The following is a 72,089-nucleotide window of genomic DNA, read 5'->3' on the forward strand; positions in this document are numbered from 1 at the left end:
CCACCACACTCCAGCCTTCTCTGTATTCCTCAGACATGCCAAGTGTATTCTATGTTGTAGGGCAAGGCAGTAGTTGCCCAGAATATTCTCTCCTGGGTTTTCCTATTGCGGACTCTTTGTCATCCAGGTTTTGGTTTGACCGTGGTGGTGTGCTGGTAAATGTTTAACAGGCAGCTGTCTGGAAAAAGGAAGCTATAATTTGGGACATTTACCTATTTATGTAAATACTTCACTATGGCCTATTCAAAGTTATGGGAGTGATGTCAACCAGCTCACCAACTTGTGGAAACTGTAGCAATTCACTCTTCTGAGTTGTTAGCTGCCTACACTTTAGCAGTGCTTTAGATGATGCTTTTCCTCTGAAGCAACCTCCAATGATGGTTAAACCTGTTTTTTTTTTTTTAATTTCTATCTTAACCATATCATTAGCTTAGAATATTTTCTTGTTCATTGACTTACTTACTTGACTGTTGAATGATTCCTGCACCCCCACTTGACCAACACACACACACACACACACATTACACACTCCTAAGTTTCATGAAAGAAAGGATCTTGTCTGTTTTTTTCAGTGATTTATTTCCTGTCTTCAGATTTGTACCTTGGCACATAACATATACTTAGAAAATGCTGGTAGAACAAATATGTGAATAAATGAATTTCAATCAGTAATTAACTCCCCAGCCTAATTCTGACCCCTAACGTTTTGCCATGGCCCTGACTAAAGTTCACCTAAATGTGTCCCACAAATCTGATGCCACTCTCCTGAGTGCAGTCACCTTTAGCATTTCTTGGTGCGTGGCCACTGTTTCTTTGATGGCTTGGACTGGCACTCTCTCTGTACTCAGATTGCATGAGGCCTGTCCAGCCGCACAGCCTACCAGTTCTGCTCAGCCATCACCTCTGACAAAAGGCAATTCTGATTCCCATGTCTGCATGTTGCATAGGTATTTACCTGCTTCCATTTGAGCATTTCCTCCACCCTCCTTTCTAATATCAATGCTTCACAGTCCAATTCATATACTCTTTCCTCCATGAAGTCTTTTTCTTTCTATTCAACCTATACAGATTTTTCCCTTGCCCAAATTTCTGTTGTATCTAAAGTTGAGAAAATCTCAACCTTTGGCCTAAAACAGAGGGCACATCTTAACTACGGACTATATGCTTGGTGATATTAACAAATTGATATTAATTTCCAAGGGGTGATTATGGCACTGAGGTTATGTAGGAGAATGTCTTTATTCTTGAATAATACATGGCTAAGAATTGAAGAATAAAGCGTCATAATGTCTATAATTTACTTGCAAATTATTTTTGATACATGAGGCAAAGAGAGACAAAAATGGGGCAAAATATTAACATTTGGTATATATAGATGCCAAGTATGTAGGTATTTATCACTATATTATACTTTTAGTATTTGTGTAAGTTTGGCATTTTCAAAATGAAAAGTTGAGAGATAAACTGGTGAATTAGAAATATATATTAGGCTTTCAAGCATACAGTTGTCTGGTTCCCACTCTTGAAGATCTATGGCTTCTGGCTCAGTAAGTCCTTAAGTGGTTAAGTTCAGGTGTAGGTGTTTTCATAAAACTCCACAGAAGATGCTGATGTGGAGTCGGGTTTCTTTGAAGCCCAGTCTGAGACCACGGGCTTCTCTGGGGAATAGCTCTGGGGGAAGAGAAGTCGGGGGAGTGAAATAGGACGGTGGAGAGAAACCAGGCAGGGATGGGCCTCTGCTGGAGTCTACCTACAGGCTGAGCCTGCGGGAGAGCTGTGGAGCACTAGTCACACTGCAGACTTGGTCCCACGTGGAGGCAAGAGGCTGGCCTTCTGTGTCCCTGGGCCAGTCAGGCTTGCTGAGGTCTGATCTGGAAGAGGGGCTGGTGTGGTGGCGGTAGCTGCCCACATGAAGGTCTGGCTAAGGATTATTCTCTGGAGAGACAGCTGTGAGTTACGCACCAATGCTTCAGAAGGGGCACAGGGTCCTCTCCACTTGAGGGAACCTGAACAGACACCAGCAGGCTTCAGCACATGTGGCCGAGTGTGGAAAAGTACTGCTCTGTCAAACAGCATGGGCTGGAAACGTATTGCTCCTTATTTCATGAGCCCTAACTCTTCCACTTGAGGCAGGGACCATGCCGGAGGCTATTAATGGCCTCTCCAGAGGCTGGTACCCTGTTGGGCACATTGTAAACATCCAGTGCTTACTCACTGGCTAAGGGAACTGGCCTGGTATATACTCCTACAACAGCGTCCACCCAAGCTGCAAAAGACATTTCCTTAGGAGACAGAAATTCTTGACTCTGGTGTTGTGAGGAGGAGGGTGTAGAAGGCTAGGAGGTGGAGCTTACCACTTGCTCAGGAATGCCATGTTGTCATTGTGGTTGACAATGCCATGTTGACAATGCCATGTCAGCTCCTGTTTTTCATTATGCTCTGTGTCAAGCTACTTAGAGCAATACATATTATTTTAGTTGGAGTCTCCTCAGAAGACTACTGATTTAAGTAGTCAGTTTGGGTGGTGATTCCAGCACACGCCAGTAGAAGCGTGAACTGAGATGGGAAGGGAACATAACCAGTACAAGGCACATCACCACGTGAGAGGCCACCCTGGGACTCAGTCCCTCTGGGAACTGCTGGGCCCAGCATGGAATATGTGCCTCAGCACCATCTAACCCAAGAGGGTAGGGTGCTAAGATACTTATATGCCAGTCACATCAAACTTTGCATGTGGGATTAGGGAGGTCTTTAATTCTCCAGTTCTTGGCCAGTGCTGCATGGGGACAGAGCAGTTTCTGGCTGGAGAAGAAAGTCCTCAGGTGACGTGATGCAGAAACTCTGCAACAATAAGAAACGGCATTTGCAACACTGATCCCATTTCATTTTCGCCACGTGTGCTAAAGCCCTTTAGCAGTAGCGTCTTCTGTAGACTAGGAAGGGGGACCAGAGGAAGCTCAACAGCTTACAAATGGTAGCTTTTTAGTAGCCGTCAAAGCAAAATTTGAACCCTGGTTGGCTCTGTCCCAGAAATCAGCACTCTTACCTGAAACAGGTCCTACAGCTTTGGTTGGTGGTGACTATCACGATTATAAGTGCTGAGTGAATGGATGGCCTAGGACATTTGGCAGCTCTCTTCGGGCCACAGCTCAATGGTGAATAAAAATTCACCAGGTGTCAGTAAATTGGAAACAGGCTTAGAAGCAACGTACACCCTACTAAGTAGCAAAGGTCAGCTTGTTTAGAGAAGCATTCATGCAGGAGCCAGCTGGCGCTGAGTGATTTCTCCAGCACTGCCTAAGCCTCTAGGAACACGCATCGTCGTTTCTGTCGGTCACAGCTCTAGCCTGCGTGGGGTTCCGGTGGCTGCCTCCTCAACCTTCACGTCAGCACCAAGCCCCTCACTCATGTCATTCTGCACCTCACCAGCTGTCTGTCAGGACCCTGACAGCTCTCTTCTAGAGGAGTCTCAGCTCAGTTGTGTTGACTGAAGACTTCTGCAATTCATAGCACAAAAAAAGAAAACCAATGGGAAGGTCAGGAAAGAGAAACTTGGAGAAGAGCTCCAAGAGAATTTACTAGGTTAACAGCCTTGAGAGAACAAGCTTTCGCTATTGCAAGGATTTCTGCGTTCAGGGTATTCAGGTGTCTCTGATGTCTCAGGATTATTTTTGGTTGGTTTCACCAGGGATGCATGATGTGTCACTCGGTTGCCACCATTCATATCAAAGTCTATGTCCACTGCATTGTCCACATGCTATGTTCACTGAGCTAGCTGGGTCTAGAGCTCGAATACGTAGCTCTGAGTCTTTAGAAAGAAGTGGCTGTGTCTCCGTTGCCGTGAAATACTGGAGTGGAGGAGGGGAATCTTTGGAAAGTTGCAAACTCAGAGCATTTAAGAGAAGACCAGAGGTTGGAGGATAATCCTAGAAATCTTAGTGGATTGGAAGCAGGAAGTTGGATTAGATGTTCTCTAAATTTCTTTCCCAACTCTAAGACCATGCAATTTTAAATCTCAAGACAGAATACTTCCGGTCCCTGTCCGTAAAATAAGTTTAAGAAAGTACTAATGTGTTGTTTACATAATACTCATATGCAGTAGTCCTCCCCTATCCAAAGGGGATATATTCCGAGACCCTTAGTGGATGTCTGAAACTACAAACAGTACTGAGCCCCAGCTATACTACATTTTTTCCTATACTTATATACCTGTGATAAAGTTTAATTTATCAATTAGACATGGTAAGAAATTACAATAACTAAGAGTTGAACAGAACAATTATTGCAGTGTATTCTAATAAACGTTATACGAATGTAGTGTCTCGTTTGCTCTCTCTCAAAATATTTTATTGTATTGTGCTCACCAATTTTCACACCACAGTTGACCTCAGGAAACTGTAACCTTGAAAAGCCAAATTGCGATAAGAAGGTACTACCGTATACATAGATGTTTTCAAAAGATGACATTAAAATATAAATGCATATGCTAACTGGTTTTCTAGGTCCCTGATGAATAAACTTACAACGCCCTTGAGGTATAAAGGTTGTAGTTTGGATATGACTGCTATAGACACAATTCTTTCTTTCACTGTTTCACCTAATACTGCTTTATAGGACCAAAGGGATTTTGACAAAACAAAACTTCCAGGAGGGCAGTGTGCAGAGCCATTCAGAGTATAAGAGCTCTGGAGTCAGAGAGCCCCAGGTTTAAATCCTGGCTCCATTCATCCACATGACCCTGCACTGGTTGCTTAACTTATTAAGCCTCAGTTTTTCACTTTTGAAAATAGGCTAGTTATAATCACAGTACCCACCTTACAAAATTGTTGAGACAATGGAGATAAAGGTGAAATGCTTAGGAATATCCTAGTACATAATAAGCATATAATAAATGGAAACTCCTACTGAGATTTTCAAATGAATCTGCCTCCCCTGACAACCTCTCTTTCCCCAGTACACAGTACTTATTACCGGACTGGCTCAAAGACCCAAGCCCCTTACTGGGCTAGGATACTGCTGTGCAGGGCTCTGGTGCCTCTGGCTTCCCCCTGGAGGCCTCCAGGTCCTGAGAAATGCCTCTCAGTCACGTCATTAGGATGGTTCCTGGAAACCGCCTGATTGCCTTCAGGTGTGGCCTCCTCCTGTCCAGTATCACTATCCTGCGATTCAGTGATACAGAGAAAAGAGTCTTCCTGTTGTAAGAAATGTATAGGCCCAGTGACAAGGAGGAGGTTTCCAGAAAGAGCCATTCTAACTTTGAAGAGGACTCGGGAGTTTTCTTCCTTCTCCTCTACTCTCATGACATGCCTTTGATCCTGGACAGTGAAGTTTCTTTCTTTTCACTATCATTCATTTTCTCTTTGGAAGCACAATGTATTACAATTTTTCCTGAAATTTTTTTTCTCAGTCAAGATTAAAAATAAGAGGTGAAAACCAGAATCTGGAAATTATGAATCTGAGTGTCAATTTGTTCATCTGTAAACTGGGAACACAACTCAGGATTTAAAAAAACAGTTGATGTAAGGAAATGTGCTTTGTATATATTTCCATATGTAAGTAAGGGATTATTTTTGGCTCTTCCTTGAGGGGAAATGGCATGAGAAAATTGTGAACAACAAACCAGAAAGTCTGTTTTGATACTCCATTCCTCTGTGGAGTCTATCACTGAGAGAGAGAGAGCACCCTGGAGAGCCAGAGAGCGCTAAGGCAAGAACAGGAGTGAGAGAGGGAGAGAGAGGGAGAGCCTTCACAGTATAATTTAAGGAAGCGGGCTTCAGAATGAGAGGGGAGCAAAATGAAGGGTGAGGAATGTAACTATTATAATTCTGATCTATTGCACCATCTAAAAAAGACATCTATTTGAACTCCTGTACAAGCAGCAATTACCTGGAAAATAAATGTAATAAGGATCTCCTAAGTTGGCAGTAAAATTAGCATCACTGAATTTTAATTAATAGTCCAGCTTGGAGAAATATACTACTCCACCTGATGAAAAGAATGGCCTCATCCATGGAGCATGCTCTCTCAAATCAGTGCTTTCAGCAGGTATTTTGTTTTCCCTGTTTCCCGGCAATTTTTGCAACTCCGGCATCACTGGGAGAACCAGTGGGTAAGCATGCTGTAGCAGCCTGTCCAAAAGAAATGCTATTGATCACGTGCTGTCTCTGTGGCCCTCAGTTTCCCCACTTGCAAAATAATGGAATGGTGTGTTGTGGATGGGAAAGACTGGAATCTCTTGGTTTTCTTTAGCTTAATATTTTTTGTGTTTTGGTCCAGACACATGCTCTCTTTAGATTCCTCTGCGTTCTGTGTTGAACATTGCCACAGTAACAGTGATGTAGACAATGTTGATGGGGAAGAGGGGTTTATTGAGAACCTAGGATGTGTGGGCACTGGATAGGGAGCTTTTCAAGCATTACTGATTGTGGTCTTCATGACCTCCCTTTGAGATAGCTCTTATTTGCGTCCCCAAGTGGATGAGGACACACTTCAGAAGAGCCTTGTTCATGGCCATACAACTGGCCACCAAGTGGTCATGGTGGTCATAGGATGACAAAAATTAAATAACATTTTTTTCACTGGAACTCGTAGGAACCCCACTATTCCTTTTGAAAGTCAGAGAAATGTCCTGCCTCTGTGACTTTTAAATTTCACAGGGCGGAGTCTTACAAGATTCACCAGTCCCTCACCCATCACACGCCCCTACGGATTCCCTGCTCCTCCCATTTCCACTTAGTACAACTTATTTCTCATTTTAGTACTCTGAAAATTTTCAGATCATCTTTGGTTATTTCATCCTCATCCTTCATATCCAAGCATTCATCAAATTCTCTGCTTTCATTACTTCATTCAGTGCTAATATGTCAGATACTGCATGAGAAACTTAATCATAATGGCTCCTTGATTTATATAGTGTTTTAGGGTTTTCAAAGAGCATTCATGTACATTATCTTATTTAATCCTCACAATGGCCCCTGAAATAGATGATCTATATTTTACCGATAAAGAAATGGAAGCTCAGAGAGGACCAAAATCAGATAGCTAGTGTGAGGAAGAGTTGTGTTTGAGCTCACGTCCAAATTTAAAGCCCAGTGTTCCAAGCAGCATGGTCTTCCTCAGTGTCTCCTCTGTCTGTCTTACTTTATTCATTTCCATAGTTTCCTATAAGTCCAAACCCATACCATCCCACCACTGCTTTGTATGGCAGCCTTGGGATTGGCATCCTTGATTCCTATTTTGATCCAGATTTAAACTTCAGTTCCTTGTTTTTAAACCTATGGTGGATCCTTATTATCTTGGATCTAAGTTACATTCTTCTATAAATCTTTCAAGGTTCTCCACAGTATATCCTGATTCTGCACTTGCAAGTATGTGTCCTACCTTCCTTGGCTCATCTGTCTCCAGAACCTGGCTCCATGGTGTGCACATGGAAAAGCACTCAACAACTCGAGCACATTTTCATGACCCTCTGCATTCTATTCTCATCAATACAAGACTAATTTTTTAAAGAGCCAACTGCACCATGTTAGAATAATCCTAAATTCTGTTTAATACTTACAGTTTATGTCTTTGCTATTCAAAGTGTGGACCAGAAGGATACATATCACATCAAAGCTTGTAAGAAATGCAGAATCTTGGGGAACCTTGGGCTTAATCAAGATCTGAATATTAATAAGGTCCTAAGTGACTGGTATGCATATTAAGTTGGAGAAGCCCCGGATAAAAGATTCTAGTCACGATGTAATGGGCCAAGCAGAGGCTTTAATTCATAAATGCCTGGGTTTGAATCCCAGCTCTACTACTAACTGACTTTGTAACCTTGATTAAACTTGTAAAATTCCTTGGGTCTCTATTTCCTTGTTTGTAAAATGAGGATAATAATAGCTCACTGACTATGAGTCAGGCATTTTGTTTGCATTATTACTGCATTTTCAATATTCTTATTGTATTTTAGAGATGAGAACACTGAGGCAATGTGGTATAGTATGGTAATACATTAGCTCGCAGAGTTGCAGTTCAAACCTTCATCCATTTGATGAGAGTTAAATGCCATTTTCACTTCACTTTTCCATTCTGTATGCTCTATTGTTGAATTTGATCACATATTATTGTGAAGATCAAATGAGATTCAGGTTGTTCTGAGTTTCCTGTCCTATAAAGCTATATGCAAATGTTATTAGTTATTCATAGTATTGCTCACCTAAGTTGTTCTGTAATCGCTTTACATGTTTTATTTTGTTTCCCTTCAGCTATCAGTGTCCCTCCTTATCACTTGGATATTTGAAGAATGTGAGGTACCAATTCTTGTTGCAAACATGAAATTGAAGTACACACTGAATGTACATGTGGATGCTTGCATAGGTTGATTAGTGATGGGCCGGAGAGGGAATGAAAGGAGTAGGAATATAGAGGGGAAGATCAGTTGGCATTTGGTTTATCTAGGGAAGAGAAAAGTATAAAAGAAAAATGATTAGAAGTAGGGCTAGGAAAGTAAAAAAGATGAGCCTGGAGGATTTTACATTATTTAAGTAGGAAGTAAAGAAAATCCTTGAGAATGGCTTAGGCTTAAAAAGCTAAGAAATAAAGTGGTCATTGGGTTTTAGATATGAATTTCTCTAAAATGTGAAATGAGTGTAGTATTTTTTCAGGAAGTTTGGCTTTCTCACACCATACTGCTTGTTGTTTTGTATATAAATGTATTATTCACCCATCACAGCTGCCGTGGAAGTTCTAAGATGTGGAGAACAATAGAGTGATCAAAGCCTTAGCAACATCTAGGAACCAGAGAGAGTAGGCATTTCTCCTGGAGGTGTTAGTGTCATTTGTCATATCACCAAATGCACATCTACTGTGATTTTAGACCATTCTCCTGCCTTGGTGAGTGGAGTGGTCACCACTATGTTGAAGATACAGTCATCAAAAGGCAACTGAATTGTGCCTTCTTTCATGTACACCCCTCTGGGCTACTCTGTTCTCAGTCAGAGGAGAGAAAAAGCATATCTGATTTCCAGTAGTAGAAGGAGATTTAGAATCTGGGAAGAGAGCAAATAACCAGCAGCTTGGAATGCCTGGGATTACTTTACATGTTAGTCTCAACCGATGGACTGTGTGTAGAAAGCTGTCAAGAATGAATATCTTACAGAATGAAAGCCAAGAGAGTCTAGCTGGTGGAGACAGCTGAATTCCTTTGAATCTCAGAAGAGAATCCAGACTTTCTTCCTAAGCTGGATCAAGCTGGACTGTATACCTACAATGTATACGCACAACTTGCAGATTTACGTGTTGTCAGTATTCCTATGATACTCACACTGTCTGTAGCTGGTCCATAGCCCATGATTGAGAAGATATAAATCAAAGTATTGAAAGAATTTCCAATGCCCAGTTTAAGTAGTAAACAAAGAGAGCATCACACACTTTGGTCTGCAAATAACTTTGTATTTCATTCCACCTCCCAGTTGAATAATAATCTGCTTGGGGTTAGGGATCAGGACAACTGAACTATATTTAGAAAATTATAATCTGAGTCTGATCTGAGACTAAAAACACTTTTGTTCAAACTATAATAGCAGTATGCTCTGCAAAATACTTAACCTTAATCTATAAAATGTAAAATTAACACATTTCATGGTTGTTCAGGTAAAGTATGATGATATCTGAGAACATTTTTGCAACTGTTGACTTAGCTTTACTCTGTTTCATGTATAGAAACTTTAAAAATTAGTAACTTAACTGTTTTCTTTCTGCTAGGCATTGCACTAAAGATTTCATATACAGCCTTTACTCCTTGGAGTATCATTTTGAAGTAGATATTTTTTGTCTCCATTTGACAGATGAGTAAATTAAGGCTTAAAAAGATTAATGAAGGAACCCAAGGCAATGTAACTGCTGCATGACTTAAATCCTGGCTTCAGGGCTTAAATTTCCATCTGTCTCTTTAAAGCTTGGACCTTGGTCTTTGAACTCTGGCATCATAGGGATGGCTGGTTGGCATTCTTAAGGACCTGTGGTTAGATTTATAATAATCTGAGGGAAGAGCAGAAGTGTCAGGTGAGCAGATCTTTGCTTCTGCAAAAGTCAGAGGCCAATATCTTTGGAGACAAAGGCCTTTCATAGTGGGTTCAGTTAACTTTGAATTTCAGATAAACAATATCTTTTTTTTTTACTATATCTCATGCAATATTTGGAATATATTTATAATAATTATTTTTTTATATTTTTATTTGGTAAATCTGGCAATGCCAGTATAGGAAAGCATCAACCCCAGAATGAATTAGAATTTTCCATAACCCCTCTCAGGGCTTGGCTGGAATCTGAGCAGTGATTCTGGAAGTAGGAGAGATGAAGGTCAGTGAGGCACAGTGATGAAGGTCAGTGGGACAAGCCCACATTGGGCTTCAGGGCATCCATATTCCAAGCTTCGCTACAACCTGTCTGGATGGGCTGCCATCTTCCCCTGCCTGCTGGCCATGTGGTTGCAGCAATATGCCCTTTGCTCCTGGGCTTTAGAGCAGAATTGGTCAGAGTCATTGCAACATAAATGGGTGTCATCTTCAAGAACCAAAGGTTTGGGCAGAGAAGTGGCCATGAAACAGGGTAATGTCTTACAACTATCTATAAGAGCAGGGGGTGTGAAGATAATTTACATGGAAAAACTGAAAACCAATTCATCCAGAGCTAATTTCAGCTCAGACCAGCAGGAAAATTGCTGTTCAAATTGATATTTCTATTGCCAGGTTTATTGACAAACATGAAATAAAAAGGCCTCTCTGTATCACGAATTTGTTATATGCTTAAAAAAACAGAAAAGGGGGTTTATACTCCCCAGTTGGTGGCATACTGAATTTTGGCAGACCTTTTATTTTGTAAGTGTGAAAATGCTGATGGTTGTTGAGCTGGGATACAGCCCCATTCCATGAAGAGCAACATGACTCTGGGTCTTTGGATAGAAACTTTCATCATGCACGCTTCGGTGAATTCTCCCTCCTCCCAGGAGGCCTGTCCTCATTTCAAAGCGGGGGAAAGCGGGAGCCAGATAAGGGAAGTGACTTTCCCAAGGTCACAGACGGACAAATGTGCTAGCTGCTGGGCAGAGCAGAGCTCAAATCCTCTATAGCTGGGCCTAGACCGTCATCCCCCTACCATCCCCCAGACCTCCCCCGCAACGTATCCAGGGAAGCCCAGGATGCCTAGACCACCCCCTCAAAACAGTGGGAACTTTCCACCTCTCCTCATCAGTTCACAGCCACCTTATGGCCTGAAAGCCTGCTCCTCTTCTCCGTGGCTCTGTTGTCTCCCAGCCCTTTCTCACCAGTGTTTGCAATCCTGAGCTTCACTCAGTCTGAAATATGTAGGGATCATAACTTGTGGGTTCGTACAAGAAGCCAGCAGCCCTTCCATAATTGCCACTGACGTGGAAATACAGGAGCAAATGAGTAGCAATTCATATGTCGCCGCATGACAGAACAAAAACCTCTACCGAGGAATTAAAGCCATAAATATCCTGCAGGGCTCCTACCTGTGAGCTTGTTCCTGACATCTGGAATGGCAGCTCACCGGAGCCACTCTGCTGTCAGCATCCTGCTGCACGCTGGCTGCAATGAAGCTGTGAGAGCAGAAGGAACAAGAAGGGAAAGTTGGGGGAGTCAGGCCTGGGGTGGGGGGACTTCCAAGGGAAATCTGGTGACAGACAGGTCACTTTCCCTTACCATGACCACAGCAACTAAGAGGCCCAGTCTCACTCACTCTCACTTGGAGCCTTCCCGAAACCCTGCCTGCCGTGAGAGTTCCTGTCCTTGCAAGACACATAACAACTCTGTGGCTGATCTCCCATCTGGTCGACAGGGATGACAGCTCAGAGTTGTGCTCCTGGAGGGGAAAGTGCTGTGGGCAGGGAAGAGGAAAGAAACTGCAGCTTGGGATTGCCCACACAATCGCGACAGGCTCTAACAGGCTACAGAGATGGGGGAAGCAGGCAAGAAGCTCAGAAGAAAGCCAATCGATGACCCTTAGAAGGTGGGAATTTTACTAATGGGGCTCTCTCTTGGCAGATGTTTACTATTTCTGGAGCTGGGAGGCTGCTGGTGGTGGGGATTGCATCCTATGCTAGAAGCAGCTGTTGAAATGTGGTTCTGTCATTGTGGCAGGGATTCCCAGGCTTGCTGCTTTTTCCTGGGACCAACAGTATTTGCAAAATGAAATGGATCCTTAGCTACTCATGATAATTTGCATAGTGTTTTTTTGTTCTGTTTTGGGTCATTTTTTTTTTTTTTGGCTACTGTTATAAAGTGAAAGCACAGTGTTTTCTAGGGGCCTTGAGTTGAGTACTAATTGAATGGGTAATGACTGGAGACACTTCACCTTTGCTTACCCTGTATCTGTATCCACTGCTCAACACAGGTGCTGGTATGATTGAGCTCCTGAATGCAGACCAATTCTAGTAAGCCATTCCTCAGAAGGGTGGCCTTGGTGGCTACTGGAAACTCTCATAGGCCCTTTGTGCCTTAGTTTTCCTATTTGAAAAATAGGAAAAAAATAATTAGGTTGTCTTAGTTTATTTGGCTATTAACAAAATACCTTAGACTGGAGGTGGCTTATAAACAGGAGAAACTTATCTCTGATAGTTCTGGAGGCTGGGTGGTCCAAGGTCAAGGCACTGGCAGATTTGGTGTCTGGTGAAGGCAACCTTCTCACTGTGTCCTCATATGGTGGGAGGGGTAAGGGCACTTTCTAGGATGTCTCTTATAAAGACACTTATCCCATTCGTGAGGGCTTCATCCTCGTGGTCCAATGACCTCCCAAAGATTTCACCTCCTTGTATTATCACTATGGGGATTAGAATTTCACCACATAAATATTGGAGATCTGTTCACTTCAGTCCATTGCACAGCTGCACATCTTTTTTTTATCACTAAAGTGAGTGAGTAAGGATCTGAGATTTGAGGTCTAAAGAGCTGTCATCCTCCTGTTGTTTACCCAGACGAAAGCAGCTGAGCTTTTGTCTTCCTGGTTCTACATTAAGTGGAGAAGGACAAAATGAAGAAAATGGAAAGGAGTTCTTCCCTACAATAATTTAGGGATAGAATTGAAAATGCCGTATTTTTATGTGTAAACCAATTTTGAGATTCTATGAAATGAAGATAAGAATAAACAGCAGGAGTCAAGATAGATGCAAGCTATCCTATTTTACATCAAGGCAAAAATGAGGAGGCACTAGTTCAAAACGTCTCCCCACTCCTGGCTGTCATGTAGCTTCCACTTTTTAGGCCCAAGAAGAACACTTAATATGAGTGTGTGTGCTGACCAGCAGAGGAGAAAAATAAGGATTTTAAGTTGACGTGCTCTGCAGGAAAGTCAAATGCTACAGCTGCCAAACCAGGTAAACTTATCCGCTTTCGACCTATTCATGGCACCTCACCAACACCTTGATCTAGATGGACTCTTCTTTGCTTTAACATTCAAACATGTTGCTATTTTTTAAAATTTATTTATTGTACTTCAGATTCTGGGGTACATGAGCAGATCATGCAAGATTGTTGCATAGGTACATTCATGGCAAGGTGGTTTGTTGCCACCATCCCCCATTACCTATACCTGAAATTTCTTCCCACATTATCTCTCCCCCATCCTTCCTCTCACTATCCCTCCCTCCCACCATACCTCCCATAGCCCCCAACAATGGACCCCAGTGTGTGATGCCCCCATCTTTGTGTCAAGTGTTCTCATTGTTCAACACCCGCCTATGAGTGAGAACATGCGGTGTTTGATTTTCTGTTCTTGTGTCAGTTTGCTGAGAATGATGGTTTCCAGGTTCATCCATGTCCCTAGAAAGGACACAAACTCATCATTTTTTATGGCTGCATAGTATTCCATGGTGTATATGTGCCACATTTTCTTTGTCCAGTCTATCATTGATGGGCATTTGGGTTGGTTCCAGGTCTTTGCTTTTGTAAACGGTGCCATGATGAACATACGTGTGCATGTGTCTTTATAATAGAACTATTTATAGTCCTTTGGGCATATTCCTAGTAATGGGATTTCATCACTTTTAAGACATAGTAGTGCAGCTTGGTAACAAAGAAAGAGTGTGGGCTTAGAACAGAGTTTCAGCTCCAAATCCTGATTTCCCTACCAACAAACCATGTGACCTAAAGCATGTGACCTTCTCTTATGTCCTGTGGTCTTACCTGAGAGTAAGGATGCTAATCCTCGCCTGCTATGTTGTGGAAGGGTAGGGGACCACGCCTTTGCTCAGCAGATGCCAGGCACCGAATTAATTGTTTCCTGTGTTCCTTATCCCTAGAAGTTGTCAGCACGTGCCACTGCTTCTGCTAAAGGAGAAAGTAAATAACCTGGCAATATAATCTAATTTTGTGTTTATTTCTGTAAGGGGAGATGGCCGCTTTTATCCTCACCAGTTCCAACTTGCAACCAAGACAGTATGTTCACTGAAGAAGCAAAGATAGTACATTTGACCTACTAGACACCCAGGAAGCGAATGAATATTCATGCAAATAAAACGTCGGAGACTTGAAAAATTCTTCTAGGAGTTTTCAGAGGTCCAATCTTTAGGATGTAAAAATTATATAAATAAAAAATTGTTTAATTCTTTTAAAATATTTTGTAAATTCTCATTAAAGATACTGTATCTAGGGAAGTATATATCATATATTGCTATCTATGTGAAATAATGGGATGGAAAGGCATACGTCTTTGCTTATATATGATAGACTATTTCTGGAATGATTCATGAGAAACCAGTAACTGGGTGACATCAGGAAGAAGAACTTGGTGTGAATCAGGAATCAGAGGAAACTATTTCACTATGTGCTCTTTGGCCCTTGTGAATTTTGAACTATGTGAATGTATTGATTAGCTATTCACAGTAAAAATAAAGAAAATTAAACTCAAAGTGGAGATTGTATCTTGTGAAAATCAATGTACTTTCTGTTCATTTCTAAAAAGTCAAATATTTGTAAAACTCTGCCATGGCAAATGTACTTCAAAAATACAATGTCGGTTCTGGTCAACACTCAGAGAAAATCCCCTTATTCTGTATCTATTATTGTGCTGGTTCACCAAGGATTTAACTCCCAGAGTAGTCCTATTACCCCTGTGAATTGTGTGTGTGTGTGTGTGTGTGTCCCTCTGTGTGTGTCGTGTGTGTGTGTGTGTGTGTGTGTAGGGACTTCCCTGGCTGGGTAGGGCTCAGCCCTAATGAGGCTGAGGTCTTGGGTCTGCCCTGCAGATGACGAGTTAATTGCACTCTGTTCTGGGGCCACAGAGTTTGCCTTTCACCCTGATTAGCTGCTTGAGAATGTGGCCGCTGGCCTTGCAGTGGTAATCCTGGGAGCAAGCCTGATGAAATCCACACAAGTTCAGCTCTGAGTAGAACGACCAGTGGGAGGTCAGGGGAGCACCCACGTAAGGGTGGAGGCAAACTGGGTGAGGGTGGGGAAATACACAGGATACTTACAAACTAGTGCTCCCCAGCAGCGGGGACAGGTCTGCCAATCCATTTTCTGCCCACTGCCCTCTTCTGTTCACACTGGACTTTTAAACTTTGTGGCTAGAGTTGGTGCAAGTGCTTAAGTGGGCTGGGCTGCGGGTAGAGGTGTTGCAAAAATGCCTACAGAGCTTTACTGGAAGTTCTAACTAAATATCTGAACACATTTTGGGAGTCAGCAGGTCTGGGATTAATTCCTCCTCTGCATTCTGCCTCGGATCAGCACTTGTGATATTTTAGACATGAGAAGGTTTTCAGAGTGACATGCAGGGTGTGTGTATGTGCATGTGTGTGCATGCCCCATGTGGGGCGTATGGGTGAGAGATGCAGAATGTGAAGGCTGTGCCTTCCTTCTCAGTACTGAAAGTTTTCTAGATACCCCTGAGGTTGAGGTGGGCTGGGGGGATTCTAGTCCCTGTCTAACCATGTCTGTCCCTCCTACAATTTCTCACACAAGAGTCCCAAGCCCACATAGTGACAACCAGGTTGGAATCACAGTTTTAATAACAAACACCTGTGAAAATTTATTTTTTCTAGCCCTGCTCCCATGTTAATTGTTTCATTCGCTAGGACTAGACAAGCCTTGAAAATAGGCTTATCTTTATTTTTCATGTGAAGAAACTGGGGCCAGCCTCGAGAGTCTCCTTCAATATCTAGTCTTGAGACTCATACTATTTCTCATCTATGAATAAGAGGTTTGTGGGGATATTTGGTATTTCTGGATCATAATTGGATTCAGAAGCCAAAAAAACATGGTGAGAGTAGGGAGCTTGCCCACAAATTCAATTATATTTCTTGAAGAACATTTTCATTGATTTGAGCCAAATTTGAGGCCACTTCTCATTTCACCTGAAGTTAGTCCTAATAGCTACGTGTTAGTGTTGATTGGTGTTTACCTAGCAGGAAGTTATTGGTAAATATCATGTGTTTACCCAGTAATTACACACCCATTCAAATTACTCACTAATTATGCTCAGCGGGTGCAAAATTCATTAACACAACACATGCCTGGCACTGGGGGGAAAGGAGGCAGACCATGTTGTATTAATTTAGTAATTGCTTATTATTCGCCCTATCTGAGGGTAATTTCACCTCAGAACAATGAGAAAGAGTTGAATGTCCATCTGTTGAAGCCATTTGTTAGCACAAGTCAAGGGCAGAACTGGACATGTGTGAGTGCAAGCATGATTGGCCTCTTATCCTCCTTGTGTGAACTATGCGAACAGCCAGGCTGGGAGAGATACTGGAGGTCTCAGGCCAGCCCCAGGGGCAGAAGAGCTAGCTTTAAAGCCGTGTTGCCATTACCCATGTTGGTCTGTCCTCAGCAAATTTAAAATCCTTAGGCCAGCCTCCCAGTGCCCAGCATGTTCCTCAGCTGCTGTGTGCTCAGGGAATTAAAATTTTAATATTAGCCCTAAGCAAAGCATAATTAGAAAGATAAATCTTCAGCAACTCTCTCCTACCCAGGTCTCTCCACTGCCACTACCCACCCCCGTCCCACCTCCCTGCCATCATGTATTATGAAGCCCAGTGTAAATGGCTTTGAGATTACCTGTAGCAACACTAAACACATTTGTTCAGCTCATTGAAACTTGGTTTGGAAGTCAGACAGGCAGCAGTGGTATGAGCCCTGTGAGGTGTTCTGCCTCTGGACCCTGGGAGGAGGAGACACCTGGGTGGGGACCTTCCCCGCTCATTCCTTCAGATCCCCAGCCCACACATCATTTGTTCCTGGAGCAGACGCTGGCTTGTCATGGCCACAAGAACCTATAAAACCAATGGTGAGATATTTCTTGCACTGAATAAAACTCCCTTGGACTTCCTTCTTCGTCTCTGGATATAACTGTTCATCTTTCACAGCTTTTGGTCATTGCAGAGAGACTCTCCTCAAGGAGGAGACTAAGATGACAGGCAACTTACGGAAGGGGTGTCCATGGGGGCAATCAGCTTGACTTCCCCTGGGGGCAGGAACCGTGGTCTGGAATGATGGTCAGGAAGTGGACTGCTGTCTGCCCACCTACAGGTTAGGGAGAGGTGGGCTCAGTGTATTCATGAAGACAGCTGGGTTCTCAATTAAGGAGAGAAAAGAGGCTTTAAAATTTAGGGGGAACTTGGCCTGTGCATTGGCTGACTAAGAACTTCCTGCTTTACTCTGTTGAAAATGGGCTTGACTAATGATACTAGGCCATCTTGGGTCGGAAGACCAAACTCTATTTCCTAGCTCTTACTTATCTTTCTTCCAGGAACCGGCATGAGGTTGCCTTCTAATTGACGTGTCTCATCATCTCACTGAAGATTTATGGAATGCTTCCCCCTTTAAAAGTGTTAAGTACTTGCTGTCAGCATCACCATCACAGCCTGCGAAGTCGACACTAAAGAGAGAGAAATGGAAAAGGCAAAGTGAGAACAAAAGCCAGCCACATCGCAGGGCTCAGAGCTCGTCCTGGCAGCTGGGGATGTCCCCTCCCCAAGCCTGACATGAAAGGTCCCTTTCCAAGCTCGCTGGAGACTCTCCGACCCCCATTTCTTCCGGTCCTGAGCCCTAGCTATTGTGCTTTCCCTGCGGACACCTCAGATATCACCGACAGCAGAGCAGAATCCCAAGCCTTCTGTTCTTCACATATTTCCCACACCTTTTCTACCCTACAACTGTCATCTTTGGCTTTCTTTAAAAATTTCTACTCTTTATATTACGACGTGTTAAAAACAGGGAGATGGGGGCGTGGATCTCAGCTCAATTAAGGAACATCGGAGTCAGCTTTCCCCCGACAGCAGCAACACCCATTCCTCACCCTGCCCCAAGTTCAAGTTCTAAACCTGGAGCATTCCACCAACCCACTTGCCCTCATCCTCTGCAGTGCATACCCCCAGATCTCTCCTCTTAAGTCTTCCAGTTATCTCCAATTTCGCAATCTGTGGTTGGTGCTCTAAAGAAACAGGCAGCATCTTGCTAGCACCCGAATCATGAAGCTCTGGCTGCGTGGGTCAGGGAGCTCTGAGAAAGGAAAGCCTGTGCAGAAGGTTGAGGTAGAAGGAGGTGTGTGCATCACAGCCTCATCCCTGCTCGCTGGGCCGCAGGTGCTTCCAAGGCACTCGCAAATACACCACATATAGTACACACACTCCTCCGTGCCTTTTCTCGGGCTCTTTCCTCTGCCTGGGATTTCTTCTCTATTTTTTTGTGGGGAGATATTCTTGGTACTCATTCATGGATTATTCAGGGTTAACCCCTTTTTCAATGCTTTCCCCAGTGATCTTGAGGCTGACTTAATCCCTCTCTCCTGTGATTCCCTGTTGCCCTTAGACGAAGCATGAAGGGACAGGGGTGTGATTCTTCCATTAGTTTGCAGCCTTCTCTATGAGATCTCGTACTCGTTTATCTTAACATTCCTAGTGCCAAGAGTGACACCAAGACACAGAGTAGGTCCTGAATGAGGCCAGAGTGAACCTAACTCCCAAACCAAGCCAGCACTTTCCAAGGGTCACCTTGACCTTTCTAAACACAGTCCCGGGGCTCTGTAGGAAGAGGACTGGTGTCTATTAGTACCCACTTCTTGCTAAACTGTGACAAGTCCCTTACATATGTTCCTTCACTTAATTCTCAGAATAAGTGAAATGGGCATTTTCATTCTCATTAAGAGATGCAGAATTACTTAGAGAGGTTAAGGTAGCTTAGACTGATCAACTGCAGATTTCCTATGCAAACCTACATTTCTCTGGCTCTAAAGGACATATGTTTTCCTAGCCTTCGCTGTCTCCTCAGGGAGCTGAGCAGGAAAAGGGTATTTCCTCTTTGCCAGGAGCACCCACTTCTGAGAACAGCTGAAGCTGTTCCAGCTTCACAGGGATTTGTCCATCTCCTTTGCAGAGATTGACTGACCCTACATGGGGGAGGCTGGGCACACTCATGTCCTTCAGGGAACCTCTTCTAAGTCTCTGACGTAAACAAACAATTTCTGACCAAATCCCAGGCTCTCCATTATGCACTGCCTTCTATTTCCTGGCAGTGCCTGCAATTGGTTGCATGGGGAAAGTCCGCTTGGCTCTGAAGTAGAAACTCCATGAATTTGCTTTGAATGTGGGGAATTCACAATCACTGCTTGAAAACAGTTTTGCTTCCCAAACACAGTCCTTCTGAGCTGGCCCACCCTGCTTCTCTCTTGTTAAAATGCCACTTATTTGGCTTTTCAGCCATATATAGGTTTTATATGATCTATTATGTGATGCTTTAATTACTGTTGTTTATTGATTATGATTGTATTTGAATTTCCATGGATTGCCAAGAGTGACTTGGCAAAGGGCACACAAAGACAATATTATAATATTATTATCAGGGAGGCAGCAGGCCTGGGTTACAAAGTGAAAAGCTAAGTAGCAACCGAAGGGAACGGAAGGTCCTCCTGACTGGTGCTGCTGGCGTGTAATTGCGAGTCTGCAGTGGGTTGCTCATCAGGCCTTTGTTTGGAATAAACGCTCCTAGAAGGAAGCAGCTGAGAATCTTCCCCAGTGTTGTATAGCACTTGGTAGGACTTCAGTGAAGTGTGCTGTACTTCCCATACAAAAATAACAGCAGCCCGCTCTCAGTGTGCTTGTCAGCAATAATGCTGGCTGTGCTGCGATCCAGCTCTATATACCTTTGCACCGGATCCCCATCACGATCAGGGCCACAGATCCAGTGAAAGAAATGTCCCACGTGAGTGCCATGGCTCTCCACAGGTCAGCCTCATATTATAAGTGGTCACCGCATGCAGAGTTCATTTGCACTAAACTCAATGCTCTGTGAAAGGGCTTTCCTAGAAGCCAGATGCGTGGACACATCACAACTCACTCATCATTCACTGATTTACTAAAATTTTCATAAATGCCCATCCTGTGCTAGGTACTCCTCTCTCCCAGCCCCCAACCTTAGTACTTAGGGATAAGGAATAGATGGTCATAGCTACAAAGGATTTAAAGATCTAGTTCCTATCTTCATGGAGCTCAGTATCTGGTGGGGGTAGACAGAAACCCAAAACAACAATATCACCCGAGAGGGGTTCAGGATTTGACTTTACCATCCTCTACCCTCTGATAACACCAGGTCATTATCAAGTGGTCTGCATTCATGTTCTGAGCTGAAGAACCAAAATGTCAATGCATTCCCTGCCCCCAGAATCGCATTATTTATTCTCAGAAAAGATGAGCTAAAAATCAGCTCTTTGCGGAAGGAGTCACTTTGCTTGCTCACAGGTTCAGTGGTTGCTAGTCTCCGTGTTCAGTCAGAGAAGGTATCCTGGTTCTTCCTTCAGGCCTTTGGGCTTTTTGGCAGAAAAGATACCGGAGGAAAAAGTATAGATCTGCCAGAATTGAATAAAAACATCTTCAGAGAGGACAGATAAAAGGAAAGAGAGCAGCAGGTCCTAAACGGGCAGATAGGCAGTCCCACAGGAAGAGAGCCATCTTCAGGGGAGAATGTTGAGGATTGAGCAGGGGTCTGGGGTGGTGGGCATGAGGGGAGAGCAGGGCACAGCCTTACCCACAGAGAAATGGAGGAAGCCAGCCGTATGTGTGCAGAGTGGCTCGGTGCCAGGCGGGCACGGGGAATCTTCAAGGGGATAAATACTCAGAGATTTCCAACCCTTTTGGGATGAGTGCCAGGGAAAGAGGCCAAGATTCCAGGGAACACAGCCAGGACAGGGTTATTATAATCCCTCGGAGGATTCATTTGCCAGCTACTGAAGCAAAAGCAAGCAGCACCCTGAAATGGAGACTAGCTATTTCGGAGCAATTAGCCATTGATGCCTGCTGCTGTCTTTGGAGAAGCTCCAGAAGCCAGTAGGGTAGAAAGGAGGGCAGGGAGCCCTGGTCTGCTGCAGGAGAGATGACTCCATCTTGATATCTCCCCACCTGACAGCTCCCTGCAAATCTAACACCAGACCTGAGATCTGAAGGGCTTCTGCTCCTACTGGGTTTGTGCCCTGCCCTCAGGACAGCACTGACTGAGGCATCACAGGCAACACATGTATAGAAGAATCCCTGGCTGCCCAGGAGCATAAAGTCCACAATGTTAGAGCAGACCAGATTCTCTTCTCACATCAGGGTTTTGAGCCTGGCGCCCATTAACACTTTAGAGATTTTGTTTTTGGGGGACAGTGAATCACCCAAAATTAGTTATAAAATTGTTCTATGTATATGCATTTTTCTGGTGAGAAGATCCAAATATTTATTAGAATTTCAAAGGGTCTGTAATTTGTTCATACTACTTTGTCCATTTTTAGTCAAACAGAGAAAGGCTAATGAGGTCTTACCCCACTCATATTCTCATTATTGCTTTCAATTGTCACTCATCAACATGGCCTTTTTAAAAGGAGTCCAACAAGACCTGGGCATATTTGGAGTGAAGGCAGGATGGGAAATAATTGCACTTAAAAGGATTAAGCCACTGCTCCATGAAGGATTCACCAATGCCTTTTTAATCTCCACATTCCCTGTTCTGAAAACTTTCCAGGCTCTAGTCTCACTGACTCCTATGCATGGGGGCTTGTTTCTGGACATCCTGGTGACAACTTTCACTCATTTGCTTTGGTCTGGGATCCTGCAAAGTCCTGAGGCATAGCTTGTGTCCACTGCCCTGTGTGTCTCTCCTGCTTTCCAATGGGCTTGGCCACTCCCTGGAAAATGTCCACTGGAGAAGAAAGAGATGAAGTTCTATTGTAGTTGAACAAAACAACAACAAACTTCCAACTTCATGGAGCTAGAGAGGCAGGTATGTCTACTGTTTTATTTCACAGCATTGGATATAGGAAGAACAGATTAGGTGGATGCTGCCCCACCTGTCTGGATAGATTAGACCGGAGGGGAGTCAGGCAATGCATAGGTGTGGAGATGCTATCCTAGCAGTAATAATGTTTAAAGCATTTATGTCAATATAAAGGAGTCTCAGCAACTTCTAAAGGATCTCTTTTGTGCATTTCAAAGTAACTCTCCAAGTCTTTGCTGTGTGAACACACTGTTCTCCATCCTGGTCTTTTTCCCACAGCTCTCCACTTCCAGCCACCTCCCCCAAGCAGAGGTGTTGCTCAGGTGCTGCCCATAGCCAGGGCTGGTGTACGACGCCTTCACTCAGAGCTAAGACAAGATACATTTTACTTTGTTCTTTTCCAGATACCTTGTGATGGGGTCATTGGAGGGGATTAGCACTTTCTAGACTGAAGCTGAACTTGAACTGGCTTTTGAGGAATCACATCTCCATGGACCTATGCTTGTACTGCAACAGTGGAGAGAAGAGCATGACCCCAGCAATATTCTGTAGGAAGCAGCTCCAGCAAGCTCTGTGCTGGATGCTGAAGGGCGAGAAGGGAGAAGAGACAACAGGGTATCATAGAGCAGTTTGGATGGCTAGTCGCAAGCTTCACCTTGGGAGTCCCATTCCAACCACTAAGGAAACGATGAAGCTGCCTGTGACTCTCCCTGTTCCTGGAAAGATGGGCTGGGAGCAGGGGACGTAGGCACAGGATACAGAAGCAGTGTGGGTACTACCGCTGGGTCTGTTGGTCTCTCTAAAACTGGATGAAGAAAGTGAAGTAGGAGAAGGGGAATGGCTACTTCATCACTGTGTTTATTTCTGACTCCCCAGAGGTCAGTAACTGTGCAAGTGACCCTGCCTCCCAGTCATGCATATCTGTGCATTTCCTCACCTCCCCTTCCTGACTATGCTTCTCAAGGATGCACATCTGAAGAAGCTGGCGTTTCTGAAGCACTCACTTTTTGGGAGGCAATCTAAAGAAAAGGTAGTTTGGAATGGAACTTGTTTTTTAAGGCCTAATGGAGGTGAGGCCTCTGCCCCTGACACTGGTCCCCTAACCTTTGGACCAGGTCATGCCCCACTGCACCTAGATGCATCACATCTGTCTGGCACTCTTTTTGTGCACCAGCCTGGCCTCCCTGCTTCACCCCAGGCTCCTGGTTGCAGGGACCTGCTTTGTTTGTCTTTCTCCCCTAACCCCATGTGGCTAGCACAGGGCTCTGAGGAGGGACATGGGTTAGGCAGCACGGTGGTGGGGCAAGTCATTCCTTGGTGCCTGCTCTTCCCAGTGTGCTCCTCTCTCCCCACCACTTGAGCATTTGTCTACAGGTCAAAGACAAAGTGATTCAGCACCCACAGGATGTGCCCATAGCAAGAGAGCAGTCCTATTTCTGTGCTCTAAAGATGAAGGAGCTTATTGCATAGAAATGATCATGCATCTCTCCATGGCTTTGCTAGTATCATCGGCTGGTTGGCTGCAGACATGCCTGTCTCCTCCCTGGGTTACCGCCAAGTTACCATTCTCTGCCAGAGTCATCTTCTGATTAGGACTCTGGGCTCAGGTCATGCCTGAGGTAGTCCTTCAGCTTCAGCTAGAGCAGCATAACTGTCAAAGCTCTCTTGGACACCTGGGTGTGATGCAGGTGGCCAGGGGAGGGGGTCAGATGGCTCAGCCTCAGGCCAAGAAGTTTAGGGGCTGGCTTTGGGGCTCCTGCCTGTGCTGCCTGCCCAGCCGCAGGGAGTTTCTGCTAATGGGAGGGACCTGTTGGCAAGGCACAGCTGAGCCCAGCTCCTAGGGATTGGTGCATGGCACAGAGGCCTACAGGGCTGACAGGAAGTTGGTAGTGGGCACGGAAGCAATCTGCCACCTTTGCCTGAGAGGCGGGGTCTGGCTCCCACACCATCTGAACATCTTGATTTGCTGCTAATTGAGCAGCTGACACCCGCAAAGCCACGTGGCCCACAGCAGCTGAGACCAGAGCTTCCAGCCTCTGGCTCACTGGAAGCCACAGAACCCAGAACCATGCCTGCCCAGTAGCTGCCTGGCAGGTCCTTCAGCCAGCGAGGGGCAGGGGCCTGGTTGCAGGACCGAGGGAGACCAAGGGAGACCTGGGTCCCCAGCTCAGCTGCCTCGGAGACTGGCAGCTGGCTGCACCCAGATCTCCTGAGGGGGAGCAAGGATGAAGTCCCAGCCTCATTATCCTGCTTCAAATCCTCTCCAGGTCTGCATGTGCTGGAAGCTGTTTTCCCTATTTTATGGTCATGGGAATGGAGCAGAGAAAAGGGAGACAGCCAGGAAACAGCTCATAGGCAGCAAGGCTGGGAAGCAACCCCAGGAGCAGTTGGCTTCAGAGTTCATGCTTAACAGACTCGAAGACAGTATAGGCTAAAAAAAGAAGGATTTGTCTTTCTGTGCCTGGCTTATTTCACGAAACATGGTGTCCTCTAGCATGTTCATCCATGTTGTCACGTGTGACAGGAATCCTTCTTTTTTAAGGCTGAATACTATTCTATTGTATGCATACACCACATTTTAAAACCCATTCATCTGTTGCTGGCTCCTTCTGTGGTCTCCACGTCTTGGCTGTTGTGAGTAGTGCTGCCGTGATGTGGCTGTGCGGATAACTCTTTCAGATCCTGATCTCAGCTCTTGGAGAAACAGGCACATAACCATGTGGTGGCTCTGTGATTCCATAGAGGCATCTAAAATAGTCCTACTCATAGAAGCAAGAATAGAATGGTGGCTGCTGGGGATTGTGGGGCGGGGGTATAAATGTTAGTTGTGCAAGGTGGACAAGTTCTAGAGGTCTGCTGTGCAAAATTATGCTTACAGACAACCATGGTGTATTTTCCACTTAAAACATCTGTTCAGTTCAGAGGATAGATCTCGCATTGTTTTCTTATCACAATACAATAGTTTATTTTGAAAAAAAGGAAAGAAGAACCCCTGATGACCCAAATGAGCATATCATTCATGAATTTCCTTCAAATATTTTGAAATATTTTAAATATTCTAAATATAAGGAAGATTTGGGACCGTAGAGTAGTTATTATCTTGTACTCGCCTGATACGTGTAAAGCATGCTTTTATATCTATCATCATATTTGGTCCCCATAACCACTTTCATGAGGTGCATATTTTCTAGGATTTTTTAGATGTGCCTAAACTCAAGGTCCAGGTGAGTAGGAGGCTCCCCTGGTCGCACAGCCTGCACCTACTTTTGGATGCTGGCTCAAGTGTGCTTCCCACACGGCACCTGGGGCCATCAGCACAATCAGTGTTGGGATGGGCATCCCTCTATCCCAGGCCTTTGCTCTGCAGTCAAGCCCCTTGCTGCCCAGCTTTGACCTGGCGCATGCTGATAAGTCTGTTCCAATCACTGCTCATTTTTGTGGTGTCATCCTTTAAATCCATTTGTTCCATTATTTGATTAATCCAGGGGATTAAGCCAATGCACAGAAGCTTTGATGTGACAGGAGGAGTGTTTAAGCATTTCTCTCTCCCCCTGTAAGTGCTTCTCCTTCCTGGTAGCACAGGGGAAAGAGAGGCAGGGCACATGCAGGTGAGAGAGGGCATGTGGCCCTGCAGTTGAGAAAGGTGGCAGAAATGAAGGGAATGATCTGGAGTCTCACAGTTTTTTACTGAAAGTAAAAAATCAATCCATGACCTTAAAGAAGTTTATGAATTCCTAGCTTAGGAATCAATGCACATCGATTTTTGTGCCTCTGCTTGGGCTGTACATGTACACTATCAAGCGGTGAAAGCTGCATTTTGCTGGGCTTGGATTGGGGATGAGCAAGAGCCATTTTTGCCACATTGCCAAGAGTCAAAAAGAAAAATGAAGAAAAAAACCTTTTGCCCAGTGAAGGTCTCAGTCCAGAGCCTGGGACTTCTGGCTGCGTCTGCCAATTTCAGGGTTCTAAGGCAGCTCCATCAGAGGATGAGCATCATGCAAAGCAAGATCCTGGTTTTTCCTCCCCGACCCCTTCATGGCCCCAAACATTTCCACCAACAACCCTCCTTTCCCAAGATGGTTTTCCAAGCTTTGCTTTACAGGGTAAAGGGTTGCTAGGAGTAGGAATGGTGAGAAATAAACGGTGCGTGTCATGGAACAGCACCTTCATAATTTCCATTTCAACAGCGTATCTTCCATTGAAAGAACACTTTTCCGTACATTATGTCCTTTGATCATCAACCTCTGGAGCTGGCTAGAGCATGTATGCGTTCCTCACTCACAAATAGGGCGTGGAGGTTAAGGAAGCTTGGGCCTTGATTAAGATCCTCTAGCTGTTAGGGCCACACCCAGCACTTTACCCAGCTTGTCTTCATCCCAGTCTCCTACACTGGGTTGGGTCCTGTGGTATGCCGAGGACAGAACAGCTTTGCTGTGATGGAACCTCCGGGCTAAAGGAGAACAATCTTTACATGTAGGGCAAATGGGTCAACATGTACATGAAACTCGTGAAGGAGGCAACATGATGGAGTCAGTGTAGAACACGCTCAGGGACCCTGAGATGGAGAGGACGGCAAAGACGCCCTGAAGGTGCAGCCTGGGGAGCTGCTAGGCCTAGGAGTTGAGTCCCCCTGGGGATGCCAGGTTCGGCATCTCCAGCACTGAGCAGCAGTCATGGGGCGCAGGCTCACAGGGTGGCTCAGCTGCTGGGGACACTGCCATCAGGGATGACCCTGGCACGTGGCACGTCATGCCGCAAGGGGCCTCTGCACCCCAGCACCCCACATGCCTGCTCCTGAGCGGGGCTGCCATTGCCTGGTGCCTTGCCCAGAAGCTCAGTGTCCTGCTGCCTTCCCTTCTACATCTCCTCAAACGCTCTTACTTTTTTCTCTCTAATTTTTAGACAACTTTAATAATAATTATTATTCCCACAGGTGCTTTCTTCAAGAGCTGTATCTGGAGCATTTATTCTTTTTATTTTTTGGTTGTGGTAAAAAAATTATGAGTTCTACTTTCATAACAACTTTTTAAGTGTACCGCATGTTGTTAACTCTAAGAACAATGTCATACAGCAGATTTCTAGAACTTGTTTACTTGTAGGACCAAAACCTTACACAGAGTGAACAGAAAATTCCTCTTTTCTCCCCCAGCCCTTGGCAACTGCCATTCTGCTCTTTGATTCCATGAATGTGACTACTTTAGATGCCACATGGAAGTGAGATCATGCAGTATTTGTCTTTCTGTGTCTGGCTTATTTCCTTTAGCATACTATCTTCCAGGTTCATTCATCTCACCACATATGGCAGGATTTCCTACTTTTTAAAGGCTGAATAACGTTCCAGGTCAATGTTCTTTATCCATTCACCTGTCTATGGACATTTAGATTGTTTCTATAGCTTGGCTGTTGTGAATAGTGTTGCAATGAACTTGGGTGTGTGGATAATTTTTGAGACCTTACTTTCAATTATTTTGGATAAATACCCAGAAGTAGGATTGCTGGATTATGGTGGTTCTACTTTTAATTTTTGAGCATCTTACACTTTTCTTGAATCTGAAGTCCATCCTCCTCTCTTATTCCCCCATCTCTCCTAGTTCATTCAGGATCTCATCATTTCTTACATGAAGCACTGGTGTCTCTTCCCCTCATGTGTATATTATTTAATTTTTTAATGGTCATTGTGGTGGAGTAACCAACTTCAGCTATTAATGATAATTTTTTCTCTTTTTTATTTATCCACTTTCTTTCTTCCTTAAAACGATAAGTCAGAAGCACCGGCCAGCACTATGGGTGTGCAGGGTGCCCTGAGTGAGAGATGGTCCCCCCACTGCCTGGAATTGCTGAAGCACTTCCCAATCCTGGGCTCAATCTGTGGGACAGCATGGCCTAAAAAAAATGTGGTTAAAGTTTTCTAACAACTTGGTTAGACAGGACACCTAAAATTAAAGGTAGTTCCAGAAGAGCTGTCAATCTTATGCATCTAAATTGGTGACCTGAGATTCCCAGACACTAGCTCCATTTATTGGTGTGTATTACCAATAAACCTGAGAGACTTTGAAATGTCATGTTGAAACAGAGCAGAGCCTCATTCCTCTCCCTCCACCCCGACCCACAGTGGTCATCGGGGGCTTGCCAGGAAGTGCAGCTCATCATTTCATTCCCAAATTTAAACCCTCAGGGCCTCGGCATGTCTGCACATTTACGGCCACAAGTCTTAGTATGGTCCTGGGTGACCTCACCCCAGCCACCTGCCTCCCTATCCTGCTTCCTTACTAGGCAGCCTCGGTTCTGTTCCCATCGTGGAATCACTTACCAACCACAGCAGCCCCATGCCCTTCCATGCCCTCTCACTTTTGTCAGACAGCAGCTCTCCTCGCCCAATCCCCTTGTCTCCTGGACAATCTACTTTAAACTCTTTTCCTCAGACGTTACATCTTCGAGAAAGCCCTGCCTGAGTCCCCAGGCTGGGCCCCGACTCACCTCCCGTGGCAGATTCTCAGAGCTGTTGAGCTGCAGGGCAGCTCCATTGTGGGCTTGGCGTTCAGTGGGCCAGGCTGCTGCGCCAGGCCATGACGTCATCAGGATAGGGGACACACAGAGATAGTCCTTCAGGAGAAAGCTGCCCCTCCACTCTTTACACCAAAGAGGGCACAGTGGGTGGAGATAAATTTGAGTCCCTTTAAGGGTTGGCTTCCCATCAGCTGCTAGCACAGAAAAATATATACCAGTAGCTTAAAATGAAATATCAAGAGATCAGGTGTTAGCCAAACTGACTTCTGGCAAGAAAGGTTGGTACTTTGGGAATAAAGTTTCCTCCCTTTACTTAGACCTGCTCGTCTTTCTTTTCACTGAGGCCTAATCAGGTTGGGCTCCCTTTAGGCAATTCCTAGAACCTGAAACAGAGACAGAGAGACAAGTCTCCCCACCCTCACATGCCCAAAGGAGTAACAAGCTCCAGAGAAAGAGGAGGAGGGATCCACAGACCTTTATTTGTGGTTTCCATTTTCCCGTCCCTCATTCTCTCCTTAAGTTCTTTTGCATTGTCACCAGATGATTCAGCCAGCCCTTGGACGTGGGGGTGGGAGGTCTTAGACTGGAAAATCTTGACCTGAAAATAATTAGGGACATTGATCAGTGTCCATTACCACATTTGATTGATTTTGAGGACTAGATTAGGGAGGGTTGGAAATGAAGGCTGCATAGCAGACTGTGCAGAAGGGGTGCTGGCATGGGCATCCAATGGGCTTATGTACTGGAGAGAGCTGGCATGAGCTCTGTGAGCTCCCAGCCTCCTCCTACAGGCAGCATTCAGCAAATAATCAGCCCTTGGTGGCCTCATGGCTGGAAACCAGGCTTCCATCAGCATTGGCCTCACTTCTGAGCATCTTTCTGCTTTGGTGGGTGCATGGTTCCGTGCAAGTGTATGCATGATGTGTGCTGTGCTGGGTCCATGCATATATATGGATGAAGAACATACAGAAGAAAACATGTTGTTTTCTTTCTTCTCTCTCAAATGTTTGCCCTCATTTTGTGTGGAAGGGAGCATCAGTTGAAGGATGCCTGGCTCAGAATGGTGTGGAGCTTCCCAGTGCTAATCTGTGTGTATATAGAGAATGAAGGGCAGGGAGGGGTTTGAATGCAATCTGCAGAGCAGACTCCTAATCAGAGTAGTCTGTTCCACAGGCTGGCTGAGAAACGTGGACATGAATCCTCAGTGCTGCCTGGGAACACTTGCTGAGAACATACACTGGTTCCACGCTCAGTAAACAGTGCTCTTCAGGCTTGGGCCATGGTACAGTGAAGAAATGGAGATAGGAAATGACAAGGGTGTCGGCTGCAGTGGACCAGAAAGCACAGTGAGGAGAAGGGGTGAGCCTCACAAGATGTCAGGGCTTCTATAAAATTTGCTGAAAAATACAATAAAGGGGAGAATAAACAGCTTAGAGTCTGAATGAGCCAGCTCGTTGCAAACCAGCCATTCTACTCTTGATGGAGAAGACAGCTGGGGAAATTAATGAAGTTAATCCCTCTGGCCAGCAGCCAGAGGCTGTCCTAGGGCTGGATAGCTTTGCTTCAGGATATTCCTTTTAATATGTATCCCGGGGGAATCATAGAGATCATTCTTTGTTGTGGGTCCTGTGCATTGGTGGATGTTTAGCAGCGTCCAAAATCTCTACCCGCTAGATGCCAGTAGTTCCCCTGTCGTCAGGTGTAGCAACCCAAAATGCCTCCAGACGTCCCCCAAAGTCAAATGTCCCCTGTGTGGGAGGAATTGCCCCTGGTTGAAGAACCCTGAGCTATATTCTGTTCTGGGACTTGACATGTATTATCTGGCTCAATTCTCACTGCAGACAGACTTTTCTCTACCATTTGACAGAGAAGAAACCAGCCTGGGACTGGTTTCCAGGTCCACCTGATTCCAAGGCCTGGATCTTTCTGTTACCGGCCTCTTCACTGGAACTGAGTCTGCTCCATGATCCCTGATTGATCTGTCCTCTGTATAATAGTCACTAATGGGGAAGCTGTTCTGGGTCCAGTTTGACCTTGGACGTGACTTCAAGAACATATGGAAGGCCTCCGTTTCCTCTTCCCTCATCTTAACTTCAACCACACCAGATAGTCTATGATTAGAGAGTCAGTATTTTAGCTTTAAGTTAAATTTTAGTCTGCTGGGGGAGGGTAGGGGATGGGAGAGGGAAGAACCTGGAAGGAATGATCCATTGAGCTGATTTATATCTCAGTATGAATAAATTCACTAGACCCAAACTGGAAGTGCCCTTCCTCCCAGCCCCTACTTCAATCAGAATAATACCGAAGTAGGAAAATTTGTAAGGAAAAGCACAATGGGACATTCCTTTTTCCTGGTATTAGAAACATTAGAAAAAAATAATACTGTGCATTTATTAGGTTTCATGATAGTTCACTATGTTAATTTTTGTAGAAATACTATCATTGACTGGGAGCGGTTGGACACGCTTGTAATCCCAGCACTTTGAGAGGCCAAGGTGGGTGGATCAGGAGGTCAGGAGTTCAAGACCAGCCTGACCAACATGGTGAAAACCCGTCTCTATTAAAAATACAAAAATTAGCCAGGCGTGGCAGCACCCATCTGTAATCCCAGGTACTTGGGAGACTGATGCAGGACAGTCGTTTGAATCTGGAAGATGGAGGTTGTGGTGAGCCGAGATCATGCCACTGCACCCCAGCCTGGGTGACAGAGTGAGACTCTGTCTCAAAAAAAAAAAAAACATACTATCACTATGGTAGAATACTATCACTAATAGTATTTTCAATAGAGGAAAGAGTGCATAAGAATTGTAATGTTTCTAGGTGGTCATCATTGATATGTAATTTTATTTATCAGTTTAGGGACTTATCTATTTCTGCCTGAAAATTTTGAATGGTCCCTAAACAGGTCTCCCTGGCTCCAGTCTCCAGCCTATCCATTTGTCCAATCTTTGCCCTTCACATTTATGTGAGACTGACTTCCCATATTATAAATCCACCCATGCCTTTCCTCTTTCCATGATCTGAAAGCTCCCTCTCAAACCTTGAGATAAATTTCATATTCCTTGGCATGACTCACAAGGCTTTTCTCAATGTGAGTTAGCCCTACTCCTTGCTACTCCCACATCAAGCTTATATTTCAATCACACAGAACTAATGGAAATTCTCCAAATGCGTTTGGTTTCCTCATTCCTTTATAACCCTTTGCACCTGCTGTACACTCTGCCTGGAATAATTTTCTCATTTTTCACTATCTGGCTAACTCCTTCTTGTTCTTGAAGACTTAGCCAGGATCTCTTCCTTTCAGATAGTTTTCCTAACTCCCTCTTCCCTTGTCCACCCCCTTTGCCTTCCACAGCACCTCATGCAGGCCACAGTGCGATCCCATGTCCTACCGAAGGAAAATTACTCCTTCGCTAGCCTATGAGCCTCTCCAGAGCAGGGAATGTATCATCATTTTACCCCCAGTGCCTAGCACATGCCTGACATAAAGGATATAGAAGAGATATTCCATCAGTATTTGCAAGATGGCTGGCTAGCTGACTGTATTCATTCATTATTGGTGATTTAGCCAAATCATTTTCCTTCTTCTTTTGACATACTTAAATAATATTCAGTTTTTAAAATCTATCAGAAATCCTCTCAATCACATCTTCAGAACTGGTAAACTACTTTGGGGGGGTGAGCTATTTTTATTACCCCTCCGTAGAGTGTTAATCAATTAAGCCTCCATGTTCAGCCTCTTCCACTATTCAAATGCTTAAAAGCCAGAGGGATTGATGTTGGAAAGCACAGTAGATGTCAGGATTAAAGCAAAGGGAGCATCTTCCACCTTTGCTGGATTTGAAGTTACCTTCTGATACATGCACACTGTTTATCACTCGTGGTTACTTTACAGGTTCAAAATGTTTGAGAATTGTTGATATTGGGTTTCAATCATACCACAAGGTCTTTGTCTTCCTGGTTTGCTATTTGCCTCTTCACTAACAGCAAGATGTTTCCTTGCATGCAGTAGGTGCTGTATAATTGTGGACCTACTATATGACTGACATCAGTAGCAGGTTCTTCTGCATGAGGACAGGGAATGAAAAGAAACCCGATTAGGTTGCCTTATCCTGACATAGGTCATGGTAATATTTCAATCTGTGCTGAGCTGAGCATGCTACATGGAAACTCTTTATTAATTTATTTTGTCTGCCCACCCACCTTTTTTCACAGCTGCAAATGTCTTTTGATAACAACTGTGGATTATGAAGGGTGTTAGAAATGTGTTAGGAACAGAAGGTTCGGAATTCTGTTCAGCTGTTAATAACTTGTGAGTTGTGTCAGCGTGCAATAGCAGCAGCGAGTGCTGAGCTGGAGATGGTGGCATGGGCACTGCCTCTGCGCCCAGTGCCTGTGGACCTTGCTTTAAGTGAGGGTTATCAGGGGTGCTGCCAGCCACCGAGGGAAAGTGTCCCGTGTCGTGGGATCCTGGAAGAAATCATGTGTCTGATGTCATCTGCAGAAGGAAAGGAGTTTTCTTCTATCTTGGCTACAGTAAATCCATTTGTCAGCCAAATGTAGTAGCAACTTGGCAGTCCAAATGGTCAGGATGTGAAGGGAATTAATAAAAACTTTACAGTAACACAAATGAATCAAAAACAGACACTCTAGGTATTGGGCGAAAACAGACACTATAGGTAAAGGCTGTATTCATTTTTTAAAAAAAGTGACTGAATTTAGTATCTCCTTTTCCTACCTAAGTCCAGGAAGACGAGGCAGGACAATGTCTGTAAGGTCTTTTTGAGGAAGATGGTATTCGGTTGTCCATGAAGAGGAAGGATTAGATGATATTGTTTGTATTGTAGAGGCAAAAACTGTACATTCAGAGATAGAATTGGAGCTTTCCCAGAGAGAGTTGAGGGAGAGAACCCTTCTTCAGCATCTCCAGGTGCAAGCCTGGATTCCACGAGACGGACTGCAGGGAAGAACACAGACAAGCATGCCCAAAGCAGAGTGCCTGGGAGATGGGTGCAGATGACAAGTACCAAGGGCCAGTCCTGGGCAGAGATGTCTGCAGATGGCTGCAGAAATAGAAAAAATAAATATCATGACGATCATTTGACTCTGGAAGGAGAGAGAGGAGGTCTCAAATTATTGAGATTGGTAGCTGGGAGCTTAGAGCAGATTAAGTCTGATTTTGAGAAATAAAGTAAAGTGACATTTATTGGATTCTGGTAGCATACCAGCTACATATTCTTGGAGAGGCTCGGAACGTCATAGAAACATGGGAGTAAAAATAAACAGATTGTTGATGAAACTCAGTGTCATGCCAGCAACTGTACATAATACTAAAAACTTGTATTCTGAGAAATTCTGATAGTCCATGTTTTTATAGGGGTTTAGAATTTGTTGCTGCTCTCTAGCTTTCCTCACTAGGAAAGGAGGGAGTAGAGAAGTAATTTGGGATTATCCCACTGTTTTGGTTTTTATGTAGAAGCCACATTCAAGCTTGCCTCTTGTTGGAGATAAAGGCCTAATCTTAGAATCTGTGCCTCACTGCCATGAAGAAGGCCGAGGGCTGTGGTTAAGAGCACTGACTCTGGAGTAAAAGGCGTGTACCTGGATTTCCATTTCTGCTCTGCATCTTGGAAGCTGAAGGTCCTTGGTGAAGTCTCCTAGCTCTGCACGCTTATGTTGTCTCCCTCTGGGAAATGCAACTCTTAGTAGTGCCTACTTCACATGCAGAGGAGGGTTCAGATGTGATGGCACTTGCATATTAATAGAGGAGAAAAGAAATATTTACTTTTATCAATAAAGAAATCCTACTCTAGTGTTAAGCAATGAAAAGTGATATGAAATAAAAGCCAGGCAACAGATTAGAGGCTTGGGCAGAGAGTGGTGGTTATTTATGTAAGGTGATCAAGGAGGGCTCACTTACAAAATGTAAATTAGTACAGCCACTATGGAGGTTTATCAAAGAACTAAAATAAAACTACCATATGATTCAGCATACTCAGCAACCTCACTGCAGGGTACATATCACCCCAAAAAGGAAATCAGTCTACTGAATAGATATCTGTACTCCCATGTTCGTTACAGCACTGTCCACAATAACCAGCATTTGGAAGCAACCCTTGTGTCCATCAGCAGACTAGCAGATAAAGAAAATGTGGTACCTAGTGGAGTACTATTCAGTCATAAAGAAGAATAAGATCTTGTCAGTTGCATCAACCTGTATGGAATTGGAGGACATCGCGTTAAGTGAAATAAACCAAACACAGAAAGACAAATTTTCCATGTTCTTACTCATCTGCGGGAGCTATAAATTGAAACAACTGAACTCATGGAGACAGAAGGTAGAATGATGATTATCGGAGGCTGAGAAGGGTAGTGGTGATTGGTATAGGGAAGTGGGGATAGTTAATGGGTACAAAAATTTAGTTAGATAGAATGAATAAGATCTGTTATTTGATAGCATAACCGGGTGATGGCAGTCAATAATAATTTATCATAAATTTGAAAATTGCTAAAAAAGTATAATTGGAATGTTTAACACACAAAGAAATGATGAATGCTCAAAGTGATGAATGTCCTATCTACCCTGATGTGATTACTATACATTGTATGCTTGTATCAAAAGACCTCATGTACCCCATAAATATATACATCTACTATATACCCATAAAAATAGCAAAAAATAAACTTAAAACAAATTAAGAAAAGAAAGGCTTACTCCCAGATGGCCTTTTGGGAAACTGCTGGAGGTGGTGGGGGCAGTGAGGAAATGAGCTGATAAATATAAAGCCCAGACTATTTTTCTGGCACAAAGTGAATGTCCCATAACTGCCTGCTGCCCTATTCCTCAGATATACAGAATCTGATTCAGGACAAAGTATCTGTTCAGGAACACAGAGCTTGGTAGGATAGACTTTTAACTGTCTTTCTTGTATCTAAGTCTCTGAGACTGCAAGCCTCTGACATTAACACAGGGTGTAATAATTTTCTACCTTGGAGATGCTTTAACTATCAAGACATAGCTCTTGAAAGATTGGACAAGCAGACATAAAGAAAGAGATGTAAAGGAAAGAAGGGGATACACACAGGGAAGACTAAAGAGAAAGCATGTAGGAGTGCGTGTGTATGTGAGGGAGAGAGTGAGAGAGACAGAGAGGATGAGGAAGAAAGGGAAGATAACAATGGAAATGAGATGGGAACAGGGGTGGAAATGAAGAGATGCTTTCTTAAAAATTTAATAAATATAAAATACATAACTCAAAATAAAGGATGTATTTTGAGTTAATGGGTTGCAGTGAATTCTCAGTAGGTTTTTGAACCCCGAGTTTCTTGCAGTGCATTAGCTGGACTGTATAAGGAATTGGCTCCCAGAAAGGCAGGATCATTTGTTCTCAGTTCTGTGTGTTCCCCACCCTCCTACTGCTCTGATGTCAACTTTTGACATTTCCATCATGCAATTTATACACTATCACCTGCCAGCCTTCCCATAGTACTCGTGTTTGTTTGATCTCATACAAACTCCCCTCTCCGATCTGTTGATGAAATAATAAATCTGGGACCTTTGAAGATAGTGCACTGCAGGAGAGCACAAATGAAAATCTTTCCTTGATACTTAAGCGTTCTGAATGCTGAGTCCACAGTGCTGATTTGGTCTACATTGTACACTTCCTTTTAGACACATTTAGACAAATCCATCAAGCAGGAGTCCCTAAAAGCCTGTAATTTTCCAGGCAATACAGGCAACACACCACATTGGTAATGGAAGATTCTTGTAAAGCAGCATGATCCTGAGCAAAGCTATCTATTTATTTGATTTAAATTGTTTTAAGTACTTTTGAGTTCCTGGTGTGATAGCAGGAAGCTCATATGATTTAACTTGAAGTCATAGATCTGACCCTCAAAAAACTTAAAGTCCCAAATAACATTGCGTACTTAGGACATGAATATTTCTAAAACACGTTTTGGATATCTCATAGCACTAACTGAAAACCTGAGGCACTCAGTGGGTTACTGAATACATTTTAGGCTCTTTAACCTGGAATTCACAGTTTTCCCCAGCCTAAGTTCAGAAACTTTCCAGCCTAACTCACACTTCTCTTTCATGGAAACCTCTGTTCTGATCCCATTGGCTAACTCACAGCTCCTGAAGACTACTGTCCCTGTTGTCCACACCCATCCATTCTTGAGAAGTTACTGCAAATCCCACTTCTTCCAAGCATTCTCTTGCAACTCTGTTTTTTATCTTCTAAATACGCGAGTTTTTAGAGCAGTTTTAGATTCACAGCAAAATTGAGAGGAAGGTACAGAGAGTCTCCGTACACCTGTGCCCTAACACATGCATAGTCTCCACACTATCAACACCCCAACCAGAGTGGTACATTTGTTCAATTGATGAAGCTACATCAGCACATCATTGGCACCCACAGTCCATAATTTGCACTGGGGTTCACTTGGGGTTCTATACATTCTGTGCATCTGAACACATGTACTATGGTATGCAACCACCATTACAATCTCATACAGCGTAGTTCCACTGAGGATCCTCTGTGCTCTGCCTATGCATCCTTCCCTCCCCCTGCCACCTGGCAACCAGTAATCCTATCATTGTCTCCATAGTTTTGCCTTTTCCTGAATGTCATACAGTTAGAATCATACAGATCACATAGATTTCTTTTTAGATTGGCTTCTTTCAGTTAGTAATATACATTTAAGTTTCCTCCATGTTTTTTCATGTCTCAATAGCTCATTTCTTTTCAGCTTTGAATAATATTCCATGATCTGGATATATACCACACCTCCCTGCTCCTTTTAAATCTCTGATAGTTCTTAATGTCTAGACCTGTTCTGTCAGATGCAGGAACCACTAGCTACATATGGTTGTTTATGTTTAAAATAATTTGATTGAAATTAAAAATTCAGTTTCTCAGTCTCACTGGTCATTGAACATATCAATAGCCACAAGTGGAGAGTAATTACCGCATTTAGCCCAGATGTGGATCATAGAAGGTTCTACTGGATAGCGCTGCTATGGACTATTGACTTGGTCATTAGATATGATAATGTACTGAGGTTCTACTGCCATATTAACATGCATTAACTCATTTACTCTTACCAACAACTGTGAAAGGAAAATAAGTCTCAGGACCCCAAAATCACTCAGCTAAAAGGAAAAGTCAAGCTGGGAACTGCTTAGGACAAACCTGCCTTCCATTCTATTTCTGAAAAGAATAGCTATCTATATAAGGAAGCTACACACCTCCCTCACAATTTGACCACAAGGAAATTCCTTGTGGACAAAGGACAGACAGAATTCAAAGTCATCCCTCTCCTTACGTGAGACAAATGCATATCTGGTGGCTTCCTTTGCCCTATCATTTCACTAAGCCAGATTAAGGCGTAAGTGACTATTCCTGTAAATTGTGTATTCATTGAAAGGCTAATCAGAAACTAAAAAGAATGCAACCATTTGCATATCTAGCTATGACCTGGAAGCCTCCTCCCGGCTTCAAGTTATCCCGCCTTTCTGGATGGAATCAACATTGATTCCATCTTACCTATATTGATTGATGTCTCATGTCTTCCTAAAATGTATAAGACAGAGCTGTGCCTCAGTCACCTTGGGTACATGTTGTCAGGGCCTCCTGAGGCTGTGTCATAGGCGTGTCCTTAGCAAAAATGAACTTTCTAAATTGATTGAGACCTGTCTCAGATGCTCCTAGTTTACACAACCACATGAGGATGGTGTTATTACTATTCCCATCCTGACTCCAAGGCTCTGCTCTTCTATAACTCATTGTCCTACCTCCCTTTTGCTGTGATATCTCCTGTATCTCATTGCCTCAGATTTTACTTCATTTTGAATCATAAAATACCCAATTTGAAAATGGCCTGCAGATTGTCCCTGCCAACACTCCCATTATATGGATGAGAAAACAGAGATCTCAAAATGGAAATACCTTATCCAAGATTGTGAAAGGTCATTGGCAGAACAGAGACTAGAAGTCAAATCCCCTAATTGCCAGTCTGTTGAAGCCTTATTTAGCCCTGTTTTCTGGAAAGTGGGGGTTGTTTCACAGTTTTGTAGCCCCATAGCAATTAGTATGAAGCCTTTGAATTAGATAGTACTTGAGACAAAAGTAAACATCTGCATTTGTCAAAGGGTGAAAAGAGCAGGGGCTGTGGTCTAGTTTCTCCAAGCAGGGAGTTCTGGGAGGTAAGATAAGAGTATCTTTCAAACACCTCCCTGGGCTGTGATCTGGCTTCTCAGGACCCAGAACAGACGTGAGGTGATATTAAAGAATGAGGTGGTTGGCAATCAATGACAATAATGTATTCATTCAACAACATTCAACAGATATTTATTAATTGAGCATCCCCCGTATGCTGAATGCTGAGATGGGGTCTAGGGTCCAAGTGAGAGTAAGAAAGCCTGGGAAAAGATATGCACATTCAGAGCTAACACTAGGAGACAAAGGACAGTTGGGAGCAGCAGGAGCGTGGCTAGGGATGGGAGGAGGAAGAACAGGTTGTCTTTTGCAAAGACAAACCCTGAGGCTGATGAAGCGGCCTCCTCAGAGAATGCCTGGTAAATGCTAAAAGCAAGATCAATTTCTGACTTTTCCACTGTGCAGGAGAAACCTCCTGACCTCAGTGGAGGAGGCCCTAGCTGTAGAACTGATGGGGGCTTCATATTTACAGCTGGAATTTACATGCGGCTCTGCCCTCTTCCACGGCCAGGATTCCCTTCAAATGGATATTTGAGCATGCACTGATTTTCAGCACTCCCTGGGGAAAAGAAAGAGAAGAAACCAGGCTGGCAGAATGGAGGTGAGGAAGGGGTGGCTGGCTGCACTGTGTGCTCCCCTCCTGAGCCTGGCCAGGAGCTCATGCGCTCTTTCTCCTGCCCAGTTCCTCTGTGCGCCCACTCTTCTGCCACTGTCCTTGCTCAGTCTTCCCTTCCACCTTATTTCCTAGCTGTCATACCACTCCAGACCCTGATTTGTAATGACAGAATCTCAGAGAATACTGGCTGCAGCCCAGGGGGGTGTTTCCCACCCTTCAGTTCATCTCCTTAGCCCTACCCTTGACCTGTCCGGTCTATTCTCAGCACTCTGACCAGAGTGACCCTTTTAAACATTAGTTGCATCATGTCGCTCCTCAATTCAGAACTTTCTAACGGCTTCCATCCATCTGAGAGTAGACAACAGCTCCTTTCAAAAGATGACAAGGCTTTCCACGGCCTGACCCCCAGCTGCCACGCTCCGTCCTGCTCAGCCAGTTGCAGCCAAACGGGCCTTCCTGCTGCCCCTCAGGCATTGTAAGCACACCCAGCCAAGGGCTGCACTCCCGCTCTTCCCTCTTGTTGCACACCCCTGGAAGCTCTCACTCCTCAGTGTCCTTCACCATAGACCAGCTGGGATAGACAGAGAGCTCCCAAGGAGAGAAGATGGGAAAGACAGCCAATGTCACCTTATCAGAGCACCGGCCCTCACCACGTCTGGCCATCTCCAGCCTCTTTACTTGGTTTGAGTGTTTTTCTCCAGAGCACGTATCAGACATGGCTGAATCCAGGGACTCCATCACTTTAGAAATCTTGCTCCCCATGCTCTCTGTTCCAGTGTCATTCCTCTTTCTACAGCATTGTGAGAGGCCACCTGCTTCTCTGGGCTTTAACCCCCACTCAGCATCCTCCATGCCAATAACATGCTTTCTAGCCAATGGTTCCTGAAAAAATGCAAGAGCTGACTCTCAGGGGTCCACCTTGAGATAAGGCCTACTTACCACTCTTGTGATGAGAGCAGAGGATCATTCTGCCTAGCTAGGCCAGCTCCTCGCATCTGTCTCTGAAAGGAAGTGGGAGTGGAATCAGCTTTTCCCAAAACACAGGGCTTGAGATGGACAGGAAATGGGTCCCAAAGAAAATCAGGCCCAGTCAGCCCATTAGGAGAAGGGAAAATGAGTACTGAGCAGGTGAAAAGAACCTATAGTCACTGAACCCCTGCAAACCCTTCTACGAGTGTGTCCAGGCCTCTTCTCCCTAGGGCCATCCTGTCTACATCCTGCAATCTTTTTGAACTCATTAAATATACATTCTGATCTGCTACTTTCCTGTTTGTAAGTCTGTGGTGCTTAGCGATTAATGTCCAAATGTCTTAAACTAGCATTAGAAGCCCAGCACAGTGACCTGGTCTCTCCCCTCTGTCTCTGTGTGGCTTCTCTGTGTGGCCCTCCAGGTACGCTCACTGCCTGCTGTTGCTTCCCATGTTTTCCTAGTGTGCTGTGGTGCCTGTGACCTCCTATGCGAGAACTTCCTGCAACACCCAGACACACTTTGCTAAAACCCTTTAGTGTTTATCATCTCCTGGCATTCTCTGTATCTTCTCTTGTATCGCTAGGAGTTCACTCAAGACTGTACCTTCCATTCCCCCAACGCTGCTGTAGGCTACTTGAGAGTAGGGGCCATTTTGCATATTCCTTGGTAGCAAAAATTCTTCCTAGCCAATGGTTCCTAGAAAAACCTTAGCATATGTTGTGAACCCAAGAAACTATTACTGATTGTGTAAAATGCCACTGTCCTAAATTTCAGCCTTATTCCAAAGAGGCCGTTTCCTCTTCACCAAGTCTCCCAGATGGATGCCGGACCTAGGATTGTGTTGCACTGAGAAGTCAATGGGTCATCTGAGAAAGCTGAAAATGGAAAGAGTCTATGCTCTCGATCCCCACCTTCTTCCTGGCTCCTTGTGCAAAGTTAGTATTTTTTCACCAGGGTTTAATATAATTCCCCCAATTTTTTCTATTTGCCTTCTGTTTTCTAGAGACAGGTTCCAGTGTCTCATCTGGCTCAAGAGAGTAGAAGGTAGATACTCAGAGAAGCAAAATGACCTGCTTCCTGCATTCTTCACCCTCTCCTCCACTCCTCACCAACCTGCGTCTCTCAGAGCTCTGCTCCTGTTCTGTCTCTCGGGTACTGCTGGGTATAGTAAACCTTGTCTTCCAGGCAGGAGGTTGGGCTGGATCACTTACTGGCCATGTGACCTTGAGCAAATTATTGCTGTGACTTCTCTGAGTCTCAGTTTTCAAATTGGTAAAATAGGAATACAATATGAATTTCACAACTATTATGCAGATCAAATGAAGAGGGAGTGAAAAAAACTTCCAAGAGTGCCAGACACATAGTAAGCACTCAATAAATATTAACTGCTTAGAATCTCTCTGTCGGACTCTGCCTCTCTTTCATTACAGCTGACATGAGGTTGCCATCTAGTGGGCTCCCCGCTGATGGCTGTGAAGGGCTAAGCAGGGATGGGTGCCCAGCAAAGACAAGCCCCAAGGGGCTCCTGAGGCAGGGAGCTTGGACAACTGCCCCAACTCTGAGTGTAAGCATTTGGATTTCTCACTTGTGTGGCTCCATAGCTCAGTTCTGAGACAAGATCTCTCATGCTTCTCTGGTGGCTCCCTCCTAACCGCAGAGAAGAAACCCTAACATGACTCTCACTTGGCTCTAGGTCATGCTTCCCCCGACTCCTGCTTCATGCCATAGTGGTAAGCCACACACGAGGGCTCTGTTTGGTTTGGAGCTTTCAGTTTTATTAAGCTCAGGGTCTCCCCTATTTTCAGCAGTTTTCCTGATTACCAGATGGAATAGGTGTGCTGAGGAGGCATGACCAGCGTTTCTATGGAGCAGAATACCTTTGAGTGAATGGAAATCAAATAAAACCAAGAGTGGCTCTTTGAGACTAAAATCTTACCATCACAACAAATCTTTGTCCAATCAGAACCCTGTTCCTAACTATAAAGGAATGGAGAACTTGAGGCCACAGAGGAGGAAGGAATTCACCAGCAGGCGGAAGTCACTAACACCACACAGCATGTCAGGAGTGCTATGCGGATGCCCCTCCAAAATGATCACTGTGGGCATGCAGCTGGGAGAGTCCTGCCCTCCCAGAGCTCTGGGACCACATCGACATGCTAAAGCATAATATGAAAGGGTCGCAGGAATCTTGAAGGAAAAACATGCTTAACTTTATTTAGCTGGGCTTTCATCAAATTAGGTTGGCAGGAAATGCTTTTTTTTCTGCATAACTACTATTAACACCCCATAGAGCTATTGTTTCTCAGAACACATTGTAAGCAACACAGAGTTATACACAGCTCTGTGCTAGATTGTGTGTAAACTATAGGAGTTCATTCATCCGCTCACACATATTTCTGAGCAGCTGCTGAGCACCAAACCCTGAGGCAGCAATGAGTAGAATACAATTCTTTCCCTCATGGAGCTTGCTTTTTTGTGGGGAGAGACTGACCATAAGTGAATATGTAAAACATTTGATACATCATATGGTGATACGTTTGGTGGGCAGCAATAATCTTTACCTGCTGTGAAGTGGACAGGGGTTCAAAGGGTGAGGGTGATGGACTGATGTTTTACACAGAGTGGTCAGGGAAGTTTCTGAAGGAGACTGGCCATGTGGTGATTGGACAGAAGAGCATTCCAAACAGAGGAAACATCACTGAGGGCCTAGTCCCAGAGGCTGGAATGTGCCTGCTGCATTTGAAGGACTGCAAGGAAATCAGGGAGCCTATCAAGTGAGAGGTGGGGTGTGGGGGAGGGGATTAAGGGATAAAGGAGGCAATGGGCAGAGTGGGGTATTGAAATGATATCTTAAGAGGCTTGGGCCGGGCACAGTGGCTCACGCCTGTAATCCCAGCACTTTGGGAGGCCGAGGCGGGTGGATCACGAGGTCAAGAGATCGAGACCATCCTGGTCAACATGATGAAACCCCGTCTCTACTAAAAAAAAAAAAAAATACAAAAAATTAGCTTGGCATGGTGGCACGTGCCTGTAACCCAGCTACTCAGGAGGCTGAGGCAGGAGAATTGCCTGAACCCAGGAGGCGGAGGTTGCGGTGAGCCGAGATCGCGCCATTGCACTCCAGCCTGGGTAACAAGAGCGAAACTCCGTCTCAAAAAAAAAAAAAAAAAAAGAGGCTCAAGAAGGAGGAAGGCAGGGAGGTCAGGAGTGGAGGAAAGATTTGAATCAGGTCTGGAGGATGGGTAGAGTGTGGAAAGGAATAAAGAAAGGAGAGAAATGAAAGAGAGAAAAAGAAAGAAAGAGAGAGAGAAAGAGAAAGAGGAAGAGAAAGAAAGAGAGAGAAAGAAAGAAAGGGAAAGAGAGAAAGAGAAGAAGAGAGGAAGAAAGGAAGAAAGAGCTTTCTAGACATGAGCAACAGTCATGATGAAAGATGGAAGACTGACAGCAGAGTACATCCTCTGAACTTGGCTTCATAGGCTGTGGGTTCAAGCCCCATGTGTGTACCTCAGCTTCCACAATGACAGGATGAGAGAGTGGCACAGACCTCCCTGTGATGTTGTGCAGTTATGAGTGTACAGTCATGGCATGTGCTAAAGAGAGGTGAGCGCGCATTATTAAGAGAGGGAGAATTTTATCAATGACCCTGCAGAAACAGGTGACTCAGGAATCCAGCACTTCCCCTGTACAAGAGGTGAATGTGTGAGCTGCAGTGTTCCTCCGTGATTTAGGTAGAGGCAGGTGGCTGGTCTCTATGACAGCTTGTATGCTTTTCTTGGTCTAAATGACTTCTCTCGATCCCAACCCCTTAATAAGATATTAATTAGGTATTATTGTCCATTATATTTTAGAAAGTGGGGAACTGTGAGAGCACTTACATGTTTGGAGTCTTTTAGTAAATCATCTCTTGGAAGAGGGGCTGAGATAGGGCTGCATGGTTCTGTTTATATTCATGTTGAATACAACTCATTTTCTAAAGCTAGACAAGCATTCTTCTTTATTTTTAATTGTGGTAAAATATATGTAACATAAAATTTTTCATACTAACTATTTTTAAGTGTACAGTTCAATAGTGTTAAGCATGTTCACATTGTTGTGTAACCATCTCCAGAAGTCTTCTTCATTTTACAAAGCTGAAAGCCACTGATCACCCATTATTCAACTCCCCATTCTCCCTTCCCCAGCCACTAGCAACCATTCTTCTCCTTTCTGTCTCTATGACTTCAACTGCTTTAGACATCTCATATAAGTGGACTCATACAGAAGTTATCTTATTGTGATTGGCTTATTTTCATGTAGCATAAGGTCCTCAATGCTGTAATGTATATTTACATTCATCCATGCTGCAATGTGTGTCAGAATTTCTTTCCTTTTTAAGACTGAACACCATTTAATTGTAGGTATATTTGTTTGTCCATTCAACTGTCAAAGAATGCAACTTGGGTTGATTTCACCATTTAGCTATTGTGAATAATCCTGCTATGAACATGAGTGTACAAATATTCCTTTGAATCCCTATTTTCAATTCTTTTAGGTATATTCCCAGAAGTAAAATTGCTGGATCACATAGTAATTCCATTTTTAATGTTTTGAGGAACCGCCATACTGTTTTCCAAGTAGCTGTTCCATTTTTCATTCCCATCTGCAGTTCACAGGGGCCCTAATTTCTATACATCCTCCTCAACACTTATTTTCTGTGTATTATTATTATTATTGATAGCATCCACCGTAATGGGTATAAAGTGGTATCTTGTTATGGTTTTAATTTGCATTTCCCTAATGATCAGTGATGTTGAACATTTTTTCTTGGGCTTATTGGCCATTTGCATACATTCTTTGGAGAAATATTTACTCAAGTCCTTTGTCCACTTTTCAATATAGCTGGCTGTTTGCTAGTCAAGCATTTTTATTGATCACTGAGCTAGGGTAATAAGTATGAAGAAACAGGCCAAGCTGGGCCAGGAGTTTATCTGTTCAGACTCCAACATTCCAGCTGGTGACTTCCTCACCAACTCACAGCCATGATCAAGACTCATGCTTAGAGTGGCTGTGGATGCTCATGGTGAGAAATTCCCCACACCTAGGGAGTGACTGGTGAAAAACAGGAAACCAGGGCTGACTTTAAGACCCTACCTTTTATCTAAACTGAGGTTCAAAGAGAAAATATTTGTCTTAAAAACACAACAACAACACACACTGATGAGTCATTTTCCACTTGCCTTCACGGCCCAGTCTGAAGTATTACCTCTACAACCACCCCAGCAATTATTACCATTTCCCTGCAAATGTCACTGCTACTATCCCCAGACATGGATCAAGGGCTTGCTACGTGTCACATACGCACCCCAAGTGCTTAATACATCTGGCGCCCCTGTGGCTAGAATCAACTTGTATTCAAATCCCATAGGTGAGAAATAACCAGCCATTTGAGTAATTTGAATGGCTGAATATACTATGTGTCTGAAAATGAGAAGAGTATCTGGGTGTTTCTTTCTTTTATGTTTTCATCCATACCAGAGAATAATGAAACTTGTGTTTAAATTTTTTACACAGAAGCTTCAGTTAGGTGGGTGGTTTACAGAGATTAACTTAGCTCCTTATAGTTTTCAGAAACTAACCAGAAAGCTCTCCCAAGCCAAGCAATTTTATAATTAAGTGGTAATTGTTTTTTTTTGGAGGGCTTTTCTTTTCCAGGTAGCCTAGAGAAAGATAAAGAGCTACAGGAATCAATAAGCATCAAGGTCATAGGCTGAATTATTTACCGATTCTCTGCTATTTATCTAAAACTTTCCTCTCTACAAGGAAAAATTGTGTCTACTTCACAGAAGATTTAGAACGTACCCGGTTTAGTTTCACGGTTGTTGTTACCGTCTTTACCCTTTTAATGGCCAAGCAACACCACTGCCTTCCTAACAGAGCCTAGCAAATGGGAGAATGAGAGGGCCTGAAGACCCAGCTCATTCACCAAGCTGGGTCAGGATGGGCGAAGACCGACTGGGCTTTGAGCAGTAGGAAGCCCGAGGTGGGTGAGGTAGGCCACAGAAGACGTGAGCCAAGTGCACACAGGTCCATCATTGTGCATCTCCCTGGTGGCTGCAGCATCTTCCATCAGGTCTCTTAACCTTCTTCTTTGTCATGCTCCACCCACAATGGAGTCTGCCATCAAAATGATCTCTTCTCAACCCAAATCCGCTAAGACTTCTGTGAACAAGTCTTCTGGGCCTTGTCCTCTCTGGAGTATCTAAATCAATCTATATTCCCTGTGAGTGCTGCAGCTGCTCGTCCCCTGCACACTCCTGGCCACAAATCATGGTGCTCTCTGCCTTTCTCCCTAAACTCTTACCATATGTCTTCGAGTTCCTCAAACACAGCTTGCTCTTTTCCCTCAGCTTCCACTCAACTGTTAATCCTGCTGGAATAACTTACCTCTCCTTCCGAGGGTAGGCCCTACTCATCCAAGTTCTAACAGCCCATACCTTTTGAAGCTAACACATTTCACAACCCTCATTAGCGGTCTTGTGTTGTTGCAGGTGAAAAAACATGCCCACACCACACGAGTGTCTATTATATCACGAATAATAGTTCAATGCTGAGCCCATAATAGATAGTCAATAAATATTTGTGTAGCTAATAAAGGAGTCTCATAAGTTACCATGAACTACTGAGAAAGAAAAAGAGCTCAGAGAAATGTCGCCTACTAAAATGTTGCTGTAAAATTCTAATGGCCTGTCTGAAAGCACCTTGCTTGCCTTTGATTGAACTTTGCACTGACAAGACATAGTTGTGACTGCGGCAAGAAGGCACAATATTTAAAAATTTAGTGTTAAAAACTTGATATATTGAGAGACAGTTATCTATTCATGAGGACTGTAATTCCTCCAAGCTAAACTGGCCACTTTCTTGTATTTTACTATTGAATCAATTTGTATACAGCCTTCAAGGAATACACCTGTTCTATCAAGCAACAAGACACCTGTATCAAAAATATCTACTTTCTGATGGGTCACTAGCGCTTCTGAACATTAGCATATTGGTTAGCAGATAAGGGAATACAAAGAGCTTAGAGGGACAATGTAATCTAGGTATGCCTGCCCTCTACCAATTCTGAATTAAGTGAGTTAGAGGCACTTACCTCCAAAGTCAGATATGCTTATTGCTATTTCATGTCCTTTCCAGGCATAGTCCCAGTTTGTTTTGTTTGGTTTTTGTTTTATCCTTTGGTAGGTAAGGCTGATAGGTAGCTTTGAGTTTGCTAAAGCACCTCTGTAAATTTAAATGGTGCCAAATATTTGGATGAAAGTTATTTGATAACATGTAAACAAAACAGTTGCATAGATAACACAGGGGTTTCCTTTTCACTTGTGGTTTTGGGTGCTTTGCAGATGAATTGAAAGCGTGTGGTTTCCTGGTGGGAAGATGTTACTCCTGGGCCTTGGGTGTTAATTGTAGCTCCAGACCGGGCACCAGATCCTTGTGCAGTGCTCTCTCCTGACCAGAAATGGTTTTGAAAGAGCTTCTTGATACGCATTAAGGGTGTAGATCCCAATGATGCATTCATTTTCTCTTTTTTCTTTCTCTCTCCTTCACCCCAGCAACTACTAATGAACTCAAAATCAATCTGTCTGGTTGCTTGATGAGATTAGAGGACTTTCACTAGTCTTGTAACTGCTCATAAGAAACCAGATGCAGCAATCAGTTTATTGTGAACTCTTTCTCTCTCTGTATCTCTGCTATTGATTAAGTAATGCCACCCTGGGGCTTGTTCCTGATAAAGCTGCTTCAGAGAAAGCAAAATGATGGGCCTCCACACAATCCTGGCAATTATTCTCTATCCCGACACCAGAGCAGGGACGGCTTAACGTAAGCAAGGCAACATGTTGATGCTAAGCAGTCCCTCCTGAGAATCTTGGTTTTAATCTGCAATAGTGTTTATTTCAAGAGGAGATTTTCCCAGAGGTTAGACAGGGGCTGGGAGGCTCTACAGGCTATATCACTGGCTGCTTGGAAGGATTCAAATAACTTGAGAGCAAGAATCCAATTCAGGTTTGCTGAGTGTTCCAAACTCCAACCCTACCTATGATCTTAATTATTCTAATCCTGACATACAGAGACTGACGGTTAGTTATGTCTCCATAATGACTCCTGAGGACAAAAGGAGAGTGTTAGAAACAGAAAAATAGGAGCAGCTGAAGCTGGATTGTGACAAGAAAACCTGCAGCCCAGAAGAAGTGAGGTGTAGGGCCAGACTTAGGAAAGCCTGTGTAGTGTGGAGAACAGGCACACGCTTCCCCTTTCATGAGGCAGCCTGCAGAGGTTGAGAAGGATGAGGGGCTCATCCTGAGCCTAACAAATTGACACTGGAATCTATATATGTCCATTGTTTTCTTTTACTGCAAAGCCACATTAACAGCTTTCCCTAGGGGGTCTTCACTTCTTTAGAGACTAGCAATAAACTGCATGTGTTTTAAAGAAATAAGTTGACTCTATCATGGATAAAGTTAGCAAGAGTCAAAGTAGAAAGTAGGGGCTGGATTCTTTTCTCAGAGTCCCTGTCCCCAGTTTAAAATGTAATAGCAATTTCTCATTGTTTTCTCTAAATAAGGATAATACAGAGGTTGCAGGAGAAATCTGAGTTACTATGCAAATTTATCAGCTGTTTTGGGCAAAGAAAATTAAAGAGGTACTATACAGTATTAGCCAGGATTTAATCTTAGCTGCTATTACAGAGTGCCACCCAGTAATATAGAGCTTAAACAAAAATAGAAATCTCAGCCACTTTATCACAAGTGTTTCTCAGCCAGTGGAAGATGGACGGAAGCATGAAACTCACATACAGATTTCTTTTCAAGCACAATCAGGAATTGACAGAGCTTTGTCACATGGCCACATAGCCAGGCAAGGCTGGGAAGTTAGCCTTCTGCTAGGTACCAATGTTCCCAGGTAAAAGACAGGAGTTCTGCTATTAAAGGAAGAAGAATAAAATAATATTGGTGGACAATTTGCAGACTCTGCAACAGGTAGAAGTAAAGGAAGACAAAATGAAAGTAAAATTAAGATATCAGACTGCTTGGATCGAGACAGCACCCGAAGAATAAAAGAGAAGGAATAAAGAGAACCTTAGGTAAATAAAAGGAATTAGATAAAGGGGGGCAAACAAAGTTGTGTACACTGGAAGGTAGGATTGGAACAGGAAAGGAGTATGTAGTCTACTTTCTAGTTTTTAAAAATTCAAGTCCAAAGTAACTGAAACGGGGCTTAACTCTAATCAGCTGGGATGCTTGATAATAGGAATCCCATACGAAAATTCATTTTAATTAGGCTGGAATTGAAAATCTGTAATTCTGTAGCCCTTTATTTTAAAATATCCATTCTTCTACTTTGTCTCATATTAATATAGTATCTCCAGCTTCCTTATGGTTAATTTTTGCATGATGTATTTTTAAAGCATATCTATTTTTTGATATTAAAAGAAGGTTTCTAGTTGACAACATGTAGTTTGGTATTGCTTGTGTATTCAGTAAGACAATATTTGCCTTTTTCTTCATGCATTTAAACCATTTACATTTAATATAATTATTGCTATAATTGGTTTTAAGCCTATCATTCTGCTACCTGTTTTGTATTTGTCTCATGTGTTCTTTAGACTTATTTTATCATTTTCTGCTACTGTTTGGATAAAAGATAGATTTTATATTATTCCACTTATATCCACTATTGGATTATTAGTGATATATCTTGTTTACTTTTCTTTTAATGGTTGTTCTAGGGTTTATAATATGCACTTAAGTTATCATAGACTGCCTTGAAATAATATTATTTCTTGTGTAATGTAAAAAATGAAATGAATATCCTTACATTTCCCCCTCCCATTCTTTGTGCTGCTGTGATCATACATTTTACTTCTACATATATTATAAAATCCCATTATACATTGCTTTCTTTTTGCTTGGAACATCATTTATCTGATAAAAAGTATTAAAAATAAAATATTGACTTCAAGTGCTCTTTTTGTGTGTGTGTAGGTCTATGTTTTCATCTCTCATTATTTTCCTTCTGCCCAAAAAACCTGTTTCAGCATTTCATATAGAAATCATTTATTGGTAACAAGTTCTTTCAGTTTTTGTTTGACTGCAAAAGATTTTGTTTTGTCTTCATTTTTAGGGATAATTTTCACTAAATGTAGTTTTTTTTTTTCTCTTTTTAGTAATTTTAAGCTGTTACTCTATTGAGGTAAATCCTGCATAGTTCCCTGCTCTAATTCTTATCTTTATCTGAACATAAAGTGACTTCTTTCTCCTCCAGCAGTGTCTCATATATTTTGTTTATCACTAATTTTAAGCAATTTGGTTACATTATGCCTTAGTGAGGTTTTCTTTGTGTTTATTCTGTGTGAAGTTCATTGACCTTATTTCATTTGTGTTTATAGTTTTTATAAAATTTTTAAAAACTTGAGCCATTATATTTTGAAAATAATTTTATACCTTATTCACTTTTCCCTTGCTTTCTACTACTTCTGTTACGTGTACATTAGATCACTAAATATTGTCTCCAAATCACTATGGCTCTATTTATTTTATATTCCATCTTTTTTCTGTGGATGCTTTATTTTAGATAGGTTCTATTATTGCCTTCATGTTTACTGATCTTTTCTTCCGCAGTGTCTAATCTGTTGTTAATTTCATCCAGTAAAACTATTACTTTATAAATTGTAGTTTTTATTTCTAGGACAAGGGTTGGCAAACTTTTTGTAAACAACAAGCTAATAAATATTTTAGGATTCCCAGGCTAGTTTCCCCCTTTCTGAAACTCTGTCCTACAATGTTCAGCTGACACAGGTTCCTTGAACTCTGTTCTATCTCTCCTTGATTCATGAAGGCTATTGCATATTATTAGGATTATCCTTCCTGAATGCAGTTTAGACTTTTCCTCCAGAAAAATTTCTCTTCTTTCAGCAATTATTATTTTTTGCTTTTGTTGTTTAATGTCTGAGAACAGTTAATTCACACATTTTGTTGAGTTTTCTGATTGTTTATTATTGTCAGTTAAGCCCAATTTTGTTACCCCATTATGACAGGAAGCAGCAGCCTTCTCAGCCCTCCAGAAAGGCCCGGTCACGAGAGAATCCCTGTTGTACATTTACAAAGCACCTTCTTAATATATCCTTCTATGACAAAATAGCTAATTCTTTAAGCCTCTAACTAATAGATGTACAATAAATGAAAGAATCCTGGTTGATTTGGTGATGTCTGACTTGTTTCATGGATTGATGCTACTCCAGGTTCAATAGTGTTTGGCATCATGAGATTATAAAGAAATAGTAGTTGTAATCTGAATTTTTTAAATAGCGAATTAACGTTCACTAAAATACATTGACCAAAACATTCTGCAGAATACTGGCCAGTTATATCACATGGCAGAAATATTATTGAAAAAATTTTTACTTAAAACTCAAAATGACTGTAGCAGGTGTGAATTCAAGATTACACTCATTTCTTTCCACATTAACACTAGTTTAAATATATTTATGGTATATATTCTGAATGAACTGCAACTATGAGGGACAAAGGAGGTGTGCTTCTGGTTTAAGGTTTAGTGTGTATAATCGGGTATTCTAAATGAAGCCTAGTAATTGAAGTTTGATGCATGACTGTCGGGATTCTCCATTGACTTAAATATTGAGCAGCCACTCACGTTATAACTGAAAGAATAAATATCTGTTCAACTTTGTCTTTAGTTCCTCCATGTTGGAAGCAGCTAGGACTGGGGAATGTCTGGACATAGAGTTGGTGCTCATGGTTCTGATGGTGAAGGAAGGGGCAAGGCATCTTAGTCATTTTGGAAGGTCTCTTCTGACAAACGAGGTACTTTAGGGGACTCTCTCTAAAAAAGTATACACTCTGTGTACACAGTCATATCGGGGCTTCTCTACAGAGGATATTTCAGAAGTTTTGCAGGTGGTCGCTGTATTGATAACCAAGGCATCACTGGCTTTATCAAAAGTGCAAGGCTAGAGTTGTCAAGTAGAGAAGGCAAGATAATAGCAAGATGTATGCACACTAGAGAGCATGGTTTCCAAAAAAAAAAGACTAACCAGAAATCACACACAAAATTATATGCCTACAGTTGTGATAGTGTCTGTGGTGGGATGGGGGCAAAAGTGCTCAGAACTGATGTCAGGGGTTTAATTTAGTTTGGCTGCTGACGGCAGAGAAATGAAAGCTGGGAAGTTAGGAGAAAAGGAGTGTGAGTGAGGGTGTGGTGGAGATCCAGATATGGGAAGGAGCTTGCTAAGTCTGAGGGAGAAAAGACCAATATAAAAGATCCTCATTTAACAGATGAGGCAGTGGAGGTGCAGAGAGGTTAATTCCCTTGCCCAAGGCCCCACAGCTGGTCAGAGGAAAAAAAATGCATGATGATGAGGTGTTCTTAGGGGCTCAGCCATGCTGGACCATTCTGTGGACTTAGAGGTTTGTTCAAAGATCAATGGGAAAACTTCAAATGCTTTGAAAATGTAATAGTGCTGTGATCAGATTTGCCTCTTGCAGGAGAAGGGATTGGAAAGAGGTAGGAACAGATGCAGAAAGGTTGTCCACAGGGGTGGAAATGGGGTGAGCTTTCCATGATTTGCAAGTGGCCTCTGCCCTCCTCTCATCCTTTTGCATGATCCCACCAAATTAAACACTCTTTTATAACACTTAGGGAACGGCAGCCATACGTTAGGTAAGTGGACAGAGAGGAAAAGAGAAAAATGGCACCAGTTACCTGCGCTCACTCTTGCCACTGTCATCGTGCCCAGTCTCTGACAGGCTTTCCCTGAGGAGAGACCTGATACATGGTGTGGACGATGCCTCTTGTGCATGGGCTGTGGGCTGTCCTTCCCATGCTTGGGGGAATTGTCAGAGGGAGCAATCGTGGATATCAGGGTATCATCTTAATGATTTTGGATATTGTACCCACCTCAGCAACTGTGGTCTGCAGCCAGATCTTTTAAAATTCCTCTCTCAGCAAACACAAACAGAAATCAGCTGGTCAAACACAAATCAGCTACATGTAGGAAGAGCCACTTACGAAAGAGAAAAATATCTTAAGCTCCTGCTTCTTAGAACAAAATTAGGTTTCTACTTCATCTCTATAGAGTCATTTCAGAAGCAGAGAACTTTTCTCTGGGAGCTTACTTCCCCAATATCCAGGAAATGCAGAAGGCAGGGACATTAGGGTCTACCTCTCAATGAAAATTTAAACAAACAAATGAAAAACTATACAATTTTTATCAGGGTCATATTAGTTAGTAATACATCCTTTTTGATTCACGTCATTTAGAGGCAAGCATATTGAATATCTGAGCTTCAGCACTGACTGGTATGGGCTTGCACTGTGTTTGTATTTTTTCTTTTTTTTTTCTCTCTTTTTGAGACAGTGCCTTGCTCTGTCACCCAGGTTGGAATGCAGTGGTGCCATAAAGGTTCACTGCAGCCTCAACTTCTCAAGCTCAAGTGATCCTCCCACTTCAGCCTGCACTCCCACTTCAAGTGCACACCACCATGCCTGGCTTTTTTTTTTTTTTTCTTTTTTCTGTGCAGATGGGGTCTCACCATGTTGCCCAGGCTGGTCTCAAACTCCTGAGCTTAAGGATCTGCCAACCTCAGCCTCCCAAAGTGCTGGAATTACAGGCGTGAGCCATGGCACCTGGCCAGTGTTTGCGTTTTGTTTTTGTTGTTTGTTTTAGTGATAAAGAGAAGAAAGAAAATCAGTAAGGAAAATTCCTGTATAAAGGCTGAAATGTGTTTTGTGGTTTTTCTTCCCATCATCCAGGGTTAGATAACCACAAAAGCACTCTTTTATAGCACTTAGGGTAAAAGATATTGTAAAAATATCCTCTGTGAAAGACCTTAGGGTCATTCGAGACCAAAATTATTCCCACTGTACTTAAGCTTAGTTTCCATTTCTCATCTCCAGAAAAGTTGAAAGTAATACTACTTAGATGTGGTCTGTGGATTGGGGCCAAGCCACAAAACATGAGCTACATGTACAACCAAAAATAGGCATTTAGAAATTTTCGTAAAAGTTTCTGTAACTTTATATCTATTCTTTTGAATCTAATCATAAAGAATTTGGACTAGTGCTTTGCACATCTTTTTAGATTTTTTTCATCTTCCTGGTAAATTCTTTTGCTTCATTTCTTTCTTTCTTTCTTTTTTTTTTTTTTTTTTTTTTTTTGTATTTTACAAAAGTATTTGATTTACAGCAGATTGGGGAAACAAACAGAAAAAAAAATCTTGGCTCTCCCTGTTTTATTTGTTTTTTTTGCAATTTCTTATATATTTATAATTATTTCAAATAAGAAGTAAAACCAACAAAACAAAACAGGATAAAAATAGGTAAATAAAAGGCTGGTCCTTGACCACAGATAGTTAGAGAATCAGTAGCCTTGGACCCAATCAGCCACATGTAGGAAGAGAAACTTTCAAAAGAGAAAAAATCTTAAGCTCATAGTCAGTAGTTACGGCTGGATTCAGTGGGATATAATGTGTTGCTACTTTTCTCATCTGTTATGTATTACTACAATAATGCTGTGTAAGAAAAGCAAATAAACAAACACAAAGCCCAGTAGCATCAAACAATGGACATTCATTTAGCTCACTGGCAGCTCTTCCAGGCTGGAATCTTATGTCTCTGCAGTCAGCTGGTGGTTCTTTGGGAGGAGCTGGTCTAGGATGGCCTCTCATGATTGATCTGGCCCCAGTCCCTGTGGTCTCCTATTCTCCAGCAGACAAGCTTGGCCTTGTTCTTATGATAGCCACAGGGTTCCAAGAGAGCACACAGAGGGATGCAAGGCCTCTCGAGGCCTGGGCTTGGACTGGGGTGCAGTCATTCTTACTGGAGGGTCAGACTGGATTCTAGGAGTGGAGAAGTGAGGTCCACTTGAAAGGGCAATGGATAAAGAAAGGGAAAGGATTGGGCCGTTTTGAAACATCTCGCCAGGACCTGGCTCATTGTTTGAGCGTCCACATTCCCTAGGATATCAGGGTGATGTCAGATTCCAGATGCTAGTGCCTATTGTCCTTACCCTAAAGGGTGTTGATGAAATACTGCCCCTTTCCTTCAAGTGACCAAAATAGACACATTAATTAATTGATTAGTGTACTCTGCTCATTAACTTGGATGTGGCTTTTAGAATCTTTCAGAATTGAAATCTATCACTCAACACTACAATTATGGACTTGTAGCAGGTGGTTCAGAAGCCCCACAGCCCCTTCAGAGGGTGCTGGACGTGCACTGGTGGTTAGAGGTGGTGGTGACCATACCTTCTCAGATAGAAATCTTGACTCATCACAGGTTACTGTGGCCCAGTTATAAGGCTCGAGAGCATCTATCTACATATTGAAAAGCAGGTTACAGCCAGGCTTTTGTCAAGGAAAGCATGTTCTCCCACATAGGGCAAGTAGCCTTAGGTTGCACGTGGGGTCCTCTAAGTTTCTCTGGGTGAAGACACAGTGTATTTCTATTAATTTGGGGGTTATCAATTATAATAGATGTGGTTACGATAATAGAAGTTCACAGGAATATCATGAAAGAACGCTGAATGCTTTAGGTCACATACTGGGTCTGAATTCCATGCATTCATAAAATCATATGCCCTCCCATAGTCTTGAAGAAAAGAAGCAGAAGGCATGGTGACCTGGGAGTTGCGAGGCAGGATGAAGATTTTGCTGATACAGGGATGATGTCTTCACCTACTGGACCTTAGGAGTGGCCTCACAGGATCAGAGGACATGGGGAGCCAGCACTTGTGAGCCATGGAGACTGGGTGGGGGTGGGAGCGGAATTCCTGACAAAGGAGAAGGTCTTCCTACCTTGTCATTCTCTGAGGTTGGCCTCTGTAAAAATGACAAAGCTTCCAAAGAACAATTATGGAACCCTGGGGACTTAAGATAGGCAGAAACTATTCATCAGCTTTTCCTCTGAAGTATTTCACTATGATAAGAACTTCACACAATCATACTGAACATTTACCCCCATTCCTGTGAGACTGTAGCCATATTTTAGAGAGAGCTGAGGATGAAGTTTGTTGCCCTAAGTTCCACAGGGGTCAGTATATAGCTCAGATATGTGACACTAAAATCTGTATCCTTAACCATTCCTAACACTCTATTACTTTGTAAGAATTTGAGAACTTTGTAGAAGTTAGCTTGGTTTGTCTCAGAGATAAACACAAACTTTCAAGATAGACAAACCACACAGACTTTGGATACATACAAGCGAAGACTGAAGCAGCCGTAGCTAAATCGCAGGCACACCATGGATCTGTGCCACTTTCCTTTGGAGTCCATTGAAAGCACAACAGACACCCTGAGCCTTCTCAGTGTGCTTTGGTCAACCCAGGAGGACTCAGCCCACTGAAATGCAGGCCCCCAAAGCAGACAGACCAAGAAGGGTGTCTGTAGGGGCCAGTAGAACAGGCTTCGGGACTCAGATGCACAAGAAGCCTCTACAGAGGTGGGATTTGGAGATTTACAAGCTCCCTGGGACTTCATAGAGGAAGAATTGCTCATTACACAAGTCCAGTGAAAGGGAGCTTGTGTGTATGAGAGCAGACAGGGAGGAAAAATATGACGAAGAAACTATAAACAGGTCCTAGAAGTCCGTCTGGCTGGTCACTCTGGGACAGCATCAGCAACCTGCCTGGCATGAAAAGGCCCCCGACATGGAAGCTGAGACACAGGCAGAGTTCAGATTTTAGAGAATGGTGCCCTTCGGCTCTCCAAAACCTCAGTTACCAGAACCAAGACAGACCATCAGAAGAGAAAACCTGAGAATAAGGTCACGTGAGGATGTCACATGACGATTCCTCAGTTCCCCCAACAGACGATTGTATTGGTTCCACCCGCCACACAGGCCTGAATCACTGTTGATTCATGCAGAGTGATCAAAATGTCCAGATATTGATAGCAGAAGCCTTGGGGCAAGGAGACAGGAAATCCAGATGGTATTTATAGTTGAAAAGGGGGAGAGATTTTCTCATTCTCGGTGTATTCTTTGCCTCTACTCTGCTTTCATGCAGATCCAAGATTTCAGAAACAGGATCTGGTAGACTCTATTTAAATTTTTGTTCTTTTATGTTGCAGTATTTTGAATCAGTAAATTGTCACAGTTTTTTATTGGACGGACCCAGAAAAAAAATGAAACTGGCTGGAATTGCAGGAGATATTTGAGTTAGACACGTCAGAGGACTTCCTGGCCTGAAGGGCACCGGCAAGAGAGAATAAAGTTATTTCTGTCGCTGTCATACTTGCTCTTTTTCTCTGCCCTTTTCTTCTCTCTTTGGAACAGTTTTTTCTCTTTCCTCCTGCATTTCACTCACTGATTTCAGCCAGAAAGAAGAAAGAGCTTCATTACTATGAACTTGCTTGTGGCTGGAGAAATGGAAGTGGAGACGCTGACTCCCATGAGCCTGGAGACTGCAGTGGTGACAACCTTATGTTAAATTTATGTGTTCTCATTTTTGTTGAGTATGACTATATTTCTGTACATTTTATTTCACCCTTTAAACATTTATGTTCCTGTGTTATGATTAATTAAGTGTAGTAAAATGAAGTGTTTGCAAAGTTAAAAAAAAAACCCTCACTCCTCTGGAGTCTTTGTACTTCACGTTCTTTTTGCTCTTGCCAGTCCTTGTTTCTCTTTGCTCTTTTCTTCTATTTGTCACCTTTCTTTATTTCTTCCTTTTGTTCCTCTGGGCCAGTCCTTCAATCTCCACTCCATTAAAGGCCTTGCTGATGCAGAATACTTTCAAGGCAACAGGGGTTTATTCCAACTACATAATCAATTCTCCTCTCTTCTCTTCCCTCAACTCCCCTCTCCTCCCCTTCCCTCTCCTCCTCTCTTCTCTTTTTCTCTTCTTTCATTTTCACTAATTTCATCCCCTTCTGTTTCTTCATCTGGTATGATACCTTCATTAATATATTCTGGTTTTTGAGATGGAGTCTCTCTCTCTGTTACCCAGGATGGAGTGTAATGGCATGATCGCAGATCTCTGCAATCTCCACCTCTCAGGTTCAAGTGATTCTCCTGCCTCAGCCTCCCAAGTAACTGGGACTACATATGCATGCCACCATGCCTGGCTAATTTTTGAATTCTTTTTTAGTAGAGACGGGGTTTCAGTATGTTGGCCAAGCTGGTCTCGAACTCCTGACCTCAAGTGATCCACCCGCCTTGGCCTCCCAAAGTGCTGGGATTACAGGTATGAGTCACTGCACCCGGCCCCATAATGTATTTTTCAAGATAATAACAGTGGCCAATGCAGTCCATCTGTAATGTCACAAACCAAGGGAAACCCAGTGGGAGAGGGAAGCAGATTTCTATTGGCCCCAGGTACCTATTCAGTCAGCTAGGAAGATGAGTTAGGAGATAAGAACGTTCTGGCATCATCCTCTCTGGCACGTAGGCTGACAGTCTTAACGAAGTAACTAGAAGTACAAGAAAAATTTACCCTCACAATTTATTGCTTAAACCTTCCTGTACTTAATTCTGGATCAGTCAGAAGAAAGGCTTTGTAGAATGTGATTTTAGAGATGCCTCAATACATGGTTTAGTAGATTAACTAAGTTCTTCTCAAAAGGACTTAAAGCTACTACCGAATAAATACTCATTTATTTAAGTCAGCATTTCTCAAACTGCAAAGAACATAAGGTGCACTTGGTGGGCTTACTAGACTGCATTTTCTCAGGCCTCACCTCTAAAGATACTGGCTCAGGGTATCCGAGAAAGGATCCAGGGAGCTGCATTTTAAACAAGGTCCCCAGGTGATTCTGAAGTGGAGGGTTCATGGACTGCACTCTGAGAAGCTGTGTTTAAATGAATAAAAACTGTCATTATTCTTGAGATGAAGGTGAGAAAAGAATTGTGATTACTCCCCGATATCACACAAGTATTGAGTGCTTGCTGCATGTAAAGTTCTGCACTAGGCACTGAGTGGGAGGCGAGGAAATAGAAGCCAAGGTCCATATCAGCAATTCTCCATCTGTCTTTAATTGCTCCTCCACGTTTTGAAACTGGGTTAATTTATCCATGTCACAATGTGCTTGGGTACCCACTTCTGCATTCACTTTCCTAGGCTTCCTACATTCAGTGTTTGACTACTGTATAAACACAGAAACTAATCAGAAAAATAAGGTGATATTTATACTATTAGTGGTAGCAGTAATCGTAGGAATAGTTGAATGGAGGTCCTGGGCTATGTCCAACCCAAAGACGTCCTGTAGTCTATATGAAAATGATGCTAAATGCATGGTCTTTCTTTGAAAATTCTTTGAAAGTGGGAAAGACATCATGTATGCCTCCCTCTTACCTTTCATCAGAAATGATGTTTGCCTGCCTGCCATTCTACTTTTGACCACAGCTGAGATCTCAGAGCAGGAATCAAGGCTGCATCCCTGAGGTGGGCCTTAGCCCCAGCGACTCCAACTGGAAGAGTTCCTTTGACTGCTTTAAAACCCCTCCGCACTCACCATGATTGCATGAGATCTGCTTTTTGCCTTCCTCTCAATTATGATTTAGTAGTCAAAGATGAGTGGAATGTTCTTGTCACACATCTCAGGGCAAGATATTTTCCTTCCCCACCTGCAAACTGTGCCCACCCAGCCTAGAGCTATGCCAGTGAAATGCTATGGAAGACCAGCAGGCTCCTGAGAGGCAGAGGCTGCAGGAGCACAACTCTTCAGTCCTGGGAAGTGTGCAGCTGGGGGCATCAGGACTGGAGGGTGTGTGCATGTGTGTGTGTGTGTGCACGTGTGTGATCACAGCTCTGCCCATCCCTGCCCTGGTGAAAGCTATGGATTTAATTCCCAGGAGTACTCGATGAATTAAATGCAGGTATGGATTGTGGACCCTAGAAAGCCTGTCCATGGACTCCAGGTAAGAAATGCTGGTCAAGGTGGAGAAGGAAATATCTTTGTATTTCTTGAATATAAGTGAAAGACAAGGCCTAGAAAAGGTAGCTCTCAGAAAGGGGGGTGAGTGGCAGAGGTGATTTGGAGCACCTAAAACTGGAAGTTCCACAGACAATGGGAGTTCTTTTATGTGATATTTTAATGGTTTTCACTCTGGCCTGACAGGGATCAAAGTGTGCATGAAAAAAAGTCATTAGTAATTAAAGCATGTATAATATTTAATTAGTTTTGTCCATTCAAAAATATATTATACACATATATTTTTTCAGTGCCTATTAGTGTATTGCATAGGACTGGGGTGGAGGAAGGAATTCCTATTTATTAATCAATTACAGGTTGTCTTTTAATTGATTCATTGCTTTTCATAATGAAGCTAATGTGTTTATTTTTTATTCCCATTTTACAACAAGGACATAAACGCTAAGAGAGCTTAGATTACTGGCCCAAGATCACACAGCTTGTGACAGTAGTACTGGTGTTGATTTCAGGAAGCCCTTGTTCTTTACCCTTTGCCCTCTGCCCTGTGGCCTTGAACCACCCTCCTGTCAGAGGCCATGAAGGAATCACAGAACTGAGCACAAAACGCAGCCCCAGGTGTGCCTCATCTGGTCCTCCCAGCAACCAGCCCAGCTGGCAGCTGCAATCAGAATCACATCTCTGTCGTAGAAAAGCTGAGTGAACATTTCCAGTTAGTGTCAGGGATGATGCCAGCACCCAGGCAGCTGTGTGCCTACCCTGTGTGCTTTCCACTGCCACTATTATCTTACATTCCTACTGTGGACCCCCACTACCACCTGCAAACACATTCTGCTTCCAGCCAATCCCTCCACTGCCATGTCTGCTCTGCTTTGAGGAGCACATCCCTGGTGTCTCACAGAATGGGGCCCTGCAATGCCTCGCTGACTCCAGGTGTGTGTCCAAGGAGGTAATGCCCTACTCACCATTCATCACACAACAAAAAACTCTTTGGGAAAAAACAAATCCAGACAGAAAAAAAGCAACCCTGCAGTGCTCAGTGGCTCACGCCGGTAATCCCAGCACTTTGGGAGGTCAAGGCGGGCAGATCACAAGGTCAGGATATCGAGACCATCCTGACCAACATGGTGAACTCTTGTCTCTATTAAAAATACAAAAATTAGCCTGGCATGGTGGCTCACACTTGTAGTCTCAGCTACTCGGGAGGCTGAGGCAAGAGAATCACTTGAATGCAGAAGGTGGAGGTTGCAGTGAGTTGAGATCACACCACTGCACTCCAGACTGGTGAGAGAGAGAGACTCCATCTCAAAAAAAAAAAGAAAAGAAAGAAACTGTGTCCTCCAAGTTAATTAATTTGAGCACTATTTTCAGGAAAAGCATTTCTTAAATCCCTATCGCTGAAGGCAATTTTCTTGCCACAATCACTCAGTGTTCCTGACAGAAAGGAGCATAATCACTCCTTGACAGAAGGTGACTGGCAGAAAGAGGGCTGAGGGGAAAGTGAGTTTCTATAGCCATGGAGGAGTTGCAGGAGCCTCAGAGGACACCCCGCTGCCCAGGAGGCTCCAGCCCCTGACCAGGAAGATTTCTCTGCAGGGCATGCTGACTGCTGTGTGGTGTGTGTAGCAGGGAGGCATGTGTGTGTGTGCATGTGTCTATGTGTGCATGTACCTGTGCACATGTGTGCATGTGTGTTCATGCAAGAGGGAGTGGCATGCTGGTGGATGGAGAAAGCAGCAGGATCTTTGCCTCCATGGGGATCTTGGACACACATCGGATCCATGAGAGAGGGCATAGTGTCGCTGGGCACAGGGTCACTGGCTTCCTGCAGGCTGGTTTGCCTGGGCCACACATGCTGTCATGTGCAGGGATCTGTTGAACTCAAGGCTCTACCACGCACTGAGGGCCACATGTCCTTGGTTCTCTCCATGCCTACTTTTGTGCCTCAGCATCCTTCAAGCCCACGTGCAGCTGGGCTCTCTTTTGGGGTTGGAGTTGATTGTTATTGATGGCAGTGCTGTGATGGAGCTTTTCCCACACCTGGAAATGGGGTTAAAATGTATGATCAGCATGGGGGAGCATGCCATTTCTCCTTCTGCTTGAAGGCAGCCAGAAAACTGTCTCAGCCCTAGTGCCCTTAGCTATTAAGAGTAATAATAGCTTCCATTAATCAAGCAATCAAGCACTAGGCTAAGCATTTTATGTGTTTGCATACATTATTTCTTATAATCTTTCAACAACTCTGAGAAGTTGCTGTTATAATCACTAGTTTACAGATGAGAAAACTGAGGCTCAGGGGTAACATGACTCATGCAATTCATGCAACACAGCAAGAACTTGTGCCCCAGAATACAGTATTGTCAAGGCCCTGCTCCTAACCGGTCCACTCTGATGCAGCCTGCTATCCAGGTTAGGCACTCCTCAGGCCATGGGCTGATGTAAAAGGAATGGTGGTCCCTCAATGGCCTTGACTGAGATGCCCTCTAGAATGAGGACTTCTTCTGTCCTCCAGAACCATACATTTATCTGACTGGATAGGGCAAGAATATTTTTCTTTCCCCAGCTAATGGACAGGATTTACTCCTTCACTGGGGCGTGAAGTGATGCTCATGACAGATAATCCTATGAATAGCAAAGCAACAACACCTGATGTGTACCTGTGTGCACCGGGGCAGGGTGAAGAACAGTAACCAGTAGGAAAAGGTCTACGGGATGCCTTTGCTCCTTGCCAGCTTGCTTACTTCATCTTTGAGGCTCAAATGATTCAAGAGTAAATTAAGGATAAAATACTTCCCTCTCTGGGTTTTGTGAGCATTAAATAAAATAATATATGTAAATGGCTTAACACAGTGCTAGGCTTAAAGAAGTGCTCAGGAAAGGGTAACTAGCATTATTAATTATTTCCTTCTCCAGGTGGTAAGTAACAAAGCTGAAGCAGTTCCTGCTGCACATCTGCACCTGTAAGCACCAGGGCTTGGAGCCAGGTATGTCTAGATCCCAGCTGAACCTGCCAGACTTGGGCACCATACTTCCCTCTCTGAGACTCATGTTTCTCATTTGCAAAAGGGGAAGTACGTTGTCTCTATCTCTAAGGTAGTGTATAAGAAAAGGGGAAGAGGAGAGAGCTCATCTAAAGCACACCACAAAGTCATGGCCCCGAGTAGGTACTCAATAGGTGACAGCTATTATTGTTGATGTTACCGTTATTATTATTTTACTGCTCATGCATCAAATCATGTAGGAGTTATCCAAGTTCCTGTTGAAACCTAGGAGCTGCAGAGAGTATCTTCATTGCCTGGAGATGAGAATATCAGCACAATTCATAGTTCATTAGAGGAAGCGGTGTGTTGCTAAATGAGTCCCCTAGGAGTTGAGGACACTTCTAAAAATTGTTTCAAGTCAGTCTGTGGTGTATGAAGCAAGGACAGAGAACAGTCTTTTCCTCAGGCCTCTTTTGTGCTCATGTTTTGACTTTGGTCTGAGCACAGCTTCCATCTGAGGAGGTGCCTGTCTCCTCTCTTTTCCAAATCATATGGATTGGGGATGTGTGGCTCTGGGTCCTTGCATGTCACCTGAGAAGGATCTGTTAAAAAGAGTGCAGAATGTGATCACCTTGCACTGGACCATGTCTTTATCCATATCCCTCACCTTTGTCTCTCAGACCAAGCCAGACTGAAAGGTCTTTGTGTTTCAAATTCCTCCTCTCCTATGTCCTAAATGTATTTATTTAAATTGTATGCCTTTCTCCATTTTGAATACATTCCTCTTCAATCAATCCATCTACACTCATTTGTCTAATTCAGTGGCTCTCAACCTGGCATATGTTTGAATCACTTGGGAGAATTTAAACCTAGGAATCTGAGTTGGGGGTGGGAAGGGAGGGGTCTTGGGTATCGGTTTCTCTTTTAAAGCTTCCCAGGTAACTATGCAACCCCATTTGAGAATTAGTAATCTAGTTCTTCCTCTCTGTTGGCAAAAATACCAGCCTTGCAAGATTGCTAAGGAGATCTAAACTGAGATCATGTTTGTGGAAGCTCTTTGTCAGCTCTGCAGCAATGTACATACATACGTCTCTTGTTGCCTTTGGCTTTTAGACAGATCTACATATTGGCTCCCAGATGCAGAGCTGTAGGTGAGCAGTGAACACAGTTTTTGCTGTGCAGTCCCCACCTCCCACTTGCTGCTTTCCACAACCTCCATTCCTCTCTGGCTCTCCCTGGGCAACTTGTGTGGACCTGCGTCTGCCTCAGGGTGTCTCCCGAGCCTGGCTGACTTCAGAGGTGGCTTCATGCTGCAGATCCATGGAGCAGGACACAGCCCTAAAATTCATGTTGCTTGTAAACTGATCTCATTTGGCATTGGGAAAGAAATGAAACAGTTACTGACAGGGATGAAGGTGGCCCTCTGTGTCCTATCTTGCCCACCTAGGGCACTGCTACCTGGAAGCAGGCCTTTGGCCAGGTCTACCAGATGATTAACACTTGCACAGAAACCAGCACGTTACAGCTGCATTCATCAAATCAGACAGTGCCTGTGTCAAATTCATTGTCTCACAGCGTTGCCCTGTCCCTGATTCCACACGTGAAATCAATTACTACACTTTAAGGAAATTACTATACTTTAATGGAGCATTTTTCTCTACCATTGTTTGTATAGAGGGGACATGAGGAATCATTACCAAGTGACCAGCAATGGATTTTGTATTGGCATAGAGGAGAGGCTGGGGCTAAGAGAAGTGAATTCAGAATGCCCCAGGGAAATTTGCAAAGTCCCTATACTGGGGCTCCCAGTGGCTGAAGAGATTAAGAGAGCTACATACAGAGCGCAGATTCACTGGACAATTCTGAGAGTCCATGTGCAAATCTGGGGAATGCCAATCACTTCGTCTGAATCTCATAGGTGTACACCTCAGCTCACACTCACGTTCCCCAGTCATCCTGCCTAATGCTGGCTTTTGCTCACAGTTGGCTTCACACAGCACAGTCCTCACCTGAGGAGGAATAGTGTCATGGTTGAAGGCATAGTGATATGGCTTGGCTATGTCCCCACCCAAATATCATCTTGAATTGTAGCTCCTATAATCCTCATATGTTGTGGAGGGACCTGATGGGAGGTAATTGAATGATGAGGGATGCTTTTCCCCATGCTGTTCTTGTGATCATGAATAAGTCTCATGAGATCTGATTTTTTTTATAAAGTGCAGTTTCCCCGTACATACTCTCTTGCCTGCTGCCATGTAAAACATGCCTTTGTTCCTCCTTCACCTTCTGCCATGATTATGAGGCCTCCCTAGCCATGTGGAACTGTGAGTCCATTAAACCTCTTTATAAATCACCCAGTCTCGGGTTTTTCTTCGCAGTAGTATGAAAGCAGACTAATACACATGAGCTTGAGATCAGACCATGATGACATGAATCCCAGCCCCAGTCACTTCATGGCTGTGGGGCTTTGGACAAGTCACCCAACCTTTTTGAACTTCAATGTCTTCCTCTATAAAATGTGATTCCTACCCAATAGGACTACCATTGAAGAAACAGAATTGGAAGAGATCAAGCATATAAAAGCATTTAGTTCTGTGCTTGGTGCTACTGCATAAACATCAATAAATGTTTTAGAATAAAAGTTTTCTTCTCTCTCTTCCTTTAATCACAGAGCCACTTGTCCTTCAATCATGCTAAGTATCTTCTCAGCAATATCATTTCTGAAGTCAGCTCTTTCTCTTCCTCCCCCTCCTCCACCCTCGTCAGCAAAGGGGCTGGCCTGGCTTATCTCTAAAATCCTTCTTAGCTCCAGTCCTGAATGTGACTGGTGAATTCAAATAAGCACATACACATACACCCTCACCGCTCTTACATGCACAAAGACAACGAAAACGGATGAAGGTTAATTTTTTTGGCCCCTTCTCATAATGACTCATCCATAACGATTTCTACTGGTTGTATTTTCCTCTGTGACAGAAACAATTTACTGCATTCGTGCAGAGCCCATTTTCTCAGCGTGATCTAGTTGTGTGGTGGTTTGGGAAGTAATTTACTGATATTTTGCTTCAAAATAGCTTACAAAGACAAAGGGGTTTTGTTGACACCAAGGTACATTCCTTATGGGCTGGAAAAATAGGATAAAACCATTTAAAAAGTAAAAACATGGTATTATCATCACTTTGAACTTCAGTTGTAAATCACACACCCCTAGTTGAGACTGGCCTCTCCTCCCCTTCATTTCTGCATCTTTCTCTGTGTGCTAGCAGTTGATCGTTTGTCTGCATGGGCAAATTCACATTCCATCTTGTCGGAAGCAACTTTCGTATTTGATTATACACCCCATTCTCAGAATGCCAATGTGTGACTTTCTTCCATTTCTTACCTTTCACTATGTGAAAGGTAAGCAGCCATCTCAAGGCCCATAACTAATCAGGGTCACAGAGCCCTTGCCTCCCTGGATTCTGTCCTTGGTCCCAGCTCCTTTGTTCCCTTGGGCATTCCTCAGGCTGGTAATGTTGGTTGGTTCCCCCAGTCCTCTGTTCAGGCTGCAGACTAGAGAGCTGCCTGGAGGATCCTTACCAGTCCCTGACTTTGGGCAGAAGCAGTGATGCTGTCCTCCTCATCCTCATCCTCTCCAGGGAGGGAGCATCCTCAGCCTCTCTCCATAATCCGCTCCCGCCTGAGCTCTCTAAATTAGACAGGATTTAGGCTTCATCTTGGTCTTAGAGTTGGCAGACATTTGTTATTGGTTTTTCCCAAGGTTTTATACTCATTTTAAAATTAATAATGATTTAAGAATTTTATAATGGGCAAGGTTTATGATCGTCAGTCTAATCCTATAAGCCTAAATCCTAAACCAACATGAATTATGCTCAGGGTGGCCTAAGCAGCTGCACAGATCTTTGATTTCCTGAGAAGTAGACATGAATAGGAAAGAGAGAGGAGCAGCTACTGTCAGCTCCACACTGTGCCCTCCCCAAGTGGGGCCCTGTGGAAATTGACTTCTAAAGGAGGGGGCTCCAAGGCCCTAACATAGATTACATTTGTTAGTAGGTTTGCTTAAGTTGCACTTATGAAATTAGAACATGATTTCTTCTATTTTTCATCAACTGTTAGGTTACTAAGCTGAATTTCTGGGCATTTTGTAATTTACATTTAACCATTTGCTCATTCCCAAACATCTGTGGAAGACCTACTACGTGTCAGATGCTGTGCTAGAAGCTTCAGAAAAGATTTTTTTTTCAATGGTCACTACCTTGGAGATGCTCCCATTTTAGTGGGGGAGGGCACTGTTCTCAAACATGTAAGTATTAAAGTTCTTTTTTTTCTATATTTGTTATTTTCTGCTCCTTTAGTTGACTAGATGGAGCTCAAGTGGTTGGGCTTCCCGAGTGCCACTGAGTTTATATGAGTAATGTTCCCATTGCATTCATTTCTGAATCCTGACATCTTGACTGTTTCTTTTCTCTTTCTCTTTCTGCCAACACGATATACGAAGATATACATTTATTTATAAACAAAAGTACCCAGAAATGACACATGAAACTGTCTTAGGAAAGGTCACGTTTCAAAACAGTGGTCTAGAATCCTGCCTGTCTCATTTTTGTCTGCCCTGATTTCCTTGCAGCCTGGGCATGTGCTAATTTGTTCTGCATTATCCTGTGGCAACTGGGTTGCAAGGACAGAAAGTTAATTCTCTATTAGTCAGGTCTCCAGAGCTATGTAGTCAAGAAAAAAGTCCAGTGGGTCTTCAGATAGGATATTTAAGGGCCAAACTGTATCACTTCCACTCACCCACTGCCCGCACTCACAGCCAGCACCAACGTCTTTGAGTGGTCTGGGAGGGACAGCACCAAGATGACGCTGACTGTGATCACACAGTTTAGCACTGGACCTCTTCTGGGCTACTTGGCCAAATTAAGGGCTTGTCTTCCTTGTCCTTCCCTCATGAAGACTGTTGAGCTCAGCTAAGTGGCCCTGGGACCCTGTGGAGAAAGCTGACAGTCTTCTTGATCTTCCAGGAAGCCCGGGAGAGACAAATGTCTAGTTAATAATAGAATCAGCTACTTGACAAGGCTCTTTTAATTTATTAGAGGGATGCCTCAGATAGCAGGTGGTTGGTACTAGAAAGGGAAAAAATGGGGAAATAGTGTTTCTTTTTGTTTACGACATTGGCTTCTGAAGCAACTTCCATCCCTAATCCCTTTGACCCTTTTGGAGCTCAGCTGCCCAACAAGGGTATACTTATTTATAGCACCCCTTCCCCTCCTCCAACTGAGATCAGTGTGTTTTATTTAATTGACATCACCCGCATGATACTAGAACATTTAGAATTTGCCTTATGGCCGTCTTTATACCCCAGGAAGGACTCTTGAGGGCAATGCAAAAGGGCAGCTTCCAGTGTTGAACAGGGGTCTCCATTAATTTGGGATGAACTGAGTATCAGAAAATTGAGTTTCAAGGGTAGCCTAGGAAACTTGTCAATTTGAAGCTCACTGTTGTGCAGCCAGAGCATCCTTAGTCACTGGATTTTGGAGGCTTATTTACATTGGTTTATGTAATAGCTACGATTCCCCCAGGTAAGTTAAGTAATTTCTTCATTTAGAACATTCTAAACTTTATGACATTTGAGAGACTTCCTTGACCTTGTCAAGGGCAAATGTGCACTTTACTGCTTTTCCTTATTCTTTGCTTAAAGACAACAGACTGCTTTCTCATGGCAACTAGAGGTGAGTGGAAATGACCACAGATGTTTTATGATGCTCAAGCCCTTGCAATTGTACTCCCTAAGCTGGCAAATAGCTTCTCTCCTGTGTGTTCTTGTTCTGTCTTCTGTATTTTTTTCTTCCATTTCCTTTCCAAGTCAAAATCTTCTCCCTTTACGTGAATCATAATAATACTTAGCATTTATGCAACACTTTGCATTTTTAGGGTCCTGAATGAATGATCAATAATGAGTTAATCCACATATGGTGATGCTTGTGCAGCAGGCCAGCTGTTACCCCATTGCACAGATGAGAAAACCAAGGTCCCAGTACAGCAACTCCCAATCCAAAGCCAGGCAACGTTTGCACATCCAAGCCCCTGGCTTCAAGTGAAGGCTTTCTCCGCACTTGGCTCCCAGGAGTAAAATCAAGAGAGAAAAAGAGAAGGATCAGAAGTTATTTTCCCTATATGCTTTCTTTATTAAAATTTAGCCTGTTCCCATTTCAAATATTTCTTTAATAACCTGTCTGAGCCATAGAGAATTCCAGGCCAGTTCAACAGGAAGCTGCCTGCATTCCACTTCCAGTTTTACTCATGACTTAATAAGCCCATCCTTGCTCCTGTCACCCCCATCATCAATGGAAGTTGTACATGCTTCAGGACTCAGGGCACATTCTTCCCCAGTGCCTCTTTCTTGGTTTCTTGGTCCGGCAGCTGGCTGGTTATCACAATCATCTGAGTGCACCCACCTTCTAGTGCAGCTATATTTTGTTAACTTATTTATGAGGATGTCACATAGGTAGAATCAACAGCCTTCCTATACTTGAGCTCTAATATGTTTATTGTATAAAAATCATCTTCCTCTTTGAGATAGGAATGACCTGGATGGGTCAGACACAACGTGCTTCTTTCAAAGCCAATTTGGTATTTCCCAGCACTCTGCGGTTGGTCTGTCTCCCAATTGATTCTCTTTTGATTTGTCCCGAGAGTCTGTCTCATAGGAAAATTAGGTTGTTATCTATCTCTAACTTTCCAAGTCACCTTCCTGACTTTTAAAAACATACATTGTGTTTATTTGTTTCTTGACTTTGGAAACCTTATCCAGGCCTTCGTGAATTCTCAAAAACAGGATTTGTTGAAATTACAATTCCATCAGTCAATTTTTAATGACATGTCCACTAAGTTATAAGACTGTGGATGGCAAGGGGAATATTTTATTTGATTTTTTTTTTAAAAATGCTTCATGGTGCTGAATACTATGCACTGGCAGATTAACAGGTGCTTAAAACCTGTGTGAAATGCATCTGCCTAGCTTTGGAAGATACTGGATCCTCTGGGAAATACTACAAAATATATTACCTTGTCCAATCTTCTAGAAATTTTCAATTTAGGTGGGCAAGCGAGTCTTACATCCATAAAACTTTTAGAAAATAGTAAATGACAATATGATCAAGGGCCAGAATGAACAATAAAGACTGTGTGTATAATGCTCCAGTAAGTAAGATAATTAACAGTGGGATCTTATAGTCAGCTCAAATGACAATGTACTCCAATTGCAGCTGCAGGCAGTGGAGGGTGGGCCTCGATTTGGGCTTTGGAATCAGATTTGGATTTAAATTTGAGCCTTCTGTGATCAAGTAGCTATGTGATCTGGACAAGTTACTTAACCCTTAGGTAACTTATCTGTCATATAGAAATAATCCTGCTTCTAATAATGCATTCTTATAAGGATGTAAATTCCTACAGAAAAGAAAAAGAACGTTTCGTCTCTTTTGTTCACTGCTGTACTCCTACTGGCTAGAAGACCAATGACCATTTGTTGAATAATCAACCTCAGCAGGTTTTCATTAGTTTAGGTAATATACATAAGTTAAAAGTTGAATGCAGTGTTCCGCATAATATGTGCTCAGTAGAATTTTAAAAATCATTATTGCAACTTTACTTGGGTTTGGAAGTAGCAAGCCTTCTGACCATGTTAACCTTGAGTTCTGTTTTCTGCAGTAATGAGGCCAAAGCTGTTCTAAAAGAATATCAGGTCTGTAGAAAGCCGTATATACATGTTGACCCATTTCTCGCATTTCCTCAATGACTTCGCCTTACTATTGTAACTTCATTTGTTTCTTTAAATTTTTTGAATCTGAATATTTTTGCTATTTTCTTCCAGATTTTATGACTCACTTGAATCATGTCCTTTTCCATTGCCTCTATGGCATCTTAGTGGTGGCCAGTGATTTTCTTATAAAAGACCAGTGCCCAATGTGAGGCCCTGGGACATGGGACACAGTCTAAGGTCTTCTAGATCCTGGATAACTAGCTGATAGTTCCCTGGAAGAAATGCCCTCAGGCCTCCTGGGGACTGGAATGACTTTTTGGCAGAGGTGAAGCATGTTTTAATCGCCTGAGTTATTTAAAATTTAAGACAGAGATAACCTACATGAGAGACAGTATTTTCGTGAGGAGTACAGACTTGGGGTCCAGGCTCTGCCATTTGCTAGATGTACAACTTTGAAAAAATTAACCTCTTTTGTTTTCCATTTCTTTTTCAGTTAAACTGTGGTAAAAGAATACCTAACCAAATAGGGTTATGGTGAATGTTAAGAAAAACGATGTGTGCAAAGCACTTTATTTTCTTCCTAGCATATATATTTTGTGTTTATCTTTTTGTTTCATGTCATCAGCAACTATGACCAAAGCATTCATAAGTTCTCCAAAAGGGATCTATTGGTCCTGAAGTCACTTTTCACACATAAAGAGGAGGGTGCTCAAAGAATCAATTTCTTGCAACTGGACCTCTAAGTGTGCCTAGTACTTTCAGACACTGCAGGTGGCTGGCTGCTGCAAAGGATACCAAAGACTGTGGAATTCACACTCTAAGGAGCCAAGACTAACAGGAATACATGAGACTACCTTGAGGAGCACAGAT

This window comes from Aotus nancymaae, unplaced genomic scaffold (genome assembly GCF_030222135.1).
Source record: "Aotus nancymaae isolate 86718 unplaced genomic scaffold, 86718_ANA_hifiasm-v0.15.2.pri h1tg000012l, whole genome shotgun sequence".
In the NCBI taxonomy this organism is placed as follows: Eukaryota; Metazoa; Chordata; class Mammalia; order Primates; family Aotidae; genus Aotus; species Aotus nancymaae.